We start from the raw sequence: 72,089 nt of genomic DNA, 5'->3' as shown, positions 1-72,089 counted from the left end.
AATGTGGCGTCAGTCCACAGCAAAACCCAAGGAGTACAATAGGGACACAATATCCATCAATTGGGGGAAATTCTCACCCCCCAACAAACACCCCAATAGCCCACCTGCCCCTCCCCTGTGTCTGTTTGACATTTGACATTCCTCGAGTCAACAACAACAAGCAGGCAGAGGCAGCATCATCAGTGGAATGTCAGCTATGTGGACGTGTAGGCAGCGCTTTGCATTCACATTCTCCTGAACGCTGAGCTCTAACGTATGATTTGAAGCCACATAACGTCACCTTTTATGAGACAACAGGAAAACAGGAATGTCACGTTGCCTGGAAAGAGCTATAGTATAGGGTCTGTATTTGGATTGTGTCAGCGTCAAACACAGTGGATCATTTTGTTGACTTAAGACTAAGACTAAAAAGACTAAGATTTTGATATTTAGTCGACTGCGACTAGACTAAGATTACATTCCAGATGATTAAAATAGGACTCAAACTAAACAGCGTGTTCTTCAAAAGACCTATGAGACTGAATCGGAATTTGCTGTCAAAAAAATCAACACGTATGTGTCAAAATACAACGCTCTGAGGGTTTGGTGGTAAGCATTATAGCGGCAGCAGCTACTAGGTGACTTTTCTTCTTCCCGCGCCCTCGCGTGGCACGGGGGGGGTGGGGGGGGGGGGGGGAGGCGATGGACTTGACCTTTCTTCCACGTCCAGCTACTACGAGCAGAGCCCGTTTCACCGTCCGGTCAGCCAGCTCTCCGTCCTACCGCCCGGCCGCCTGCAGGCACGGCGGTGGTGGTGGTGGTGGTGGTGGTGCCGCCGTCAGACTCGGGACGCTGGCCGCGCTGACAGCGACAACGCGGGACGACGGAAAGGGACGCGACGTCGCCGACGCCGCCTGCAGGAAGACAGACGCTCGCGTCGACGGGGTCTCACGGAGCGAGACTCGGGAGGAGGAGGGCGGTGCAGGCGGTGTCAAGACGGCACGCCGCCGCGGCGAGGATAAAGGGACTTTGAACGGCGGTATGGCGGCCGCCGTCGGGGCGAGTCAGAGGGACACCGGAGACGGTGAGAACAGCGACCGGGCAGAAAGGACGACGAGGCTTTACCAGCGGAATAATAGTAATACTACGAGCAACGGTCTGGAGCGGAGAGAAGAAGGGCCTTCTGGCCCCGAACGCCGGTCCAGCGGCACCGGGACTCTGGCGTCCTCTGACGACAGAGACAGGGTGGAGGTGACGACGACGTCCCCAACAGGGACAGGCGGCGCGAGCGGAGATGGCCGTCCATCTCCTGGACCCAGTCACGCCGCAGCCCAGCAGGCTCCGGAGAACAGGGTCTCCTCCTCCGGGGTAAAGACCCAGGCTCTAGACGACAGGGTCTCCTCCTCCGGGGTAAAGACCCAGGCTCTAGATGACAGGGTCTCCTCCTCCGGGGTAAAGACCCAGGCTCTAGATGACAGGGTCTCCTCCTCCGGGGTAAAGACCCAGGCTCTAGATGACAGGGTCTCCTCCTCCGGGGTAAAGACCCAGGCTCTAGATGACAGGGTCTCCTCCGGGGTAAGGACTTTCCCATCCAGGCTGAAATCTCGCTCTATGTCTGGTTCCACGTCCGGCCCAAGGTTATTCTTTATTATTACAGTTTTGAATTTTTCATATTTTTGTTTTGTTTCGTTTCTACTACACATTATACATTGCTAGTTTAATTAAAATGATATGTTAAGTGTTATCCTATACGGTCAGGAACAACATTCAATAACCTGTCATTTGACCTCAAACTAATTGCAACAAAAACAAACTCAGCTGATTTTGCATCTTCAATATATCCTGAATAAAAACAGAAAGTTGAAAATGGCCTGTACAGTATGGCCACCATTGACATCCTATTATAAGGCAATATTTTCTAGATTTCCTTTTGCTTTAAGTAGCATGTGACATGTCAAACTATTCCAGGCAACTTTTTGTTATTCAGAATATATTGAAGATGCAAAATCAGCTGAGTTTGGTTTTTTTGCAATTAGTTTGAGGTTGATCCTGTATTTTCCATGGATTTCCTGTAATATTTGAGAAAATGTTGTCTATTTTCTCTATTTTAACGAAATATATTAGCTATTGATTTTTTAAACACAATTCCAGTTAGTTATAGTCTTGTCTTCAGCCTCTTTCAGAAAAAGCCTAATTTTTCATTGTCTTGAGACCTGTGCTCCGAGGAGCACTTTTTCTAGTTTATTTTTTAGTGTTTTAACTTTTTGTCCGATTCTAGTTTGAGTTAATTGGTTTCAGTTATAAACAACACGATGACCCCTGACCCCCCCCGACCCCGCTTCTATATACTTCCAGGGAGACGACGTCCGTTTCGCTGGGACCCAAAGGAGGACAGAGCATCTGGGAGCGCATCGAGAAGCTGTACGGATCCACGACGGCGGCCGATGACCCGGCCAGAGCCATGAAGCGCTTCTCGGCGCCGCTGGACGACTGGCGCCTTCCCTCCCGCCTGGACGCTGCAGCGGCCGCCGCTCGCAGGAACTCCACCACCACAGACTTCCCCCTCTCGGCGCCGGTCAGCCCGTGGGGGGGAAGGCAAAGTCTTCGGGAGGCTCGGGGGAGCGAGGACGACGGAGCGACGGAGTGGGGCGCAGCAGCAGCGGCGGGCTTAACCATGTCTCTGGACAGGAGCAGGGGCAGGCAGAGCGTGGCCGCTCAGATCAGGCGCGCCAGGCTAGCCGCGGAGGCGACGGCGGCCGCTCCTCCGCCCTCCGACCACACCGCCACCGCCGCCGCCGCGCATCGCAGCACGCCGCAGGGTGAGGAAGACGGCGCCAATAAAGCAGCACGTCTCTCGGATCCGCCCAGCGGGCTCAGAGAAGGACGCCGAGCGAGTGGAATCAAGGACCGGGCCGCGGAAAGAGGCGGCGGGGAGGAGGCGGCGGACGTCGTCGGCGAGGGCGCGAAAGAGACGGCGACGAACGACGCAGGGCGAGTAGGAGAACCCGAGATGGATAGACGGACTGACGCGGGGAACGCGAGGGAAGCGAACACTCTTATACGGAAGGGCAGCGGCAGCCTCCGCGAGGAAAAGGAGATAAAGGAGGCGAACATTCTTATACGGAAGGGCAGCGTGGGCAGCCTCCGCGAGGACAAGGAGACCATAAAGGAGGCGGACACTCTTATTATCCGGAAGGGCGGCGGCGGCCTCCGCGAGGAGAAGTTCAAGTCGGTCGCGCAGAAGATCTACGTCAAAAGCACGGAGGCGAAGAAGCTGGTGGTTCCCTCCGCGGCCAGCGTCAGGAACAAGATCAGCCAGTACGAGGCTCTGACACAGAGCGCGGTGGGCTCGGCGGGTGGGGCGGGGAAGCACCAGAAGCCCAGGCGGGCTTTCTCGGTGCCGGCCGAGCTCCTCGACGGGTTGTCGGCGGCGGCGCGCGACGGGCCGAAGGACAGCAGCGAATGGGATCGAGGGGCGGGCCGGCTGAGAGGGCGGCGCTGGGACGACGGGGGAGCGGGCGGCTACTTCTCCTCCACGAGGGAACGCGCAACGTCGATGGAGACGACGGAGACGGATACCGCCGGCGTGAGGAAGAGCAGGTCGGACCAAGCGATAGACAAGCTGAAGACCCCCAACAGAACGATAGACGACACTGAGCTGAGCGTCGGAGGGAAGGAGAAGACCCCGAATAGAACGGGACGTGATGCCGGCGGCGGCGACGGCGGATCGGACATAACCACGGCGGCGGGAATCCAGGGAGAACCGCGAGACGACGAGGAGGAGGAGAGGAGACGCGAGACGAGGTCGATGAACGCGGGGTCGGCTTCCACGGGCAACGACGTAGATCCGATTCCAAGCGCGGAAGAATTAGGCGACGAAGGCGGCGACGGGGGTGGGAGGACGCAGACGTGCGGAAACCTTCCCGTTGACCGGTGGTGTCAGAGGGACGTCATCGGCGCGAGCGCTCGCTCGCCGTCCTTGCCGCTATGCGACTCCAACAACAACCACAGCAACAACGACCGCGCTTCGCGATCGCGCGGTCAGAGAACGCACAGCGGCGATGACGACGACGCGACGCCAACCAACCCCGACGACTCGCCCTGCTTCTCCGACGCCGCTGTCACCGCGCACGGGGACGATGCCGCCGCGGTCTCTTCCGGCCCGCACGGTCAGAAGCGCGGCTCCGGGCCGTCCCTCCGCCACATCCTCTCCTCTCCCCCCAGCTGCACCACCTCCACGTCCGCCCCCGGAAAACTCCCACATGTGGTCCCTTCTCCGCTACAAGGTTTTTATGGTTTCTAATTATATATATTTTTTTTTTCATTGCTTAGTTTTAAGGCCTATTCATAGGTGAAAAGGTGAACACCAAAAACTACAATATGACGTCACACTGCGGTGGTCACCGCTCACACATCTCTCTGTTTTTGAGGGCTATATACAGGTTTAATGTTTGTTTTTCCTTATAGACAAACATTGACAATGGACAGAGTTTAATGTTTGTTTTGTCACTAACGCAAACGTTAAATGCCATTGACAATGAACAGAGTTTAATGTTTGTTTTGTCTGTTACTGCGCAAATTCTACAACCTCGATGTTGTAAGATGATACGAGCGCCCCTCACTTTCACACGGGTGTGATTTTTTACTCTAACCACCGTTTCGGTGGTCACCTTATCACCGAACACTGGAGCATGAATAGGCATGTTAGTTCTAGCTTTTTGTATTAATTGTAATTTGGGGTATTCGTCAGGGACGACATTCAAAAAGGTCTGAAAAGTACCGTATTATCGCATAGTAAAATGAGCAAAACACTAAAAGGATAGCCTCCCAAAATTATGTATTAAATAAATGGACCAAATTGTCATTTTCTCTATGATTTTAATTAGTTTTAGATCGTTTTGTAAACTGGACAATACCCTTTTTTGTTGGTTATTGTTCTAGTTCTATATAGATATTTCACCAGTGGTTAGAGTGTCTGCCCTGCATGGGACTGGGAGGTCAGGGTTCGATCCCCGGCAAGGGTCGTACCAAATGGGAGCCAGTGCCTCCCAGCTTGGCACTCAGCATCAAGGGTTGGATTGGGGGGGTCAGTCCCTGCTTGACACTCAGCATCAAGGGTTGGATTGGGGGGGGTCAGTCCCTGCTTGACACTCAACATCAAGGGTTGGATAGGGGGTAAGATAGTCCCTGCGACATACTAGCATCATGTCCATGGGGTTGTACTTGAAACAGGAGACAGGCTCCTGTCTATGGGCCTCATGGCTACAGAAACAGGAGACAGGCTCCTGCCCTATGGGCCTCATGGCTACAGAAACAGGAGACAGGCTCCTGCCCTATGGGCCTCATGGCTACAGAAACAGGAGACAGGCTCCTGCCCTATGGGCCTCATGGCTACAGAAACAGGAGACAGGCTCCTGCCCCTATGGGCCTCATGGCTACAGAAACAGGAGACAGGCTCCTGCCCTATGGGCCTCATGGCTACAGAGACAGGAGACAGGCTCCTGCCCTATGGGCCTCATGGCTACAGAAACAGGAGACAGGCTCCTGCCCTATGGGCCTCATGGCTACAGAAACAGGATATAGCCTCCTGCCCCTATGGGCCTCATGGCTACAGAAACAGGAGACAGGCTCCTGTCTATGGGCCTCATGGCTACAGAAACAGGAGACAGGCTCCTGCCCTATGGGCCTCATGGCTACAGAAACAGGAGACAGGCTCCTGCCCTATGGGCCTCATGGCTACAGAAACAGGAGACAGGCTCCTGCCCCTATGGGCCTCATGGCTACAGAAACAGGATATAGCCTCCTGCCCTATATGGGCCTCATGGCTCGGCAAGGCTTACTTACTCATATATTTCGTCATTCCATTAGCGTCAGCTAACTGCATTGTAACCATTTTTGCTCCAGTCCTGTCCAGTGGTAGCGTGAGGAACGAGGGTGGTGCAGCAGACGACACCCTGGAGACCTGCAGGGTGAAGAAGTCCCGGGGTGCAGCGGAGGACTCCCTGGAGGCCTGGGTGACCTCCCAGGGTGCAGCGGAGGACTCCCTGGAGGCCTGGGTGACCTCCCAGGGAGCAGCGGAGGACTCCCTGGAGGCCTGGGTGACCACCTGGAACCAGCGCATCCAGGGCTGGAACGACCGCGACGACGACGACGACGACGACGGCACCGAGAAGGACCACGACTCCAACTACGACTCGGACGAGTCGTCGGCGACCATCACCAGCAGCCAGTCGGATCGCAGGAGCTTCTGTGTCAGGTGGGGTTTTACCATAGAGTATTTAAAGGATAGAGACTGAACTGGAGTGATAGCCCCCTCCCCCCCCCCCCGCTATTCGTTTCAGTGGAAGTTTCTCAGTGGCGTTTTGAAGCACCCGGGAGAACCCTCTACGTCCGCATTTTTTCGATTTGGGCCCAATATGCGGAAGTGCAAACGTGCTCAACGTTAAACCCCAGCTGCACGGGGGTTTCCTCGTCATAACTCCACGGGTCCGCCTGCAGTCCCTCCTCTTACCACTAGGGCCGAGTGCTTCAACGTTGGAGAGCCTCACTGGGGCCTTGGGTTTTACATGGGTGCATGCTTTTGGTTAGACATACCATTGGTCCGATATCTCAAACCCACACCATAACCCTATAACCTCCCACGGGGCAGCACACCTAAACCTAACCTTAACCCTCTCCCAACCCTTAACGCACCCCTCACCAACCTTAATCCGGTCGTTTTAACGCACCCCTCACCAGCCTTAATCCGGTCGTTTTAACGCACCCCTCACCAACCTTAATCCGGTCGTTTTAACGCACCCCTCACCAACCTTAATCCGGTCGTTTTAACGCACCCCTCACCAACCTTAATCCGGTCGTTTTAACGCACCCCTCACCAACCTTAATCCGGTCGTTTTAACGCACCCCTCACCAACCTTAATCCGGTCGTTTTAAAGCACCCCTCACCAACCTTAATCCGGACGTTTTAACGCACCCCTCACCAACCTTAATCCGGTCGTTTTAACGCACCCCTCACCAACCTTAATCCGGTCGTTTTAATGCACCCCTCACCAACCTTAATCCGGTCGTTTTAACGCACCCCTCACCAACTTGACTCCGGTCATCCTAACGCACCCCTCACCAACCTTAATCCGGTCGTTTTAACGCACCCCTCAACCAACCTTAATCCGGTCGTTTTAACGCACACCTCACCAACCATAATCCGGTCGTGTTAACGCACCCCTCAACCAACCTTAATCCGGTCGTTTTAACGCACCCCTCACCAACCTTAATCCGGTCGTTTTAACGCACCCCTCACCAACCTTAATCCGGTCGTTTTAACGCACCCCTCACCAACCTTAATCCGGTCGTTTTAAAGCACCCCTCACCAACCATAATCCGGACGTTTTAACGCACCCCTCACCAACCTTAATCCGGTCGTTTTAACGCACCCCTCAACCAACCTTAATCCGGTCGTTTTAACGCACACCTCACCAACCTTAATCCGGTCGTGTTAACGCACCCCTCAACCAACCTTAATCCGGTCGTTTTAACGCACCCCTCACCAACCTTAATCCGGTCGTTTTAACGCACCGCACCCCTCACCAACCTTAATCCGGTCGTTTTAACGCACCCCTCACCAACCTTAATCCGGTCGTTTTAACGCACCCCTCACCAACCTTAATCCGGTCGTTTTAACGCACCCCTCACCAACTTTACTCCGGTCATCCTAACGCACCCCTCACCAACCTTAATCCGGTCGTTTTAACGCACCCCTCACCAACCTTAATCCGGTCGTTTTAACGCACCCCTCGCCAACCTTAATCCGGTCGTTTTAACGCACCCCTCACCAACCTTAATCCAGTCGGACCAATGCTATGTCTAACCAAAGTATGCCTCCCGTTTTGCATGAGCTTGAACCACCCCTATACACGTATACTTCATTGAGCCTGCATGGTCGCTAATAGCCTGGCGCATGCAGTCAACATGATTTCCGGTATACCCTCCTCCCCGGTAGAAAACCTTGTTTGCTGGTTGCAACACAACAGTGTAACACTGTGACAGTGCTTAATGTGTTGTTTACTGGCTGTTTAACAAACAAGCTCCCCATTGTAGTCAGAACTGCAGACTCACTCCCAATTTAGTATTTAGTTTGTCTGTAGACTGACTCGCCCCCCTATAGCACTCTCCCTGTATCCCTTACTGACACCTTCCACTGTCTGTCGACATGAGGACTGATTTCGATGGAGATGTTGTAGTCCTGATGATGCGGGTGGCCTGCTAGGGCGCCTGGCTATGCTAGGTATGGCTAGGTACATGTATGTTTACAGTTAATGATTCCTGCTCCTTAACAATTCCCTCTTAACGCTCCCATTCCTAAATGTTCTATTTACCAATTCCTATAGTAGGCTATAGTGCCACTATTCCACCATTTGGAACCCCCTACACTGTAGGGCGTTCCAAATGGACCCTTAAAGGGTCTGTGAGTGTGGGTCCATTTGGTTCCATTTGAACACTCTCCAGAGTTATGTTGGTCCTTGAAATTAAAACATTCGGTAGGCTATTATTATTATTATTGTTGTTGTACAGCCGAGGTGATAAGTCCACATATGTGTCAAAACGGTTCCGGTTTCAAATGTGACAGAACCGACACTGGTTCCTCAATGTTGGGTCGGGTTCCTCCAGTTATGGATCGCAAACCCTACTGGGGGCCATTCTGGGCGGCGGGAACCCGGTGCCGCGCTACGAGCTTGTAGATCTTGTAGAATATTCTTTCAGAGTGAACGTTTTAACTCAAATCTTTGCTTCTGGGGGGGGGGTCCCTGGAACAACATATTTTGAGATGGGGGTCAGCGGCCAATTACATATAATTTGTGGGGGTCCTTGACATGAAAATGTTTGAGAACCACTGACACGGAAACTATATGTTTCTGTGTCAGTGGTTCTCCAACATTTTCATGTTTTTCAAGAAAACTGTCAGGTTTTAGAAGGCATTCGTAGAATCGTCCTCAGGTCTAAATCATGGATTATTGGAAGTCGCTCTGGATAAGAGTGTGTGCTTTAAAAGGCCTACATTATAAACTGTGAATCGTGAATTATTGTACGTGTATAGTCTTGCAGATCTGTGCAACCTGGGCGGAGTGGAGTATGAGTCAGACAGGTCTGGTCCAACTCTCCAGGCACGTGCAGAGAGTGTTAGAGAGAGGCAGGGGCTGAAATCCCATAAGAGGGCACCTTTTGGCCCAAAATAGCGAAAATAGCAGATCTACAAGCTCACAACGCGTCGCAGCGCGACGCGTTGTGAGCTTGTAGATCAGCTATTTTCGGGGCGTCAACCCAGCACTCTTTAGCTAGTGGAGATGCAGGTGCAATGGACTTTCTGTCCGCTAAACACACTGTGGCCACTCTTAGATATCAAGGTATTGAACATGTAAAATGCACCAGGCGAGGAGGGGATCTGAATAGATTGTTGCTACAACGTGAATCCTTTTGGATTTACACTTTAAATACAATGTCCCCAAAGGGAATGAACGAGGACTTCCCCATCAGCCATTTTTTATAATTTCTTTATTGTATGCTGTATATATTTGAATTGTTGCCTAAGTAATAATACCTCATTATGTGAATCACTCTTAGATTCTATAATAATCATGATGTCCTTTTGCTTATTCCACTGTTGTGGATTTGAGAAATGTGTAACACTGTATTTAATGATATTTCATTCATTGATCTAATGACCATGTTGTGTTGGTTCCACCCACTGACTAGTAACGTGACCCAGGAGAGGAGTGGCATTTTGCATTTCTTTCACCATATAGTAAATGCTGCATTCGTGGTCTGGGGCAGTTGTTTTACAGACGGGTAAAAGGGGAGGGGCTGAAGCCCCCCTTTGATGTCTATGTGTGCACGTCCCTGCAACTCTCTGTAAATCAGTGGCGTGCACACATTTAGAGGGGCTCAAGTGAAAAAAAGGGCACCGTGTGCAGCGCGTGGAACCGTGTGAGATGTATAGATTTTGGGGCATAAATAATATATTAGAAGCGTTTTATCAAGAATTGATCAATGTCACCATGGTCCACATGCTGTACAGTGTACACTGTACAAAACAAAAGAAGAAGAAAACGATTTTAACATTACGTTATACTTTAGCTGTTGAAAAATAGCAGATCTACAAGCTCATAGCGCGGCACTCGGTGCCGCGCTATGAGCTTGTAGGTCTGCTATTTTTCTTTCAATCCTGAAAATGTGGTGAAAATCTTTGAATATATATTCTTTCAGAGCGAACGTTTTTAACTCAAAACCTTGCTTCTGAGCTGTTCTTCAAAAGGCCCTAGTGTCTACCTGTGCACGCCACTGCTGTAAATTGTACCGTGCGTGTGTAGTCTTGCAGATCTGTGCAACCTGGGCGGAGTGGAGTACGAGTCGGAGAGCGACAGCAGCAGCAGCAGCGAGGACTGGTCCAACTCTCTGCGCTCCGACATGTCCGCTCTGTCCTACGTGTCCGTCATGCCCGCCGAGGAGCTGGAGCGCCTCCTGCAGGACGTCAGGGGACTTGGGGACAGCACTCTTCAGGTATATACCACACCATAGATATATATACGTATATATATATATATATATATATATATATATATATATATATATATATATAGCTAGATGGCTCACCCACGCTCTGGCCAATGGAGATCAACGTTGCTACGTGGCGGCCATCTTACCGAGGGTCAGCATGACATTGTGTCTATGGGGCGTATGTACTTTTTAAATAACCATAACCGGTTTGGTTTGTTATGAACGTCAGAGACGTCCACATACTTATATGCTTTTATATAATATATAAGCGTCCTGAATCATAGCCATGTTGACAATGTTTGTAATAAACCAACCCGTTTGTAAATCCGTCAAGATTCGAGGGAGTTATGACTGTTTTAGTTTGAGCTGCCATTGAACATACTGTACTGTAGCCCCGAGGCAAGACGGCCGCCGGGTGAATTACGTCAGAGACTCCGCCATCTAGCCTTTATATATGTTCTATGTACCTGACAGTATGGGGCATAGCATGGCTGAGGGAAGTAGGGGTGCTGGGGGGGTTGTAGCACCCCCTCCCCCCAGGCACAGCCCCCCCTCGAACAGGAGGGGAAGAAGAAAAAAAAGAATAAAATATGCTGTATCACAGTATTGGCACCTTATCCTGGTTAATTGCCTGTGTCAGTTCGTTCATATAACTTGCGTGTGGAGAGGGAAAGTAAAGGCCACGTTTGCGAGTGAAAATGCGCGAAAATGCGCGTGCATGATGCGCGTGCACGCGCAGTTTTGCGGCGCACCCCCTACACGCGCGCACCCCCTACTAGACGCTCAGCCCCTGCGAGTGTAAAGTACTTCCCGCGGGCCTGGGGCATAGCGTGGTTTTCTGGTTCCACTGAAAAATATGCCATTCATTTTTTGTTCCCATAAACAAAACTATTGATATCAATTATTTTAGAATCAAGCCATTCAGATTTGTAACTAAAGTAACTGCATAAAGTGCAGTATTAGTTTCAAGTAATACGGGATACGCTGTCAAAGTGCACTAGACTAATATTGGACTACACTATCAATGAATGCCCTGCTTCATTGTACAAAAGTGTCATTAAAGAACTGGAAGGTGTGTCGAAGTGTCCTTGAGCAAGACACTGAACCCCTAATTGCTCCTGATGTGCAGGTTGGTGCCTTGCATGGTTACCTCTGCCATCGGTGTGTGAATGTGCGTGTGAATGTGTGAATGTAATGCACAATCTATGTAAAGCGCTTTGGATAAAGGCGCTATATATAAATGCACCATTTACCATTTAAACTGTGCGTGTGTGTGTGTGTGTGTGTGTGCATGTGTGCATGTGTGTGTGTGTGTGTGTGTGTGTGTGTGTGTGTGTGTGTGTGTGTGTGTGTGTGTAGAGTTACGAGGACGTGCAGGTGGTGGTCTTGCATAAGGACATAGGTGTGGGCCTGGGCTTCAGCATCGCAGGAGGACTGGACCAGAACAAGCCAGTCACTGTGAGTCTGTCTGTCTGTCTGTCTGTCTGTCTGTCTGTCTGTCAGCTAGCTTTTTTTGTTGTTGTAAACATATACAACATATGCTGTATTCAATTCATGCAGAAGGGTTGAAATCAGCCCTCAACGGCTTCTGCCAGAAATATGGGGAGGGGATCCCCCTCTCATGGCTGCATGGCTAGTTTTATTAGACTCTGAATCCACACCTCCCGGGTTAGAATCCTGCTTGCACCACTATTTTTGTGCCAAATGCAAACAACTTATTTTGCAGATAAAGTCAAGTTTTAGACCGCTGATGGTTAAGACTCAGTCTTCAGACATACATGGCCGGTTAAGACTGAAGTTATAGGGTTAGGGTTAAAGTTTGGGGTTAGGGTTATTAATGTCCGACATACAGTAGTATACATACGTTCACCCGTGGCTTCGTGCGGTACGTGCCACTCAAAGTGACTACTGGGTTGGGTTGCTGGATGCAAGGGCCGAACCCCTGTCAGAAGCCATTGAGGGCTGATTTCAACGGTTTCAAGGTAACATTCATCGTGAATACAATCTACAAGCTCAACATGCCTTCGCTGCCTTCGTTGTTGCAGCACCCATTCTCTGGAATAGCCTATATTCCTATTATTCCTATTGGAATAGCCTATAGGCTACTTATATTAAAAGTATATTTAAGACTCATCTCTTTTCTATGGCATTTGATCACTTCTGATAATTTTTTTTGTCATTTGAACTTTTTAATTTCTTGTTGTTATGTGGGTGCACATCCATACTTGTTTGATGTTTTTGTATGCATAACTGTTTCTAGTTTTTATTGTGCACTTTGGTCAATCTCGATTCTTGATTTGAACAAAGAACTAGATAATCAGGCCTATATTGCACTGATCAGAGCAATGTGTCAAAGAGCTATGGCCATTTGACGTGTTAAAACACGGCTGCAAGTGTTAAGAATTTATTATTTATTCGTTCCTTCTGCCTTATTCATTTCATAAACAGTCAGCAGAGGCAGCACAGCAGTTAGAACCGGCAGGTACAGATGGAAACGTAGATTAGCAGCGATATAAACGAAACAAAATGCAAAGCGATGCAAAGGTGAAGAAACCGTCAACGGAGTATCAACCTGGGACAAGGAAGCACAGGTCTCCAAGGGCCCGCACACTTTGGAAGGCAGTCAGTCATATCCGAATGGAATGGGACCCAGAAATAATCTCATACTGTAGATGTTGGTTACATACAGTGGTGGAAAGTAAATAAGTACTTTTACTTAAGTACTGTACTTAAGTACAATTTTGAGGTATTTGTACTTTACTTGAGTATTTCCAATTTCCAGTACTTATACTTCTACTCCACTACATCTCAGAGCCAAAATTTTTACTTTTACTCCACTACAATTATTTGAAAACTTTTGTTACTAGTTACTTTGGCGGTTTTAATTTTGATTAGAAAACATTACCACTAACCACTTCAACCCTATACATTTCGGCCATTTGAAAATAGCCGATCTACAAGCTCACAATGCGTCGCAATTGAGAGCGTGTAGATCGGCTATTTTCAATAGATTTTGTACACATTTTGAACTTGTGAAATGGGACATTCTGCAATATGAATACTTTAACTTTTAGTACTTAGCCGATACTTTTGTACTTTTACTCAAGTACATTTTCAATTCCGTACTTTTACTTGTAACAAAGTAGTTCTAAATTGCAATATTGGTACTTTTACTTAAGTAAAACAATTAAGTACTTTTTCCACCACTGGTTACATAACCCCAGAGATAGGCTATACTCACAACTCACTCTGTACCAATTTGTGTGATTTTTAGACAAAATCTGCAGGAGTAGGGACACAATCGGGTTTAGGCCTCACTCAGACCTTTAATGCATTGCTGCATGCTTGCTGTATGAATGCTGTGAGTGTCATGGCCGCCTCAATGCATTTCCAATGGAAGTCACATGGTTTGAGGACTACATTTTGGACTACAAGCTGTTGTATGGCTGTGTTTCGACTGCGCCCCTCCCCCTCATACAACACGAGTGTTGTGTCAGACCATGTGACTCCCATTGGAAATGCATTGGGGCAAGCTGTGTCACACCCTTTGTATACAGCAAGCACAGAGCAATCTGCAGTACTAACCCTAACACTGACATCTTGTAGGTCAGTAGACGGCTAATGCAGAGTCTGATTAAACGTAATGTTGCCCTTCCGATGCATTGATAGCATTCGAAACAGGCCAGTCAATCTAAGATTTGACCCAAAATAAATTGCAATAGTAATCGTTCATGTTTTTGTATGATCCTTAGGGTCATCCAAATAATATTAAAAATCACACCCGTGTGACGTGAGTGGTGCAACTCCGTGTGGGGGTCCCCGGAAGTTCCAGACCCACAGGACCACGCCCAGGGGGCCGGGCCAATTCCGGCGAGCCGCCCCACGTCCGAAACGGTTGAGAAATGACAGTTACCGTGTGGGGATCCCTCTACTGTACTGTACTGTCACTGTACTGTACTGGCACACCACATATAGTTAATATGTGCATGTGTGTGTTAGGTTGGTGGTGAAAAACAACCAGCGGCAGTGGCTCAGGGGTAGAGTGGCTGGATGGGAACCGCAAGGTTGCCAGTTCGAACCCGGGCTCCCCCAGAGTTAGTGTTGAAGTGTCCTTGAGCAAGACACTGAACCTATAATTGCTCCTGATGTGCTGGTTGGTGCCTTGCATGATTTCTGCCGCTATTGGTGTATGAATGTGTGGGTGAATGTAATGCGCCTTGGATAAAGGCGCTATATAAATGCACCATTTAACCATGCTGTTTTCGTGCTCAGACCCACCCAGCCCAGAGAATTATATACATTTTGGATCATGGTAAATTCAGGGGTTGAAATTTGGAGTAGGCCTACCATTAAAAACCTATAAGGCAAAACAAAAATCTAATTCTAATTATGCTTTAAGAAGCATGTAATGTGTCAAACTAGAGGATTTTCATGATTCTGAATCCATTCCATTAGTTTTGCACGGAAAACACTCATTGGGGCTAAATTAGGCCATAGCCACAGCCAAAAAACAGCCCAAGGTGTGTTTTTTTGTGCAAAACTAATGTTTGGAATGGATTCAGAATCATGAAAACCCCCTAGTTTGACACATTACATGCTTCTTAAAGCATAATTAAAATGCAACCCCTGAATTTACCATGATCCAACATTTATATAATACTCAATTTGTAATATGTTATTTGGATGACCCTAAGGATCATGAAAAAAACCTTGAACGATTACTATTGCAATTTATTTATTCATTAGCTTAGATTGACTGGCCTAGTGGCAATGTCCGCAATGTACAGTATGAGTGAATAAAACATTAATAGTCAAAACAGTAGCATACATAATGACTACAGTAGATAGATAGATAGATAGATAGAATACTTTATTGGCAGTTTAAGAAAATTACAGAAAATGACATCATTTTAAAAAACGCCAAATGGACTTAGACACAAAAAAGCCTTCGCTTGTTTCCATTGTGGTCCACTTTGTAACATGAAACTATACACAAACATACTGTACAAACAAAACAACCATGGAACATATAATAAATAATCCTTATATATAAGGCTGGGAGCTATATACATAGGACAAGAGGTACAGTATCATTAAAAGGATGTTAGGACAGCCATGAATGCAGACAACCCCGAAGACCAAGAACTAAAGCAGTTTCAATGCAGTTCCAGTGATTACACAGACAGAAGAGTCAGTCAGTCAGTATAGAATGACACCATGCTGCCCTCTAGTGGCTGAAATGGTTCAAACCTCTGTATTTAGGCGAGGCTATACAGCTCCCAGACGTGACTATCGTTTTAGCTGGGCTAACCGCTCCAACATGTGACTTTGTGTGTCTGTCATGTCTGTCTATTAGTCCAGTGGTTTTCATATCGAGGACTACTGTATATCGTTGGATAATAATTTGTCACAATTCCATGCTGCATTGAAACGGATCATAATAACAATTCTTATACCTTCTCTAATTGTGTAGACTTCTTGTAAATGAAGTAATGCAGATGTTTAACTCTATTTTAACTCTTGAGAGTGTAAAATGAAACCAAATGGACTCGTAAGGGTCCATTAATTGGTTTAATTTTACACTCAGTTAAAGATCTAATAAGGGTCCGTTTGGTTACCAACTCTCCATCATTTAGCATGGGGACCACCTGGAACCCCCTCAAGGACCACTGGTTGAGAACCACTATTAGTCGGTAGTCGGCAACTGTGGTTACTGCTTCTATAACGTCATCATCATACATCATCAATCATGTATGATAAAAGGCACCGCTCACTTCCGACGATTATGATTTTTGAGGGGCGCTAGCCCCTCCTATATACAGGTTTAATGTTCGTTTTAAACCTTTATTGTGACCTCTCTTCGCAGATGAGTAAGGCTGGGACCGAGGCTAGCATAGGAGAGGCTAGCTAGGCCCCTCAAAAAACAAAAAAAAACACAACTCGTTTGTCCTCCTCCTCTCCAGGTGCACAAGGTGTTCCCGACGGGCGCCGCGGCACAGGAGGGCTCCGTGCAGGAGGGCGACCACGTGCTGTCAATCAACGGCACGGCGCTGTGCGGCTCCGCCCACCTGGAGGCGCTGCGGACGCTGAAGAGAGCCAAGGAGCGCAGCATGGGCGTGGTCGTGCTGAGGAGGGGGACGGGGCGGGCCGCCACCGCCGCCACAGCTCCATATAGGGCGGGAGGGGGAGGAGTTCCGGCGTCCGCCTCACAGCAAACGCCGCCGTCCACAACGACAGGTGAGAGGGTTTTGCGAGTCAGTGGTGAGATTCAGTGGTGGAAAGTATCTATGTGCATTTCCTCATAACTCCTCATAACTCCGTTTTTGAGGTTTTTGATTTTTTTTCCATAATTCAATACTATTGAACACCCTTTACGTCTGTCTGTCTGTGTGTGTGTGTGTGTGCCTGCCTGCCTGCCTGCGTGCGTGCGTGCGTGCGTCTCTCAGGCCAGCGTGTGTGCGTGCGGCTGGAGAAACGCAGCAGAGACCTGGGCTTCAGTCTGGAGGGAGGGGTTGGCTCCAGCCTGGGAGACAAACCTCTGAGCATCCAGAAGATCTTCCACGGTAAGACACACACACACGCACACACACACACACACACACACACACACACACACACACACACACACACACACACACACACACACACACACACACACACACACACACACACACACTTTAATGTACTAACCTTTATTAGACTTGATTTTACATGATCGTAGTTGATTATTGTTGATTAAAGCTACTATAAGCAATAATATGTCAAAATTTGAATGACCTTTTTTATTTATTTCTTTTTGGTATTCAGTCAGCCAGCAATGGGTACAACGCTCCCGGAAAGAAATTAGTCTCTGTGACACATCTGGGGGCCACAATCTGCATTCAAAGATTTTCCTATAGGAGCTTTGTCATTGGTCGATTTGTCTGTCTGCTTTCTGATTGGTTAGTCATTGCGACTGGCTTTTTTTTCGACCAATGACAAAGCTTCTAGGAACATCTTTGAATGCAGATTGCGGCCCCTAGATGACGTCATAATGACTTTTTTTCACCTGCTGAAAATAGCCCACAACGCGTCACGCTGCGACACGTTGTGAGCTTGTAGATCAGCTATTTTCAGAATGCAACTAATTGTAAAATGACTTATACTGGAACTCTTGTCCACTAGTCCCTTCCTAACATTTTAGTCTAGTTTTTATTTGTTGACAAAATTGTCAGTATATTTAGTCTTAGTTTAGTTTAGTTTAGTTTCGCTTAGTTTTCATTTAGTTTCCATGTAGTTTTCCTCAGTGAAAAAAGCTAGTCGACGAACATTTTTCGTCTTAGTTTTAGTCGACGAAATCAACACTGCATTTGAGTACGTTGTTTTTCCACCCACCACTCGTCAGGAGGTCCGGGGGAGCAGGTGTGTCCAGGAGACCAGCTGCTGCAGATCCAAGATGTCAGCGTGGTGGGCATGAGGCGCCTCGAGGTCTGGACCCTCATCAAGACGCTGCCCCCTGGGCCCGTGGATGTAGTACTACACCGGCCGCACAAAATACCACAGACCTAAGGGACTCCTGTCTGTCTGTCTGTCTGTCTGTCTGTCTTTCTGTCTGTCTGTCTCCTCAATAAATAAATGCCATCTTATAACAATTCATAACTAATAACTATAATGCGTGGTTGTCACAAAATCCAGAGGCGCGCCTGCATGCCCTGCACTTGTCTCAGCGCACAGCAGTGCGCCTTGACACACTTCTGTTACATGGTGAGGATAATCCAATGAGCCGACATGCACAATATCACCACCCTGACTTTGTTTGACCTGCGGTTTGACAAGAATAGAATGGTTGGCCTAATTAGTATAACTAGAGAGGTGACCCGGGGGGAGGGGGGGGGGGGGGGGGGGGCAGTGCCCGTGGGAGCCTGGGCAGAGAACTTTTGTGGCGATTCTGGACAACCGTGGTCCCGACCGACTCGACACCGGGCACTGCACTCCCTGTGGGGGTGTGGAACGACACCGGGCACTGCACTCCCTGTGGGGGTGTGGAACGACACCGGGCACTGCACTCCCTGTGGGGGTGTGGAACGACACCGGGCACTGCACTCCCTGTGGGGGTGTGGAACGACACCGGGCACTGCACTGCACTCCCTGTGGGGGTGTGGAACGACACCGGGCACTGCACTCCCTATGGGGGTGTGGGACGACACCGGGCACTGCACTCCCTGTGGGGGTGTTGAATGCGTGTGTCGAATTTGAAGTAGGTGAGGCGAACGGTTCTCGAGTTACGTGGATTACAGACGTACAGACGTACACACCTCTGTGTGTATTTGGTGCATTTATTTGGTGCATTTATAGTTTGATTGGTAACAACTGTGAAGGAAGTCATTTGTCTTTGGCTGCACAGACAGAGCCTATTTGGCTAAAAACAATGTGATCTACTGAGTAATTTCTAATGAGTCGATAATGGCCATAATTAGCACTACTGTAAACTGTACAAACATCTCAAATGAGTCCAAACGTATGTATGGTTTTGAATGATTATTTGCCCGTATAGGTGCTTGTACCGTATAGCTGTTTGTATTGTATAGCTGTTTCGAAGGAGTACTTCTACCTCAAAGGTTGCTACAGTACTGTATAACAGCCTATATGTAAACATGCACTGACGAATAATGCTTTCAAAGGGGTGCTTCATGACTTTTTTAATGAATTACTCATCCCATGAAGCCTTGAATTCATGGAAATCTTTGTCACATTCCTGATGCAATATTCCTGAGTACCACAGACGAAAAAGTCCAAATTTCAGACTGACCCCTCCACGAAAAGGCCTCGTTGTCCTGAACCCTTATCTATCATTTATACATTATGGATCAATAGTGTGGACTTAGACTGTTATTCGTCTGTGGCATTCAATTTTGATAAATGGAAGTATAAATAGTAGGCCAATCTTAGCCAAGAGCAATGCTAAATACTTAAAACATTCGGTATAGTCAGTGGCAGTCCTCCCAGTGAGAATTGTTTTATCTTCACCAGGCGGAAGGCATGGGGAGAGATGATGTATGATGATAAGAGCGCCCCTCATTTCACATGGGTGTGATTTTTTTTATATTACTCCTATAGGTTTTATGCATACATCACGCAAATCGGTAGACACTATCTCTATAGTCATGTGATCATTGATCAACATGGATCTGTCCGATTTTCCATATTCCATCCCGATTGGCTAAGATTGCCTCCCAAAGCTTGCAGGATTGGTCCGTTTTGAACGTGAGTTCAAGGCTGGGGTGAGTTACTAAATACAAAACAAATAAAATGGGTGAACTGCCCCTCAAATAGGGGATAACATTGACATTCACTGGTTTCATCATTTAAAAGGTGTTAGATACGTTGCCAATAGCAATTTTAATTGTATTTGGAGTTTGTTCGTTTTTTTTTTCCTTCAATAAATCCTAACTTGAACTAAAGTGAAACGTGTCAATGCTGTTTAACCCATTTAGACCTGAGGACGCATCTGTGTCATATTATAGCTTTAAACCCATTTTGGGCGGGAACCCCTTTTGGTGTTTTAACTAAGCATTATGTTATACTTTAGCTATTGAAAAATAGCAGATCTACAAGCTCATAGCGCGCCACTCGGTGGCGCGCTATGAACTTGTAGGTCTGCTATTTTTGAAAAATCGTAAAAATGCGGCACAAATCTTTAAATATATATTCTGTACATGTTATGAGCTACTTTCTGTCAAGAAATTCTGTGCAAGTGATTCTTTTTCTAAGTGCTGGAGTTTGGAAGCGCTCGTCGTAAGTCACTGAACGTCCCTGCATGCATCTGTTTCGCATTTGCACATAATGCAGGAGGCAGCAGCGCGACCCCTTAATACAAACGAGCGCTTCCAAACTCCAACATTTCTTCTTCTTCTACGACATGACATGCACAGCATGTAGATGCAAACATTTTACCAAAGTAAAATAAAGTAAAACGAATACCTCGTTGGCTGCGTGCAAATAACAAAGAAGGGAATCTCTTCAGTCTTAGGTCCTTATAACCTTTCTTATGACAGTCTCTTGTAACTTAGTCTCTTTGTGTGACCAGTGCAAACGGAGCTGCTGCACCCTGCTGCTGCTAGCTGCTTGTGGCTTGATTGCTTACACAAAAAACCTGTGTACCCAATTTACATGAGCAGACCAAACGAGACACGGAACATGACTTTGACTCTTCAAAATAAAAGCGTTACAACAACTTGACACAAATACATGGAATAATGTTTTAAACGTAAAGGTGACTTAATTATGAACTTCTTCATTATGAACTTGTACCTTTTAGGAATAAAGCAAACTATATCACCTATAGTGGCAACAGTTACAATATGAATGTGTTTAAATGCCAGTGTAGCTGGTTCACACACACACACACACACACACACACACACACACACACACACACACACACACACACACACACACACACACACACACACACACCACACACACACACACACAATGCAGCAGGCATTAGACAACCTGACAGCCACCAACCTGGCAACCCTGAATGAGCCAATCAGCTGCCAGTCTCTGGTGTGTGTGTGTGAGAGAGAGAGTCCTGTACTGTTAAAACAAACTCTACCCTAACGTCAGTAAAAAGTACATTAAAACACTTTTTCCTTTCCAAAACAAACACAACGTACATTATGACAATATTTCACCCTTTGCATTGGTAAAATAGACTTTATTTATTTTTGTCTTCCCTTCCAAAAAAACAAAAAGATAAAATTACCCCAAATCCATGGTTAAGAGTATTCCACGATGGCTCAGTGGTTCTGGCAGTTGCTGATGGTGTGAGAGGACGCTGGTTCGAGACAAGTCAAGATTCGGGACCTCGGACCAAGGACTAAGGATCCAGAATAAATAAATCAAAATAAATCACTCTTTACCTTTTAGTAAAGTAAATGTACTATTGGAATGTATGTTGGCGGACGTAATCCAAGATAATCCACTCTGTCAACTTGTAACAGTCAGCAGTGCCAGTTGTTGCCACAGGGTGGTGCACTGCTCCCTTTTGTTTTGCTTTGTGTAGAAAATCTGACGTCAATTCCACCTCTTGCTATAGATAGACATGACATGACATGATGTGTGTCAAACAATTGTCACACATGGATGGATGATTAGCCGTGCTTATTTATTTATTTCCGGGGGGAATGAATGAATGAATGAATGAATGACTAACCCTGTAAAACCCGGATTAATTTCTACTTGCAAAAAAACGATTTCAACCTTACTACTACTTTTTACTACTAGGACTTATCAGAGGAAATCATGTAAAATAAATTATATATATATTTTTTGCACATTTATAATAATTATTAAAATAATAATAATAAATTAATAATTTACATTTGGGGGACATCTTTCACAATAATAAGGATAAATCCAAATAAATCACACTTTACCTTTTAGTCAAAGGACTGAGATAAATCAAAAATAAATCACACTTTACCTTTTAGTAGTCAACAAGTCAAAAGTCAAGACAAGGACTAAGGACTAAGGATAAATCAATCCCGGCCCCTCCATAGGGCCGGGGGTCCGCGGAGGGGGTCCGCCGGGGGTCCGCGGAGGGGGTCCGCGGGGGTCCCCGGCCCTATCTCGGCCGTCCCTTGTCCGTTTCGGACGGGGGGAATCTCGTTCGAACCGGGCCGCCGTCCCGGACGCGCTCCCGGGGCTCTCGCGGTGGCAATAGTTGGAAATGACACGTCCACCAAGGGGAAACCTTGACCAGGCTATGGTGAGTATGCCAGTATGGCCACTATATGCGTGTACTATGTTGCAGCAGTGCTCCGTTCACGTTTGTTTATTATATTAGTGCTGTCTGCCGTGATACCTGGCTTAATATGGTCAATACTGAATCAGTCTATGACATGACATGATGATGATGTGATGATGTGTGGATGATTATCCTTGTTTATTTATTTATTTCCGGGGGGAATGAATGAATGAATGAATGAATGAATGAATGAATGAATGAATGAATGAATGAATAAATAAATAAATAAATAAATAAATAAATGGATGGATGAATCATATATTCCCGGGGGCATTTCTCTCCAGGTGAGGACAATGCCATCCAGTCAACCAAATATGGATGTCAGACGATCAGGCATCATCTCGTATGTATTACTTCTACTACTACTACTAGACACACACACCCAAACACGCAAATAAAGGGGCATGGTTCCGGCTACTTTGTGGGATTGGCTTATGCAAATGAAGGGGTGTGGTATGCAAATGAAGGGGAGTGGTATGCAAATGAAGGGGCGTGGTATGCAAATGAAGGGGCATGGTGTGCAAATGAAGGGGAGTGGTATGCAAATGAAGGGCGTGTTTCGGCTACTTTGTGGGATCGGCTTATGCAAATGAAGGGGCGTGGTATGCAAATGAAGGGGAGTGGTATGCAAATGAAGGGGAGTGGTATGCAAATGAAGGGGCATGGTATGCAAATGAAGGGGAGTGGTATGCAAATGAAGGGGCATGGTTCCGGCTACTTTGTGGGATTAGTTTATGCAAATGAAGGTGCGTGGTATGCAAATGAAGGGGAGTGGTATGCAAATGAAGGGGCATGGTATGCAAATGAAGGGGAGTGGTATGCAAATTAAGGTGCGTGGTATGCACATAAAGGGGCATGGTATGCAAATGAAGGGCATGGTATGCAAATGAAGGGGAGTGGTATGCAAATGAAGGGGAGTGGTATGCAAATGAAGGGGCATGGTATGCAAATGAAGGAGCATGGTATGCAAATGAAGGGGAGTGGTATGCAAATAAAGGTGCGTGGTATGCAAATGAAGGGGCATGGTATGCAAATGAAGGGGAGTGGTATGCAAATGAAGGGCATGTTTCTGCTACTTTGTGGGATTGGCTTATGCAAATGAAGGTGCGTGGCATGCAAATGAAGGGGAGTGGTATGCAAATGAAGGGGAGTGGTATGCAAATGAAAGGGCATGGTATGCAAATGAAGGGGAGTGGTATGCAAATGAAGGGGCATGGTTCCGGCTACTTTGTGGGATTAGTTTATGCAAATGAAGGTGCGTGGTATGCAAATGAAGGGGAGTGGTATGCAAATGAAGGGGCATGGTATGCAAATGCAGGGGAGTGGTATGCAAATTAAGGGGAGTGGTATGCAAATGAAGGGGCATGGTATGCAAATGAAGGAGCATGGTATGCAAATGAAGGGGAGTGGTATGCAAATAAAGGTGCGTGGTATGCAAATGAAGGGGCATGGTATGCAAATGAAGGGGAGTGGTATGCAAATGAAGGGGAGTGGTATGCAAATGAAGGGGCATGGTATGCAAATGAAGGAGCATGGTATGCAAATGAAGGGGAGTGGTATGCAAATAAAGGTGCGTGGTATGCAAATGAAGGGGCATGGTATGCAAATGAAGGGGAGTGGTATGCAAATGAAGGGCATGTGTCTGCTACTTTGTGGGATTGGCTTATGCAAATGAAGGTACGTGGTATGCAAATGAAGGTGCGTGATATGCAAATGAAGGGGCATAATATGCAAATGAAGGTGCGTGGTATGCAAATGAAGGGGAGTGGTATGCAAATGAAGGGGCATAATATGCAAATGAAGGGGCGTGGAATGCAAATGAAGGGGAGTGGTATGCAAATGAAGGGGAGTGGTATGCACATGAAGGGGCATGGTATGCAAATGAAGGTGCGTGGTATGCAAATGAAGGGGAGTGGTATGCAAACGAAGGGCGTGGCGACACCCACTAATTTGCATAAGCGACACCCACTAATTTGCATAGCCCTCACCCACAAAGTAGCCGAAACAACGCCCTTCACATTTTCATAACCCACTCCCACAAAGTAGCGGGAACATACGTACATGTCCCCCACATGATGACGTACATGTTCAATTCGCGACGACGTACATGGTCCCTCCACGATGACGTACATGTTCCCTCCACGATGACGTACATGTTCCCGCCACGATGGCGTACATGTCCCCTTCACGATGACGTACATGTCCCCTTCACGATGACATACATGTTCCCGTCACGATGACGTACATGTTCCCTACATGATGACGTAAATGTTCCATCTACGACGACGTGCATGTTCCCTCCACGATGACGTACATGCTTCCTCCACGATGGCGTACATGTTCCCTCCACGATGACGTACATGTTCCATCCACGGTGACGTACATGTTCCCTCCACGATGACGTACATGTTCCCGCCACGATGGCGTACATGTTCCATCTACGACGACGTGCATGTTCCCTCCACGATGACGTACATGTTCCCTCCACGATGACGTACATGTTTCCTCCACGATGACGTACATGTTCCCTCCACGATGACGTACATGTTCCCTCCACGATGACGTGCATGTTCCCTTCACGACGACGTGCATGTTCCCTCCACGATGACGTACATGTTTCCTCCACGATGACGTGCATGTTTCCTCCACGATGACGTACATGTTTCCGCCACGATGACGTACATGTTCCCTCCACGATGACGTACATGTTCCCGCCACGATGGCGTACATGTCCCCTTCACGATAACGTACATGCCCCCTTCACGATGACGTACATGTTCCCGTCACGATGACGCACATGTTTCCGTCACGATGACGTACATGTTCCCTACATGATGATGTACATGTTCCATTCACGATGACGTACATGTCCCCTTCACGATAACGTACATGTCCCCTTCACGATAACGTACATGTCCCCTCCACAATGACGTACATGCTCCCTCCACGATGACGTGCATGTGCCCTACGCGATGACGTACATGGTCCCTACATGATGACGTAAATGCTCCATCTACGACGACGTGCATGTTCCCTACACGATGACGTTCATGTTTCCTCCACGATGACGTACATGCTCCCTCCACGATGACGTGCATGCTCCCCCCACGATGACGTACATGCTTCCCCCACGATGACGTACATGCTCCCCCCACGATGACGTACATGCTCCCCCCACGATGACGTGCATGCTCCCCCCACGATGACGTACATGCTCCCTCCACGATGACGTACATGCTCCCTCCACGATGACGTACATGTTTCCTCCACGATGACGTGCATGTTCCCTACATGATGACGTACATGTTCCCTTCACGATGACGTACATGTTCCCTCCACGATGACGTACATGTCCCCTTCCCGATGACGTACATGTTCCATACATGATGACGTACATGTTCCCCTCACGATAACGTACATGTCCCCTTCACGATGACGTACATGTTCCCTCCACGATGACGTACATGCTCCCTCCACGATGACGTGCATGTTCCCTCCACGATGACGTGCATGTTCCCTCCACGATGACGTACATGCTCCCTCCACGATGACGTGCATGTTCCCTACGCGATGACGTACATGTTCCCTCCACGATGGCGTACATGTCCCCTTCACGATAACGTACATGTCCCCTTCACGATGACGTACATGTTTCCTCCACGATGACGTACATGCTCCCTCCACGATGACGTGCATGTTCCCTCCACGATGACGTGCATGTTCCCTCCACGATGACGTACATGCTCCCTCCACGATGACGTACATGTTCCCTCCACGATGACGTACATGTTCCCGCCACGATGGCGTACATGTCCCCTTCACGATAACGTACATGTCCCCTTCACGATGACGTACATGTTCCCGTCACGATGACGTACATGTTCCCGTCACGATGACGTACATGTTCCCTACATGATGATGTACATGTTCCATTCACGATGACGTACATGTTTCCGCCACGATGACGCACATGCGCCCTCCACGATGACGTACATGTTTCCTCCACGATGATGTACATGCTCCCTCCACGATGACGTACATGTTTCCTCCACGATGACGTACATGTTCCCTCCACGATGACGTGCATGTTCCCTACACGATGGCGTACATGCTCCCTACACGATGACGTACATGCTCCCTACACGATGACGTACATGTTCCCTCCACGATGACGTACATGTCCCCTTCACGATGACGTACATGTTCCCTCCACGATGACGTGCATGTTCCCTACACGATGACGTACATGCTCACTTCACGATGACGTACATGTTCCCTCCACGATGACGTACATGTTTCCTCCACGATGACGTACATGTTCCCTCCACGATGACGTGTATGTTCCCTCCACGATGACGTACATGTTCCCTCCACGATGACGTACATGTCCCCTTCACGATGACGTACATGTTCCATACACGATGACGTACATGTTCCCTCCACGATGACGTACATGTTCCCTCCACGATGACGTGCATGTTCCCTTCACGACGACGTGCATGTTCCCTCCACGATGACGTACATGTTTCCTCCACGATGACGTGCATGTTTCCTCCACGATGACGTACATGTTTCCGCCACGATGACGTACATGTTCCCTCCACGATGACGTACATGTTCCCGCCACGATGGCGTACATGTCCCCTTCACGATAACGTACATGTCCCCTTCACGATGACGTACATGTTCCCGTCACGATGACGCACATGTTTCCGTCACGATGACGTACATGTTCCCTACATGATGATGTACATGTTCCATTCACGATGACGTACATGTCCCCTTCACGATAACGTACATGTCCCCTTCACGATAACGTACATGTCCCCTCCACAATGACGTACATGCTCCCTCCACGATGACGTGCATGTGCCCTACGCGATGACGTACATGGTCCCTACATGATGACGTAAATGCTCCATCTACGACGACGTGCATGTTCCCTACACGATGACGTTCATGTTTCCTCCACGATGACGTACATGCTCCCTCCACGATGACGTGCATGCTCCCCCCACGATGACGTACATGCTCCCCCCACGATGACGTACATGCTCCCCCCACGATGACGTACATGCTCCCCCCACGATGACGTGCATGCTCCCCCCACGATGACGTACATGCTCCCTCCACGATGACGTACATGCTCCCTCCACGATGACGTACATGTTTCCTCCACGATGACGTGCATGTTCCCTACATGATGACGTACATGTTCCCTTCACGATGACGTACATGTTCCCTCCACGATGACGTACATGTCCCCTTCCCGATGACGTACATGTTCCATATATGATGACGTACATGTTCCCCTCACGATAACGTACATGTCCCCTTCACGATGACGTACATGTTCCCTCCACGATGACGTACATGCTCCCTCCACGATGACGTGCATGTTCCCTCCACGATGACGTGCATGTTCCCTCCACGATGACGTACATGCTCCCTCCACGATGACGTGCATGTTCCCTACGCGATGACGTACATGTTCCCTCCACGATGGCGTACATGTCCCCTTCACGATAACGTACATGTCCCCTTCACGATGACGTACATGTTTCCTCCACGATGACGTACATGTTCCCTCCACGATGACGTGCATGTTCCCTCCACGATGACGTGCATGTTCCCTCCACGATGACGTACATGCTCCCTCCACGATGACGTACATGTTCCCTCCACGATGACGTACATGTTCCCGCCACGATGGCGTACATGTCCCCTTCACGATAACGTACATGTCCCCTTCACGATGACGTACATGTTCCCGTCACGATGACGTACATGTTCCCGTCACGATGACGTACATGTTCCCTACATGATGATGTACATGTTCCATTCACGATGACGTACATGTCCCCTTCACGATGACGTACATGTTCCCTCCACGATGACGTGCATGTTTCCTCCACGATGACGTACATGTTCCCTCCACGATGACGTGCATGTTCCCTACACGATGACGTACATGCTCACTTCACGATGACGTACATGTTCCCTCCACGATGACGTACATGTTTCCTCCACGATGACGTACATGTTCCCTCCACGATGACGTACATGTTCCCTCCACGATGACGTACATGTTCCCTCCACGATGACGTGCATGTTCCCTACACGATGACGTGCATGTTCCCTACACGATGACGTACATGCTCCCTTCACGATGACGTACATGTTCCCTCCACGATGATGTACATGCTCCCTCCACGATGACGTACATGTTTCCTCCACGATGACGTACATGTTCCCTCCACGATGACGTGCATGTTCCCTACACGATGGTGTACATGCTCCCTACACGATGACGTACATGCTCCCTACACGATGACGTACATGTTCCCTCCACGATGACGTACATGTCCCCTTCACGATGACGTACATGTTCCCTCCACGATGACGTGCATGTTTCCTCCACGATGACGTACATGTTCCCTCCACGATGACGTGCATGTTCCCTACACGATGACGTACATGCTCACTTCACGATGACGTACATGTTCCCTCCACGATGACGTACATGTTTCCTCCACGATGACGTACATGTTCCCTCCACGATGACGTGTATGTTCCCTCCACGATGACGTGCATGTTCCCTCCACGATGACGTACATGCTCCCTCCACGATGACGTACATGTTCCCTCCACGATGACGTACATGTTCCCGCCACGATGGCGTACATGTCCCCTTCACGATAACGTACATGTCCCCTTCACGATGACGTACATGTTCCCGTCACGATGACGTACATGTTCCCTACATGATGATGTACATGTTCCATTCACGATGACGTACATGTTTCCTCCACGATGACGCACATGCGCCCTCCACGATGACGTACATGTTTCCTCCACGATGATGTACATGCTCCCTCCACGATGACGTACATGTTTCCTCCACGATGACGTACATGTTCCCTCCACGATGACGTGCATGTTCCCTACACGATGGCGTACATGCTCCCTACACGATGACGTACATGCTCCCTACACGATGACGTACATGTTCCCTCCACGATGACGTACATGTCCCCTTCACGATGACGTACATGTTCCCTCCACGATGACGTGCATGTTTCCTCCACGATGACGTACATGTTCCCTCCACGATGACGTGCATGTTCCCTACACGATGACGTACATGCTCACTTCACGATGACGTACATGTTCCCTCCACGATGACGTACATGTTCCCTCCACGATGACGTACATGTTCCCTCCACGATGACGTACATGTTCCCTCCACGATGACGTACATGTTCCCTCCACGATGACGTGCATGTTCCCTACACGATGACGTGCATGTTCCCTACACGATGACGTACATGCTCCCTTCACGATGACGTACATGTTCCCTCCACGATGACGTACATGTTCCCTACATGATGATGTACATGTTCCCTACACGATGACGTACATGTTCCCTCCACGATGACATACATGTTCCCTCCACAATGACGTACATGTTCCCTACACGACGACGTACATGTTCCCTACATGATGACGTACATGTTCCCTACACGACGACGTACATACCACTCCCCTTCATTTGCATACCACGCCCCTTCATTTGCATACCACGCACCCCATTTGCATACCACTCCCCTTCATTTGCATACCACGCACCTTCATTTGCATACCACGCACCTTAATTTGCATGCCACGCCCCTTCATTTGCATACCACTCCCCTTCATTTGCATACCACGCACCTTCATTTGCATACCACGCACCTTAATTTGCATGCCACGCCCCTTCATTTGCATAAACCAATCCCACAAAGTAGCCGGAACCATGCCCCTTCATTTGCATACCACTCCCCTTCATTTTCATACCACGCACCTTCATTTGCATACCACTCCCATTCATTTGCATGCCACGCCCCTTCATTTGCATAAACCAATCCCACAAAGTAGCCGGAACCATGCCCCTTCATTTGCATACCACGCACCTTCATTTTTATGCCACGTCCCTTCATTTGCATAAACCAATCCCCTTAATTTGCATGCCACGCCCCTTCATTTGCATACCACGCACCTCATTTGCATACCACTCCCCTTCATTTGCATGCCACGCCCCTTCATTTGCATAAACCAATCCCGCAAAGTAGTCGAAACATGCCCTTCATGTGCGTGGTATGCAAATGAAGGGGAGTGGCCCCTTCATTTGCATACCACGCACCTTCATTTGCATGCCACGCCCCTTCATTTGCATAAACCAATCCCCTTCACTTGCATGCCACGCCCCTTCATTTGCATACCACGCACCCCATTTGCATACCACTCCCCTTCATTTGCATACCACGCACCTTCATTTGCATACCACTCCCCTTAATTTGCATGCCACGCCCCTTCATTTGCATAAACCAATCCCACAAAGTAGCCGACACATGCCCTTCATGTGCGTGGTATGCAAATGAAGGCGAGTGGCCCCTTCATTTGCATACCACGCACCTTCATTTGCATGCCACGCCCCTTCATTTGCATAAACCAATCCCCTTCATTTGCATGCCACGCCCCTTCATTTGCATAAACCAATCCCACAAAGTAGCCGGAACCATGCCCCTTCATTTGCATACCACTCCCCTTCATTTTCATACCACGCACCTGCATTTGCATACCACTCCCATTCATTTGCATGCCACGCCCCTTCATTTGCATAAACCAATCCCACAAAGTAGCCGAAACATGCCCTTCATGTGCGTGGTATGCAAATGAAGGGGAGTGGCCCCTTCATTTGCATACCACGCACCTTCATTTGCATGCCACGCCCCTTCATTTGCATAAACCAATCCCCTTCATTTGCATGCCACGCCCCTTCATTTGCATACCACGCACCTCATTTGCATACCACTCCCCTTCATTTGCATGCCACGCCCCTTCATTTGCATAAACCAATCCCGCAAAGTAGCGGAAACATGCCCTTCATTTGCATACCACTCCCCTTCATTTGCATACCACTCCCCTTCATTTGCATACCACGCACCTTAATTTGCATGCCACGCCCCTTCATTTGCATAACCCAATCCCCTTCATTTGCATGCCACGCCCCTTCATTTGCATACCACGCACCTCATTTGCATACCACTCCCCTTCATTTGCATGCCACGCCCCTTCATTTGCATAAACCAATCCCGCAAAGTAGCGGAAACATGCCCTTCATTTGCATACCACTCCCCTTCATTTGCATACCACTCCCCTTCATTTGCATACCACGCACCTTCATTTGCATGCCACGTCCCTTCATTTGCATAAACCAATCCCCTTCATTTGCATGTCACGCCCCTTCATTTGCATAAACCAATCCCGCAAAGTAGCCGAAACATGCCCTTCATTTGCATACCACTCCCCTTCATTTGCATACCACGCACCTTAATTTGCATAAGCAAATCCCACAAAGTAGCCGAAACATGCCCTTCATTTGCATACCACGCACCTTAATTTGCATGCCACGCCCCTTCATTTGCATAAACCACTCCCACAAAGTAGGCGGGTGACACCCACTAATTTACATAAGCGACACCCACTAATTTGCATATACCACACCCACAAAGTAGCCGGAACCACGCCCTTCATTAGCATAAACTGCTCCCACAAAGTAAGTTAGCGAGAAAAGTCGCGAAATTCGACAGAACAAATCCGAGACCATTACCGCAACCGGGTCGCGGCCCCGATCGCAGCCGTATAGGGTTTGGGCCAAACGGACATACGGTCACGACAGTAGCCCTGCACGAAAGCCTCGAAATTTGCGACTTTGACGCGAAAGTCGCAGAACAAATCCGAGACCATCACCGCGGCCGGGTCGCGGCCCCGATCGCAGCCGTATAGGTTTCGGGCCAAACGGACATACGGCCGCGGCGGTAGCCTTGAACGAACGCCTACAAATTGCCGACTTTGACGCGCGACAACGCGCCAACGATAAAACATCACGGTCCGACGTTCGGATATGTCGGAGAGCCAGCCGAGACGAACGGTTAGGTGTCTCGGACGTACGCCTCCGACAGTCGTACAAAACGTCCTTCACTTTGGCTCTGTGCATGCAGACACGTCATAGACCCATAGACTCTAACAGCGTCCTGGCTGAAAAAGTGAAACGAGACCGTGCCTCTTAGAAAGGTCGCCCGAGGACGTTCTATAGATCCATGCGTGCGTCTCCGGGAGCTCTATAACATATCCGAAAATCATCCCGGAAGGCCTCACCGTCGTGGCGTTCCAGTGAAGCGAAGTTTGACGTTCACGCGCGCCTACGCCGACGATCGTAATTCTTTTCGTGATGGGCCGAACACCTCTGCGATCGCGGCGACGAGCCGATCTTCGTGATGGTCTGAGATTTTTTCTGCGACCTCGGGAACCTCAAATCTGACCCGAGGCCTAGCATTGCAGTGTAGTTCCCTTTATCGGACGCTTGTAAGAGTCCCACAAAATCGAGACCAACGCCATTTTATTCGCCATGGCCTGAATATGGATATTCGGGGGTGTTACATATTTAAAAAAATATCTATCACTTAATTGTTAAGGCATTTGGCCCAAAGGTCACCGTGGCAGTCTTTCGGCTGACCTTTGACCTTTGCAAACGTCGTGGAAATTCGAGACCGGTTCCATTGGATTCGACATGTCCTGAATATGGATATTGGAGGTTCTTACATATTTTTTAAAATATATATCACCCCGTTTTTTTAAGAATTTGGCCCAAAGGGTCACCGTTGCAGTCTTTTTGCTGACCATTGACCTTTGCAAACGTCCTGGAAAGTCGAGACCGGCCCCATTGAATTTGGGACGCTCTAAATATGAATAAAATGTCTCGTTTGCGAAGAATAGGGTTAGGGAACATATTTTAAAGGTGTGTTTTGTCTGTTTTCACTTCTGTGGAGAGAGGGGAGAGAGGAGGCAGTCTTTTTGCTGACCATTGACCTTTGCAAACGGCGTGGAGAGCCCAGACCGACGCCATTGGATTCTGCATTTTCTAAATATGAATAAAATGTCTAGTTTGTGAAGAATAACATTAATGAACATGTTGTGTTTTGTGTTTTGTCTGTTCATTCAAAAAGAGAGGAGAGAGAGGAGAGGAGGGGAGAGGCATATGCCTTCACAGGCCCGCGGGAAGTACTTTACACTCGCAGGGGCTGAGCGTCTAGTAGGGGGTGCACGCGCGTAGCGCGCGCGCCGCAAAAATGCGCGTGCACGCGCATCATGCACGCGCATTTTAGCGCATTTTCACTCGCAAACGTGGCCTTTACTTTCCCTCTCCACACGCAAGTTATATGAACGAACTGACACAGGCAATTAACCAGGATAAGGTGGCAATACTGTGATACAGCATATTTAATTATCTTTTTTTTCCCTTCCCCTCCTGTTCGAGGGGGGGCTGTGCCTGGGGGGAGGGGGTGCTACAGCCCCCCCAGCACCCCTACTTCCCTCAGCCATGTGCCTTCATACATGTGGATGGGCTGTGGCGCTGTTCTGAATTCCACTGGCAGATGACGGTCTTTTCTTTGATTCGTTTCTCTGACTTCCTAAGTGCTGCTATTAAAATCCTTACTTTAAAAAGACTAAAATAGCTAAAATACAACAATTCATGGTCATAAGTTCATAAAGCATAATTCATAATAATGTCATGATACAATAATAAATATGTGGTTCATAATTGATTTCATATGAGGTTAAAAATGTAAACATGATGTGATGATAACTTTCTGAGGCAGAACCAAGTTCCCTGTCTGTCAGTAGCAACACTGGACCATGATTGATTGACTGATTGATGCATGATTGCCTGGCATTGCACACAGGTGGTACAAACATTTCTCTCACTCATTCAGACTCTGGTCTGCACAAGGAAGCACACTCGCAGCAGAGTAGTGTGTTTGAACTGTTTAAAGTTATTAAACACGGTCAAAAGGACATTCAAAGGACTGTATGAAACTCAAGAAGCATCAAGAACCTCTTTACACAACAAGCGGCCAACGAGGTATTATTATCTGAGAGTTATCTTTGTTGTGTTGTATTGTGGTGTTTTGACGGACACGTTCACCTGCGCATCGCGCATTTCTACATGTTTTGTATTTCTTTGTTTGATCAATATTATGTATTGCGACGTAATTTGTTGATTGTTTATGTGTTTATTATTTTGTGTGAACATAGTTCTCACGGCATGGAACAGCAGAGGGATGAGAAGAATGCCCAATAAATGCCCGTTTATAAAGAACCGACCTGTGTCGTCAATGTTGTGAGAAGAGCTACATCCTACGTGTGTGTTTCGTGTCATTCATCATCACTTTGTTTACTTTTATCACAGCTAACAGTCACATCAAGGTCTGTGAAATAGTTAGTAATGAATGAATAGCTGACTCTGTCGCGATTTTGGCTTTTATGGTGAATGTTTTACAACTATATGAACTTCAACTTTGGCCAGTAGTTGTACAAAGCCATGGGTCTGAATGTAAACAAAGTATATGCTGCTTTTATAAGACAACGTTTTATTTTTATATTGAGTGGTGGTGTGATTTGCATGTTATGTAATGAGTCCGAGTTTGTATTGTGCTAAACCAGTCACCAGTAGCATGGATAAGAAGCTAACTATGCTAATCGGAATTAGCATTAAGCTAACTGCATCCACTATAATGTTACACATTATATTAATGTGCTCTGTGTGTTCAGCCATGGCCAGGACGTCGAGGCACGACCGAGAGATGGCGCTGGACCCCGAGGGTCGTCTGGCATCAATGGCCTGGGCAGGTGAGTGTGTGCGCGTGCGTGTGTGTGCGCGCGTGCCTCCCTCAGGCACAGCAGAGGCGTACACAGACAGTTGGACTGTGAGGTGACGTGGCAGCCCTCCTCCTCCTCCTCGCCATCACCCAGGAAGCCTTGGAGGTGTCGGCCGGTGTTGCTGGGCTCTATAACATATGAAAATCAGACCGGAAGGCCTTACCGTTGTGGCGTTCTACAGAAGCAAAGGTTTTAAATAGCAGATCTACAAGCTCGTAGCGCGCCACTCTGTGTAGTGGAACGTTCGCGCGCGCCATGTCGACTAGAAAGGTCGCCCGAGGACGTACTACAGTTCTACGCGTGCGTCTCGTGGAGCTCTATAACATATCCGTAAATCAGACCGGAAGGCCTTACCGTTGTGGCGTTCTACAGAAGCAAAGGTTTTAAGTAGCAGATCTACAAGCTCGTAGCGCGCCACTCAGTGTAGTGGAACGTTCGCGCGCGCCATGTCGACTAGAAAGGTCGCCCGAGGACGTACTACAGTTCCACGCGTGCGTCTCGTGGAGCTCTATAACATATCCGTAAATCAGACCGGAAGGCCTTACCGTTGTGGCGTTCTACAGAAGCAAAGGTTTTAGGTAGCAGATCTACAAGCTCGTAGCGCGCCACTCAGTGTAGTGGAACGTTCGCGCGCGCCATGTCGACTAGAAAGGTCGCCCGAGGACGTACTACAGTTCCACGCGTGCGTCTCGTGGAGCTCTATAACATATCCGTAAATCAGACCGGAAGGCCTTACCGTTGTGGCGTTCTACAGAAGCAAAGGTTTTAAGTAGCAGATCTACAAGCTCGTAGCGCGCCACTCGGTGTAGTGGAACGTTCGCGCGCGCCATGTCGACTAGAAAGGTCGCCCGAGGACGTACTACAGTTCCACGCGTGCGTCTCGTGGAGCTCTATAACATATCCGTAAATCAGACCGGAAGGCCTTACCGTTGTGGCGTTCTACAGAAGCAAAGGTTTTAAGTAGCAGATCTACAAGCTCGTAGCGCGCCACTCAGTGTAGTGGAACGTTCGCGCGCGCCATGTCGACTAGAAAGGTCGCCCGAGGACGTACTACAGTTCCACGCGTGCGTCTCGTGGAGCTCTATAACATATCCGTAAATCAGACCGGAAGGCCTTACCGTTGTGGCGTTCTACAGAAGCAAAGGTTTTAAGTAGCAGATCTACAAGCTCGTAGCGCGCCACTCGGTGTAGTGGAACGTTCGCGCGCGCCATGTCGACTAGAAAGGTCGCCCGAGGACGTACTACAGTTCCACGCGTGCGTCTCGTGGAGCTCTATAACATATCCGTAAATCAGACCGGAAGGCCTTACCGTTGTGGCGTTCTACAGAAGCAAAGGTTTTAAGTAGCAGATCTACAAGCTCGTAGCGCGCCACTCGGTGTAGTGGAACGTTCGCGCGCGCCATGTCGACTAGAAAGGTCGCCCGAGGACGTACTACAGTTCCACGCGTGCGTCTCGTGGAGCTCTATAACATATCCGTAAATCAGACCGGAAGGCCTTACCGTTGTGGCGTTCTACAGAAGCAAAGGTTTTAAGTAGCAGATCTACAAGCAATGAAAACAGCCTACATGCAAAAAACACAGTCAGAAACAAAGCTCACGTTAACCTTTTATCTAGTCAACGCAAAGTGTCAAAATACAGTTATACAGACAGATTAAACAGCGAGTTGAATGAAATGAATGAATGGTCCGAAACGAGTGTCCGTGTCTCACGCACGCACGGCTTTGTTTAGTATAGTTCCGTGGTTGTTTCCAAACAAAGTGACAGAGTCTGTTTCTCCAGAGTTCCCTCCCCAACATAAAACTCCCTCCAAGCAAAGTAGATGAACGAAACTTAATCCATCCCCGTAGCGAACGTAATCCAGCTGAATGCACTCCAAAAGAACCAGAGCCAGTATTGCAGATGTGGTGCTCCCTGCTTTTAAAAGTAAAGTGGGCAAAGGCTCATTCATTTACATAGGAGCCACACAGTGGAACAGCCTGGAAACCAGTGTTAAACTGACCTCCAATTTGAGGACATTTAAACAGAAAACTAAACAATGGCTGCTGGAAAAGGTTCCCCTATAAAGGGTCATCTTAGAGGGATGGATAGGGCCGTACTTGTTGTGTTGTGTATGTAATGTATATGTACTGTTATGTATTTGTGATGTATTTTAAAGTATTGTTCCGTTCAGTGTGAGAGGACCCCAGTGGAAATAAGTCTTTGGACTTTTCTGTGTAATCCTTGAATCGCTGATTATAATGTTGTATTATGATTGCTTTTCTAAATAAATCAAATCAAATCAAATCAAAAGAAGAGAAAGAACAAAATCTCGGATCCTCGCGGGACGGCAAAATAAATAAATGAAAGACGAACGATCTCACCAGTTGCTGAAGAATGTCTCGAGCCTCCTCGAACCGTGAGCGCAATCGTTCTTGTAGCTATAGCTTTGTCTAACGAGGTATTAAAGAGAAAACGTATCCAGGTCCCTCGTAGACTCCCTGTTTGTTTGTTTGTCTCTCCCGTCAGGCCGGTAACCTCCGCCTACTTTATGGGCGTCCGTCCAACTCCAGACCCGTGTCACTCAAATTATATCAAATCATAAACATAGTCTTTTAAACCCCCCAAATAATAACAAAATCACAACGTAGACAGCACAGAATATATAGGACCTTACCCTTGACAGATGGCGTTAATTAGAAATATTAAATAATACAACATGCACTTTTAAATGTTGATATTCAAATAAATTCTTCATAACTTGTGTGGCATCGCTACACCCTCTCTGAGTTAAATGAACACTGAGCATTTCACTGTGTAAGCACATGTAACAGTAATGTTACATGTTAACAGTAGTGTTCTCTCTCCACCACTAACCTCCCCTCAGCCATGGCTGACAACATCCTGGATGCTGCCCGCCAGAGAGAATCCCCACAGTCTGCCAAGTGGATGAGAGAGGACACTGACCGTGTGAGTGACTGTTTCCAAGCATCATTTACCAGATCAGCAACATGACTCACAGATGAATAGTAGTTTATTTGTATGCATTTAAATGTCCCTCTGGATGTTGTTGTCGTTGCACTTCAGGGGGACGGAACCAGTGTACCTCTATCCTCCCCGGATGCTGAGGTGTTTGTGGACCCCCAGCATCCCAAAAAGGTGTTCAAGGGTCTCAACAGGCTGCGTCTCAACAGTGTCTTGTGTGATGTGATTCTGTGCTGTGAGGGACAGGAGGTCCCCTGCCATCGTGCTGTACTGGCCTCCTTCAGCCCTTACTTTGAGGTAAATACACACTTTTATTGACCTGCTGGTGTTAAGGCAAGACATTTCAAGTCTGCCTTCGCTTTCACATGACTCAATTTATCATCTACACCAAATTAATTAATCAATTAACAATGTAAATGAGAAAAACTACGGACACTCCAAGCCAATTCATCTTTTCACTGTGAACAGGCCATGTTTACATCTGGTATGAGGGATTCCACACAGGACAGGGTGCCAATCAGTGGACTAGAACCTCAGATGATTGGTTTGCTGGTGAACTACGCCTACACTTCTAAGGTGTCCATCTCTGCTGATAATGTACAGGTACTGTTTAAACATCATAAACCTTATTCATTGTCTAAATTTGTCATATATATAATCAGTCATATATAATATAATATCGGTGCTTAATAAAGACATCCTGCCACCCTGATGGACAGCGCAACACCCCATCCTTTGTCCGCCTTCTCCTACCAAACCACACCGTTTGCACACATCTCACCATGCACAACACCGATAGCATGCCTGTCCAGACATCAACCACTACTTTGCATCCATGCAACTGTCATATTTACAGTACAATACCCATTTTTATGGGTATTGTACTGGGTACTGGGTATATAACACATTCTTGCGCAACACCACCAGCCTACGTCAAAATCGTCACCACTTCGCCGAGTTACGCCAACTCCGTTCACTTCATGGGGCCAGTCCAATGGTACGGCCTTCATAGTGACACGCGTTATTTCCGACCCTCAATGTCCAATATCGCTACCTCTGCTCTACACCAGCTCATCTTACCTCCGCCCCCTCCCCCTCTGGCTGCTGTGCCGGCCAGGCGAACACTCCACCAAGGACCCATGACGGCCACCGCCAGCAACAACACGCCGGCAACAACCCGACACACACATCTCTCGCCTATCGCACGGCAAACACCACACAACTACACTACGCTTGGTGAACGCGCCTATCACACGGCAAACGCCACACAGCTGTGTGATATTAGTCTGGCTTATCAGCCAGGCTGAACGCAGCTAAAGCAGCTGCTGCCGTACAACCTGGACCTCGCATCAGTGCAACGGCTTCACAACTTCACAGTACACTATGGAGGATTTGTGTGTGTGTGTGTGTGTGTGTGTGTGTGTGCGTGCGTGTGTGCGTGCGCGCGCAGTACACCTACTATTTACCCAGGGTGTGCGTGTGTCTAATGCCACGTTCTTCCGCTTATTATTTATTTTCACGTGTGTGTGTGGCCGCTGTCATATATTATTTATCGACAGTCAATTTATTTATTTATGACAGTTTGGGTTCAGTAATGAATGGTAATATAGATGGTCTGATATTTTACAAACTTATGATAATAAGTGTTAACTTTTATTTCACATGGAGCTTTAAGTGATTCACACAACACCGGACATTAACATACTGAGGGCTTGGAGCACCAATGGCCTAAGTGAAAATCAAAACTTTTTACAGGACAGCTTTTCATTTATTGCAATAATTAAATTCAAAACTTCATACATGTTTAACCCATTTTGGGCGGGAACCCCTTTTGGTGTTTTAAGCATTATGTTATGCTTAAACTATTGAAAAAATAGCAGATCTACAAGCTCAGCGTGGCACCGAGTGCCGCGCTATGAGCTTGTAGGTCTGCTATTTTTGAAAAATCGTGAAAATGTGCCTCAAATCTTTGAATATATTATTACAGAGTGAACATTTTAACACAAATCTTTGCTTCTGGGGACAGTGGGGAGGTCCCCGGAACAACATATTTTCAGATCGGGGGGTGGAGGCCAATTACATATAATATTTGGGGTCCTTGACATGAAATATTGAGCACCACTGATACAGAAACATAAGGTTTTTCAGAACTGTCAATTTTGAATACATTTTTTTAAATTTTGACATCGGGCCTAAATGGGTTAAGCATAACATTGATTACAAAAGTTACAATCAATGGAAAGCTCTCCTGTAAATTTATGAGACTTTCACTTAAAGGACCACTTTTCAACATCTCTTCATATAATTGGTCCTCACTAATGTTCATGATAAAACACCACCATTTTTTCCTACTCAGCCTCTCATAGGAGGGCTTTGGGCAGTTTGGACACCCTTACCAGTGACATCATCATAAGGCAGATTTGTTTTAAAACAAGATTTGTTTTAAAATATATATTTAGATCTTTTCAGGAAAAGAAAAGCCTGCCGTTTCTATTCGCTTGGATTCACCATCGATGTCACTGGTGGACGGGTTTCTGAACTGCCCACAGCCTTCCTATGAGACACAGACTGAGTAGGAAGAGAAGTTGAAAAGTGGTGAAGTGGTCCTTTAAGCCCTTTGCGCTCCAAGCCCTCGATTATAATCTGAAACCAGCTAATATCGTTGCTGTTGGGAGGAAACCTCATAACTCTATTTTTTATAGTATTACTATATGGCTACTTCTCCTCCGCGAGGGAACGCGCGACGTCGATGGAGACGACGGAGACGGATACCGCCGGCGTGAGGAAGAGCAGGTCGGACCGAGCGATAGACAAGCTGAAGACCCCCAACAGAACGATAGACGACACTGAGCTGAGCGTCGGAGGGAAGGAGAAGACCCCGAATAGAACGGGACGTGATGCCGGCGGCGGCGACGGCGGATCGGACAGAACCACGGCGGCGGGAATCCGGGGAGAACCGCGAGGCGACGAGGAGGAGGAGAGGAGACGCGAGACGAGGTCGACGAACGCGAGGTCGGCTTCCACGGGCAACGACGTAGATCCGATTCCAAGCGCGGAAGAATTAGGCGACGAAGGCGGCGACGGGGGCGGGAGGACGCAGACGTGCGGAAACCTACCCGTTGACCGGTGGTGTCAGAGGGACGTCATCGGCGCGAGCGCTCGCTCGCTGTCCTTGCCGCTATGCGACTCCAACAACAACCACAGCAACAACGACCGCGCTTCGCGATCGCGCGGTCAGAGAACGCACAGCGGCGATGACGACGACGCGACGCCAACCAACCCCGACGACTCGCCCTGCTTCTCCGACGCCGCTGTCACCGCGCACGGGGACGATGCCGCCGCGGTCTCTTCCGGCCCGCACGGTCAGAAGCGCGGCTCCGGGCCGTCCCCCCGCCAGCATCATCATATCCTCTCCTCTCCCCCCAGCTGCACCACCTCCACGTCCGCCCCCGGAAAACTCCCACATGTGGTCCCTTCTCCGCTACAAGGTTCTTATGGTTTCGAATTGTGTATATATATATTTTTCATTGCTTAGTTTTAATACTCCAAATTTCATACTCCAGTTTTAGGTGAAATGTGAACACCAAAAACTACAATATGTGGTGGTCATCACTCACACATCTCTCTGTTTTTGAGGGCTATATACAGGTTTAATGTTTGTTTTTCCTTATAGACAAACATTGACAATGGACAGAGTTTAATGTTTGTTTTGTCACTAACGCAAACGTTAAATGCCATTGACAATGAACAGAGTTTAATGTTTGTTTTGTCTGTTACTGCGCAAATTCTACAACCTCGATGTTGTAAGATGATACGAGCGCCCCTCACTTTCACACGGGTGTCATTTTTTACTCTAACCACCTCTAGTCACCTTTACTCTAGTCACCTTATCGCCGAAAACTGGAGCATGAACAGGCATGTTAGTTCTAGCTTTTTGTATTAATTGTAATTTGGGGTATTCGTCACGGTCGACATTCAAAAAGGTCTGAAAAGTACCGTATTATATAGTATAGTAAAATGAGCAAAACACTAAAAGGATACCCTCCCAAAATTATGTATTAAATAAATGGACCAAATTGTCATTTTCTCTATGATTTTAATTAGTTTTAGATCGTTTTGTAAACTGGACAATACCCTTTCCGTCGGTTATTGTTCTAGTTCTATATAGATATTTCACCAGTGGTTAGAGTGTCTGCCCTGCATGGGACTGGGAGGTCAGGGTTCGATTCCCGGCCAGGGTCGTACCAAATCGGAGCCAGTGCCTCCCAGCTTGGCACTCAGCATCAAGGGTTGGATTGGGGGGGTCAGTCCCTGCTTGACACTCAGCATCAAGGGTTGGATTGGGGGGTAAGTCCCTGCTTGACACTCAACATCAAGGGTTGGATTGGGGGGTAAGTCCCTGCTTGACACTCAACATCAAGGTTTCGATTGGGGGGTAAGTCCCTGCTTGACACTCAACATCAAGGGTTGGATAGGGGGTAAGATAGTCCCTGCGACATACTAGCATCATGTCCAGGGGGTTGTACTTGAAACAGGAGACAGGCTCCTGTCTATGGGCCTAATGGCTACAGAAACAGGAGATAGCCTCCTGCCCTATGGGCCTCATGGCTACAGAAACAGGAGATAGCCTCCTGCCCTATGGGCCTCATGGCTACAGAAACAGGAGACAGGCTCCTGCCCTATGGGCCTCATGGCTACAGAAACAGGAGACAGGCTCCTGCCCTATGGGCCTCATGGCTACAGAAACAGGAGACAGGCTCCTGCCCTATGGGCCTCATGGCTACAGAAACAGGATATAGCCTCCTGCCCTATATGGGCCTCATGGCTCGGCAAGGCTTACTTACTCATATATTTCGTCATTCCATTAGGGTCAGCTAACTGCATTGTAACCATTTTTGCTCCAGTCCTGTCCAGTGGTAGCGTGAGGAACGAGGGTGGTGCAGCAGACGACACCCTGGAGACCTGCAGGGTGAAGAAGTCCCGGGGTGCAGCGGAGGACTCCCTGGAGGCCTGGGTGACCTCCCAGGGAGCAGCGGAGGACTCCCTGGAGGCCTGGGTGACCACCTGGAACCAGCGCATCCAGGGCTGGAACGACCGCGACGACGACGACGACGGCACCGAGAAGGACCACGACTCCAACTACGACTCGGACGAGTCGTCGGCGACCATCACCAGCAGCCAGTCGGATCGCAGGAGCTTCTGTGTCAGGTGGGGTTTTACCATAGAGTATTAAAAGGATAGAGACTGAACTGGAGCGATAGCCCCCCCCCCCCCCACACTAATCGTTTCAGTGGAAGTTTCTCAGTGGCGTTTTGAAGCACCCGGAAGAACCCTCTACGTCCGCATTTTTTCGATTTGGGCCCAATATGCGGAAGTGCAAACGTGCTCAACGTTAAACCCCAGCTGCACGGGGGTTTCCTCGTCATAACTCCACAGGTCCGCCTGCAGTCCCTCCTCTTACCACTAGGGCCGAGTGCTTCAACGTTGGAGAGCCTCACTGGGGCCTTGGGTTTTACATGGGTGCATGCTTTTGGTTAGACATACCATTGGTCCGATATCTCAAACCCACACCCTAACCCTATAACCTCCCACGGGGCAGCACACCTAAACCTAACCTTAACCCTCTCCCAACCCTTAACGCACCCCTCACCAACCTTAATCCGGTCGTTTTAACGCACCCCTCACCAACCTTAATCCGGTAGTTTTAACGCACCCCTCACCAACCTTAATCCGGTCGTTTTAACGCACCCCTCACCAACCTTAATCCGGTCGTTTTAACGCACCCCTCACCAACCTTAATCCGGTCGTTTTAACGCACCCCTCACCAACCTTAATCCGGTCGTTTTAACGCACCCCTCACCAACCTTAATCCGGTCGTTTTAACGCACCCCTCACCAACCTTAATCCGGTCGTTTTAACGCACCCCTCACCAACCTTAATCCGGTCGTTTTAACGCACCCCTCACCAACCTTAATCCGGTCGTCTTTACGCACCCCTCAACCAACCTTAATCCGGTCGTCTTAATGCACCCCTCACCAACCTTAATCCGGTCGTTTTAACGCACCCCTCACCAACCTTAATCCGGTCGTTTTAACGCACCCCTCACCAACCTTAATCCGGTCGTTTTAACGCACCCCTCACCAACCTTAATCCGGTCGTTTTAAAGCACCCCTCACCAACCATAATCCGGACGTTTTAACGCACCCCTCACCAACCTTAATCCGGTCGTTTTAACGCACCCCTCAACCAACCTTAATCCGGTCGTTTTAACGCACACCTCACCAACCTTAATCCGGTCGTGTTAACGCACCCCTCAACCAACCTTAATCCGGTCGTTTTAACGCACCCCTCACCAACCTTAATCCGGTCGTTTTAACGCACCGCACCCCTCACCAACCTTAATCCGGTCGTTTTAACGCACCCCTCACCAACCTTAATCCGGTCGTTTTAACGCACCCCTCACCAACCTTAATCCGGTCGTTTTAACGCACCGCACCCCTCACCAACCTTAATCCGGTCGTTTTAACGCACCCCTCACCAACCTTAATCCGGTCGTTTTAACGCACCGCACCCCTCACCAACCTTAATCCGGTCGTTTTAACGCACCCCTCACCAACCTTAATCCGGTCGTTTTAACGCACCCCTCACCAACCTTAATCCGGTCGTTTTAACGCACCGCACCCCTCGCCAACCTTAATCCGGTCGTTTTAACGCACCCCTCACCAACCTTAATCCGGTCGTTTTAACGCACCCCTCAACCAACCTTAATCCGGTCGTTTTAACGCACCCCTCAACCAACCTTAATCCGGTCGTTTTAACGCACCCCTCAACCAACCTTAATCCGGTCGTTTTAACGCACCCCTCAACCAACCTTAATCCGGTCGTTTTAACGCACCCCTCACCAACCTTAATCCGGTCGTTTTAACGCACCCCTCACCAACCTTAATCCAGTCGGACCAATGCTATGTCTAACCAAAGTATGCCTCCCGTTTTGCATGAGCTTGAACCACCCCTATACACGTATACTTCATTGAGCCTGCATGGTCGCTAATAGCCTGGCGCATGCAGTCAACATGATTTCCGGTATACCCTCCTCCCCGGTAGAAAACCTTGTTTGCTGGTTGCAACACAACAGTGTAACACTGTGACAGTGCTTAATGTGTTGTTTACTGGCTGTTTAACAAACAAGCTCCCCATTGTAGTCAGAACTGCAGACTCACTCCCAATTTAGTATTTAGTTTGTCTGTAGACTGACTCGCCCCCCTATAGCACTCTCCCTGTATCCCTTACTGACACCTTCCACTGTCTGTCGACATGAGGACTGATTTCGATGGAGATGTTGTAGTCCTGATGATGCGGGTGGCCTGCTAGGGCGCCTGGCTATGCTAGGTATGGCTAGGTACATGTATGTTTACAGTTAATGATTCCTGCTCCTTAACAATTCCCTCTTAACGCTCCCATTCCTAAATGTTCTATTTACCAATTCCTATAGTAGGCTATAGTGCCACTATTCCACCATTTGGAACCCCCTACACTGTAGGGCGTTCCAAATGGACCCTTAAAGGGTCTGTGAGTGTGGGTCCATTTGGTTCCATTTGAACACTCTCCAGAGTTATGTTGGTCCTTGAAATTAAAACATTCGGTAGGCTATTATTATTATTATTGTTGTACAACCGAGGTGATAAGTCCACATATGCGTCAAAACGGTTCCGGTTTCAAATGTGACAGAACCGACGCTGGTTCCTCAATGTTGGGTCGGGTTCCTCCAGTTATGGATCGCAAACCCTACTGGGGGCCATTCTGGGCGGCGGGAACCCGGTGCCGCGCTACGAGCTTGTAGATCTTGTAGAATATTCTTTCAGAGTGAACGTTTTAACTCAAATCTTTGCTTCTCTCATATTTTGAGATTTTGAGGTTCAGCGGCCAATTACATATCATTTTTGAGGGTCCTTGACATGAAAATGTTTGAGAACCACTGACACGGAAACTATATGTTTCTGTGTCAGTGGTTCTCCAACATTTTCATGTTTTTCAAGAAAACTGTCAGGTTTTAGAAGGCATTCGTAGAATCATCCTCAGGTCTAAATCATGGGTTATTGGAAGTCGCTCTGGATAAGAGTGTGTGCTTTAAAAGGCCTACATTATAAACTGTGAATTGCGAATTATTGTACGTGTATAGTCTTGCAGATCTGTGCAACCTGGGCGGAGTGGAGTACGAGTCAGAGTCAGACAGGTCTGGTCCAACTCTCCAGGCACGTGCAGAGAGTGTTAGAGCAGGGGTTCTCAACCCGTGGGTCGCGACCCCTCGGGGGGTCGCCAAATTATTTTAGGGGGTCCCCAAATTATTTTCATTTTAAAAAAAAAATCACGATTTTTTTAAAAATAGCAGACCTACAAGCTCGTAGCGCGCCACTCGGTGGCGCGCTATGAGCTTGTAGATCTGCTATTTTTCAATAGCTAAATTATAACAATGCTTAAAACACCAAAAGGGGTTCCCGCCCAAAATGGTTTAAGGTTATTGTAGCAGTCAATTTATATTGGGGGTCGGGAGGGGGCGGGGCGGGGGTCCAGAGGCCGGGGTCCCCGGCCAAAAACGTTGAGAACCCCTGTGTTAGAGAGAGGCAGGGGCTGAAATCCCATAAGAGGGCACTTTTTGGCCCAAAATAGCGAAAATAGCAGATCCACAAGCTCGCTCGCTCGCTTGTAGATCAGCTATTTTCGGGGCGTCAACCCAGCACTCTTTAGCTAGTGGAGCTGCAGGTGTAACGACATTGATTTCTAAACAAATTTGTTCAGGAGAGAAAAACTATTCTCCTGAATGTCCATGCCGTTATACGGCATGGAAAGGAGAGGAGTGGCATTTTGCATTTCTTTCACCATATAGTAAATGCTGCATTCGTGGTCTGGACTGGAGTATGGGGCAGTTTTGTTACAGACGGGTAAAAGGGCAGGGGCTGAAGCACCCCTTTGATGTCTATGTGTGCACGTCCCTGCAACTCTCTGTAAATCAGTGGCGTGCACACATTTAGAGGGGAAGTGGAAAAAAGGGCACCGTGTGCAGCGCGTGGAACCGGCCGGTTGCCTTAATAGTGTGAGATGTATAGATTTTGGGGGCATAAATAATATATTAGAAGCTTTTTATCAAGAATTGATCAATGTCACCATGGTCCACATACTGTACAAAATACAATATATATATATATTCTTTCAGAGCAAACGTTTTTAACTCAAAACCTTGCTTTAGGGGGGGGGGGGGGGGGGGTTCTTCAAAAGGCCCTAGTGTCTTAGCCTGGCTAATAAGCCAGACTCAAATCACACTAATCCGCCGGCAGGCAATTCTTTTTTTTGCCAACGGCTGATTCGGTCTGGCTTATTACCTAGGCTTCTAGTGTCTACCTGTGCACGCCACTGCTGTAAATTGTACTGTGCGTGTGTAGTCTTGCAGATCTGTGCAACCTGGGCGGAGTGGAGTACGAGTCGGAGAGCGACAGCAGCAGCAGCAGCGAGGACTGGTCCAACTCTCTGCGCTCCGACATGTCCGCTCTGTCCTACGTTTCCGTCATGCCCGCCGAGGAGCTGGAGCGCCTCCTGCAGGACGTCAGGGGACTTGGGGACAGCACTCTTCAGGTATATACCACACCATATATATATATATATATATATATATGGCTAGATGGCTAGAAGGCTAGATGGCTCACCCGCGCTCTGCCCAATGGAGAGCGACGTTGCTACGTGGCGGCCATCTTACCGAGGGTCAGCATAACATTGTGTCTATGGGGCGCATGTACTTTTTAAATAACCATAACTTGCTCAATTTTCAAACGGTTTGGTTTGTTATGAACGTCAGAGACCAACCCGTTTGTAAATCCGTCAAGATTCGAGGGAGTTATGACTATTTTAGTTTGAGCTGCCATTGAACATACTGTACTGTAGCCCCGAGGCAAGACGGCCGCCGGGTGAATTACGTCAGAGACTCCGCCATCTAGCCTTTATATATGTTCTATGTACCTGACAGTATGGGGCATAGCATGGCTGAGGGAAGTAGGGGTGCTGGGGGGGTTGTAGCACCCCCTCCCCCCAGGCACAGCCCCCCCTCGAACAGGAGGGGAAGAAGAAAAAAAAGAATAAAATATGCTGTATCACAGTATTGGCACCTTATCCTGGTTAATTGCCTGTGTCAGTTCGTTCATATAACTTGCGTGTGGAGAGGGAAAGTAAAGGCCACGTTTGCGAGTGAAAATGCGCGAAAATGCGCGTGCATGATGCGCGTGCACGCGCAGTTTTGCGGCGCGCGCTACGCGCGCGCACCCCCTACTAGACGCTCAGCCCCTGCGAGTGTAAAGTACTTCCCGCGGGCCTGGGGCATAGCGTGGTTTTCTGGTTCCACTGAAAAATATGCCATTCATTTTTTGTTCCCATAAACAAAACTATTGATATCAATTATTTTAGAATCAAGCCATCCAGTAACTGCATAAAGTGCAGTATTAGTTTCAAGTAATACGGGATACGCTGTCAAAGTGCACTAGACTAATATTGGACTATACTATCAATGAATGCACTGCTTCATTGTACAAAAGTGTCATTAAAGAACTGGAAGGTGTGTAGAAGTGTCCTTGAGCAAGACACTGAACCCCTAATTGCTCCTGATGTGCAGGTTGGTGCCTTGCATGGTTTCCGCTGCCATCGGTGTGTGAATGTGCGTGTGAATGTGTGAATGTAATGCACAATCTATGTAAAGCGCTTTGGATAAAGGCGCTATATATAAATGCACCATTTACCATTTAAACTGTGCGTGTGTGTGTGTGTGTGTGTGTGTGTGTGCATGTGTGCGTGTGTGCGTGTGTGTGTGCGTGTGCGTGTGCGTGTGTGTGTGTGTGTGTGTGTGTGTGTGTGTGTGTGTGTGTGTGTGTGTGTGTGTGTGTGTGTGTGTGTGTGTGTGTGTGTGTGTGTGTGTGTGTGTGTGTGTGTGTGTGTGTGTGTAGAGTTACGAGGACGTGCAGGTGGTGGTCTTGCATAAGGACATAGGTGTGGGCCTGGGCTTCAGCATCGCAGGAGGACTGGACCAGAACAAGCCAGTCACTGTGAGTCTGCCTGTCTGTCTGTCTGTCTGTCAGCTAGCTTTTTTTGTTGTTGTAAACATATACAACATATGCTGTATTCAATTCATGCAGAAGGGTTGAAATCAGCCCTCAACGGCTTCTGCCAGAAATATGGGGAGGGGATCCCCTAACCCCTATACTCTCATGGCTGCATGGCTAGTTTTATTAGACTCTGAATCCACACCTCCCGGGTTAGAATCCTGCTTGCACCACTATTTTTGTGCCAAATGCAAACAACTTATTTTGCAGATAAAGTAAAGTTTTAGACCGCTGATGGTTAAGACTCAGTCTTCAGACATACATGGCCGGTTAAGACTGAAGTTATAGGGTTAGGGTTAAAGTTTGGGGTTAGGGTTATTAATGTCCGACATACAGTATACATACGTTCACCCGTGGCTTCGTGCGGTACGTGCCACTCAAAGTGACTACTGGGTTGGGTTGCTGGATGCAAGGGCCGAACCCCTGTCAGAAGCCATTGAGGGCTGATTTCAACGGTTTCAAGGTAACATTCATCGTGAATACAATCTACAAGCTCAACATGCCTTCGCTGCCTTCGTTGTTGCAGCACCCATTCTCTGGAATAGCCTATATATTCCTATTATTCCTATTGGAATAGCCTATAGGCTACTTATATTAAAAGTGCTCAGTCCATTGAACTATTTAAGTCACTTTTTAAGACTCATCTCTTTTCTATGGCATTTGTTCACTTCTGATTATTTTTTTTGTCATTTGAACTTTTTCATTTCTTGTTGTTATGTGGGTGCACATCCATACTTGTTTGATGTTTTTGTATGCATAACTGTTTTTAGTTTTTATTGTGCACTTTGGTCAATCTCGATTCTTGATTTGAACAAAGAACTAGATAATCAGGCCTATATTGCACTGATCAGAGCAATGTGTCAAAGAGCTATGGCCATTTGACGTGTTAAAACACGGCTGCAAGTGTTAAGAATTTATTATTTATTCGTTCCTTCTGCCTTATTCATTTCATAAACAGTCAGCAGAGGCAGCACAGCAGTTAGAACCGGCAGGTACAGATGGAAACGTAGATTAGCAGCGATATAAACGAAACAAAATGCAAAGCGATGCAAAGGTGAAGAAACCGTCAACGGAGTAGTAACCAGGGACCAGGAAGCACAGGTCTCCAAGGGCCCGCAAACTTTGGAAGGCAGTCATATCCGAATGGAATGGGACCCAGAAATAATCTCATACTGTAGATGTTGGTTACATACAGTGGTGGAAAGTAACTAAGTACTTTTACTTAAGTACTGTACTTAAGTACAATTTTGAGGTATTTGTACAATTTCCAGTACTTATACTTCTACTCCACTACATCTCAGAGCCAAAATTTGTACTTTTACTTCACTACAATTATTTGAAAACTTTAGTTACTAGTTACTTTGGCGGTTTTCATTTTGATTAGAAAACATTACCACTAACCACTTCAACCCTATACATTTCTGCCATTTGAAAATAGCCGATCTACAAGCTCACAATGCGTCGCAATTGAGAGCGTGTAGATCGGCTATTTTCAATAGATTTTGTACACATTTTGAACTTGTGAAATGGGACATTCTGCAATATGAATACTTTAACTTTTAGTACTTAGCCGATACTTTTGTACTTTTACTCAAGTACATTTTCAATTCCGTACTTTTACTTGTAACAAAGTAGTTCTAAATTGCAATATTGGTACTTTTACTTAAGTAAAACAATTAAGTACTTTTTCCACCACTGGTTACATAACCCCAGAGATAGGCTATACTCACAACTCACTCTGTACCAATTTGTGTGATTTTTAGACAAAATCTGCAGGAGTAGGGACACAATCAGGTTTAGGCCTCACTCAGACCTTTAATGCATTGCTGCATGCTTGCTGAAATGAAATTAAATGATTACTATATTTACCCAGGGTATCTGGGCTAAGCTCAAGAACTTGTTTCCAGCTAGGCCCTGCTCATAGAACACATTTCATCGTAGTGGTTCAATGCCTTGTTCAAGGGCACTTCAGCGGTGGTAATTTTAACGTGTCGGACCGCTGATTCGAACTGGCGACCTTCCGGTATCAAGACCGCTCCGCTATCCGTTCGGCCACCGCTGCTGTGAGTGTCATGGCCGCCTCAATGCATTTCCAATGGAAGTCACATGGTTTGAGGACTACATTTTGGACTACAAGCTGTTGTATGGCTTTCGGCTGTGTTTCGACTGCGCCCCTCCCCCTCATACAACACGAGTGTTGTGTCAGACGGCTACTGTTTTGACAGCGACGACACGCGTTGTCCGACATTAGTACTAACCCTAACACTGACATCTTGTAGGTCAGTAGACGGCTAATGCAGAGTCTGATTAAACGTAATGTTGCCCTTTCGATGCATTGATAGCATTCGAAACAGGCCAGTCAATCTAAGATTTGACCCAAAATAAATTGCAATAGTAATCGTTCATGTTTTTGTATGATCCTTAGGGTCATCCAAATAATATTAAAAATCACACCCGTGTGACGTGAGTGGTGCAACTCCGTGTGGGGGTCCCCGGAAGTTCCAGACCCACAGGACCACGCCCAGGGGGCCGGGCCAATTCCGGCGAGCCGCCCCACGTCCGAAACGGTTGAGAAATGACAGTTACCGTGTGGGGATCCCTCTACTGTACTGTACTGTCACTGTACTGTACTGGCACACCACATATAGTTAATATGTGCATGTGTGTGTTAGGTTGGTGGTGAAAAACAACCAGCGGCAGTGGCTCAGGGGTAGAGTGGCTGGATGGGAACCGCAAGGTTGCCAGTTCGAACCCGGGCTCCCCCAGAGTTAGTGTTGAAGTGTCCTTGAGCAAGACACTGAACCTATAATTGCTCCTGATGTGCTGGTTGGTGCCTTGCATGATTTCTGCCGGTATTGGTGTATGAATGTGTGGGTGAATGTAATGCACTATGTAAAGCGCCTTGGATAAAGGCGCTATATAAATGCACCATTTAACCATGCTGTTTTCGTGCTCAGACCCACCCAGCCACCCAGCCCAGAGAATTATATACATTTTGGATCATGGTAAATTCAGGGGTTGAAATTTGGAGTAGGCCTACCATTAAAAACCTATAAGGCAAAACAAAAATCTAATTCTAATTATGCTTTAAGAAGCATGTAATGTGTCAAACTAGAGGTTTTTCATGATTCTGAATCCATTCCAAACATTAGTTTTGCACGGAAAACACTCATTGGGGCTAAATTAGGTCATAGCCACAGCCAAACAACAGCCCAAGGAGTGTTTTTTGTGCAAAACTAATGTTTGGAATGGATTCAGAATCATGAAAACCCCCTAGTTTGACACATTACATGCTTCTTAAAGCATAATTAAAATGCAACCCCTGAATTTACCATGATCCAACATTTATATAATACTCAATTTCTAATATGTTATTTGGATGACCCTAAGGATCATGAAAAAAACCTTGAACGATTACTATTGCAATTTATTTATTTATTAGCTTAGATTGACTGGCCTAGTGGCAATGTCCGCAATGTACAGTATGAGTGAATAAAACATTAATAGTCAAAACAGTAGCATACATAATGACTACAGTAGATAGATAGATAGATAGATAGATAGATAGATAGAATACTTTATTGGCAGTTTAAGAAAATTACAGAAAATGACATCATTTTAAAAAACGCCAAATGGACTTAGACACAAAAAAGCCTTCGCTTGTTTCCATTGTGGTCCACTTTGTAACATGAAACTATACACAAACCTACTGTACAAACAAAACAACCATGGAACATATAATAAATAATCCTTATATATAAGGCTGGGAGCTATATACATAGGACAAGAGGTACAGTATCATTAAAAGGATGTTAGGACAGCCATGAATGCAGACAACCCCGAAGACCAAGAACTAAAGCAGTTTCAGTGATTACACAGACAGAAGAGTCAGTCAGTCAGTATAGAATGACACCATGCTGCCCTCTAGTGGATGAAATGGTTCAAACCTCTGTATTTAGGCGAGGCTATACAGCTCCCAGACGTGACTATCGTTTTAGCTGGGCTAACCGCTCCAACATGTGACTTTGTGTGTCTGTCATGTCTGTCTTTTAGTCCAGTGGTTTTCATATCGAGGACTACTGTATATCGTTGGATAATAATTTGTCACAATTCCATGCTGCATTGAAACGGATCATAATAACAATTCTTATACCTTCTCTAATTCTTGTAAATGAAGTAATGCAGATGTTTAACTCTATTTTAACTCTTGAGAGTGTAAAATGAAACCAAATGGACTCGTAAGGGTCCATTAATTGGTTTAATTTTACACTCAGTTAAAGATCTAATAAGGGTCCGTTTGGTTACCATGCAACTCTCCATCATTTAGCATGGGGACCACCTGGAACCCCCTCAAGGACCACTGGTTGAGAACCACTATTAGTCGGTAGTCGGCAACTGTGGTTACTGCTTCTATAACGTCATCATCATACATCATCAATCATGTATGATAAAAGGCACCGCTCACTTCCGACGATTATGATTTTTGAGGGGCGCCAGCCCCTCCTATATACAGGTTTAATGTTCGTTTTAAACCTTTATTGTGACCAGGCTTTTCTCTTCGCAGATGAGTAAGGCTGGAACCGAGGCTAGCATAGGAGAGGCTAGCTAGGCCCCTCAAAAAACAAAAAAAAACACAACTCATTTGTCCTCCTCCTCTCCAGGTGCACAAGGTGTTCCCGACGGGCGCCGCGGCACAGGAGGGCTCCGTGCAGGAGGGCGACCACGTGCTGTCAATCAACGGCACGGCGCTGTGCGGCTCCGCCCACCTGGAGGCGCTGCGGACGCTGAAGAGAGCCAAGGAGCGCAGCATGGGCGTGGTCGTGCTGAGGAGGGGGACGGGGCGGGCCGCCACCACTCCATATAAGGCGGGAGGGGGAGGAGTTCCGGCGTCCGCCTCACAGCAAACGCCGCCGTCCACAACGACAGGTGAGAGGGTTTTGCGAGTCAGTGGTGAGATTCAGTGGTGGAAAGTATCTATGTGCATTTCCTCATAACTCCGTTTTTGAGGTTTTTGATTTTTTTTCCATAATTCAATACTATTGAACACCCTTTACGTCTGTCTGTCTGTGTGTGTGTGTGTGTGCCTGCCTGCCTGCCTGCCTGCGTGCGTGCGTGCGTCTCTCAGGCCAGCGTGTGTGCGTGCGGCTGGAGAAACGCAGCAGAGACCTGGGCTTCAGTCTGGAGGGAGGGGTTGGCTCCAGCCTGGGAGACAAACCTCTGAGCATCCAGAAGATCTTCCACGGTAAGACACAGACACACACACACACACACACACACACACGCACACACGCACACACGTACACACACACACACACACACACACACACACACACACACACACACACACACGTACACTTTAATGTACTAACCTTTATTAGACTTGATTTTACATGATCGTAGTTGATTATTGTTGATTAAGCAATAATATGTCAAAATTTGAATGACCTTTTTTATTTATTTATTTTTGGTATTCAGACAGCCAGCAATGGGTACAACGCTCCCGGAAAAAAATTAGTCTCTGTGACACATCTGGGGGCCACAATCTGCATTCAAAGATTTTCCTATAGGAGCTTTGTCATTGGTCGATTTGTCTGTCTGCTTTCTGATTGGTTAGTCATTGCGACCGGCTTTTTTTCGACCAATGACTTCTAGGAACATCTTTGAATGCAGATTGCGGCCCCTAGATGACGTCATAATGACTTTTTTTCACCTGCTGAAAATAGCCCACAACGCGTCACGCTGCAACACGTTGTGAGCTTGTAGATCAGCTATTTTCAGAATGCAACTAATTGTAAAATGACTTATACTGGAACTCTTGTCCACTAGTCCCTTCCTAACATTTTAGTCTAGTTTTTATTTGTTGACAAAATTGTCAGTATATTTAGTCTTAGTTTAGTTTAGTTTAGTTTAGTTTCGCTTAGTTTTCATTTAGTTTCCATGTAGTTTTCCTCAGTGAAAAAAGCTAGTCGACGAACATTTTTCGTCTTAGTTTTAGTCGACGAAATCAACACTGCATTTGAGTACGTTGTTTTTCCACCCACCACTCGTCAGGAGGTCCGGGGGAGCAGGTGTGTCCAGGAGACCAGCTGCTGCAGATCCAAGATGTCAGCGTGGTGGGCATGAGGCGCCTCGAGGTCTGGACCCTCATCAAGACGCTGCCCCCTGGGCCCGTGGATGTAGTACTACACCGGCCGCACAAAATACCACAGACCTAAGGGACTCCTGTCTGTCTGTCTGTCTGTCTGTCTGTCTGTCTGTCTGTCTGTCTGTCTGTCTGTCTGTCTGTCTGTCTGTCTGTCTGTCTGTCTGTCTGTCTGTCTCCTCAATAAATAAATGCCATCTTATAACAATTCATAACTAATAACTATAATGCGTGGTTGTCACAAAATCCAGAGGCGTGCCTGCATGCCCTGCACTTGTCTCAGGGCACAGCAGTGCGCCTTGACACACTTCTGTTACATGGTGAGGATAATCCAATGAGCCGACATGCACAATATCACCACCCTGACTTTGTTTGACCTATAGAGTTATTGCGGTTTGACAAGAATAGAATGGTTGGCCTAATTAGTATAACTAGAGAGGTGACCCGTGGGAGCCTGGGCAGAGAACTTTTGTGGCGATTCTGGACAACCGTGGTCCCGACCGACTCGACACCGGGCACTGCACTCCCTGTGGGGGTGTGGAACGACACCGGGCACTGCACTCCCTGTGGGGGTGTGGAACGACACCGGGCACTGCACTCCCTGTGGGGGTGTGGAACGACACCGGGCACTGCACTCCCTGTGGGGGTGTGGAACGACACCGGGCAATGCACTCCCTATGGGGGTGTGGGACGACACCGGGCACTGCACTCCCTATGGGGGTGTGGAACGACACCGGGCACTGCACTCCCTGTGGGGGTGTGGAACGACACCGGGCACTGCATGCGTGTTGAATGCGTGTGTCGAATTTGAAGTAGGTGAGGCGAACGGTTCTCGAGTTACGTGGATTACAGACGTACAGACGTACACACCTCTGTGTGTATTTGGTGCATTTATTTGGTGCATTTATAGTTTGATTGGTAACAACTGTGAAGGAAGTCATTTGTCTTTGGCTGCACAGACAGAGCCTATTTGGCTAAAAACAATTTGATCTACTGAGTAATTTCTAATGAGTCGATAATGGCTATAATTATCACTACTGTAAACTGTACAAACATCTCAAGAGAGTCCAAACGTATGTATGGTTTTGAATGATTATTTGCCCGTATAGGTGCTTGTACCGTATAGCTGTTTGTATAGCTGTTTTGAAGGAGTACTTCTACCTCAAAGGTTGCTACAGTACTGTATAACAGCCTATATGTAAACATGCACTGACGAATAATGCTTTCAAAGGGGTGCTTCATGACTTTTTTAATGAATTACTCATCCCATGAAGCCTTGAATTCATGGAATCTTTGTCACATTCCTGATGCAATATTCCTGAGTACCACAGACGAAAAACAGTCTAAGTCTAAATTTCATTCTGACCCCTCCACGAAAAGGCCTCGTTGTCCTGAACCCTTATCTATCATTTATACATTATGGATCAATAGTGTGGACTGTTATTCGTCTGTGGCATTCAATAGTAGGCCAATCTTAGCCAAGAGCAATGCTAAATACTTAAAACATTCGATATAGTCAGTGGCAGTCCTCCCAGTGAGAATTGTTTTATCTTCACCAGGCGGAAGGCATGGGGAGAGATGATGTATGATGATAAGAGCGCCCCTCATTTCACATGGGTGTGGTTTTTTTAATATTACTCCTATAGGCTTTATGCATACATCACGCAAATCGGTAGACACTATCTCTATAGTCATGTGATCATTGATCAACATGGATCTGTCCGATTTTCCATATTCCATCCCGATTGGCTAAGATTGCCTCCCAAAGCTTGCAGGATTGGTCCGTTTTGAACGTGAGTTCAAGGCTGGGGTGAGTTACTAAATACAAAACAAATAAAGTGGGTGAACTGCCCCTCAAATAGGGGATAACATTGACATTCACTGGTTTCATCATTTAAAAGGTGTTAGATACGTTGCCAATAGCAATTTTAATTGTATTTGGAGTTTGTTCGTTTTTTTTTCCTTCAATAAATCCTAACTTGAACTAAAGTGAAACATGTCAATGTTGTTTAACCCATTTAGACCTGAGGACGCATCTGTGTCATATTATAGCTTTAAACCCATTTTGGGCGGGAACCCCTTTTGGTGTTTTAACTAAGCATTATGTTATACTTTAGCTATTGAAAAATAGCAGATCTACAAGCTCATAGCGCGCCACCGAGTGGCGCGCTATGAACTTGTAGGTCTGCTATTTTTGAAAAATCGTAAAAATGCGGCACAAATCTTTAAATATATATTCTTTCACAGCGAACGTTTTTTTTATTTCGACGTCAGGCCTGAATGGGTTAACTACTTTAGAGTAAACTACACCAGTGGTTCCCTAACTTTGCGAGCTTTGTGTACATCTGCTATTTTCACTAATTGAATAAGAGTTGCAATTGCCCCCTGAGCATATTTATTGTAAACTGTGGCCGTGACATTTCATTAAGTACAGATTTGATGTCAGTCGTGTGTACATTTAAACAGTTTAAACATCAAGGCACATGATATGATCTGTGACATTCACAAAACCCATGACGTCACAGCCCAGAGGCCAAATAACGGCCTCGGGAATAAATAACGTTGCACGGTAGTGGACTCGATCACTACTCATAAAATCATAAAAGCTCAATTCTCAATTTAAAAAAGAAAAAAATACTTTGTTCATTCACGTCACTCATTCATGTTTGCCTGTTTGGCCGAGTTTCATATTGTGACTCATTCAGGTTACCTGTGAAAGTGAGAAACAAATAACGCACTCTCAAAGGAAAAGTTACGATTAAACTGTAGTTCCCTTGGTATGGCGGGTGTGGTCTGCTGCAAGAACCAGGAAGCTGTCAGAGTGATTGACAGCTGGATGGTGTGTGGTTGGAAGGACCGTCCTGGGACCTGTGTTTGGTGACGTGGGAGCCATCAAGAACCTGCAGCCCCCGTTGCTGGCCCTAAGCACACAACATTTGTAAAAATGTCAATCTGTCTATATAAGCTGTATATTATACATCATAGCAGTGAGCGTGGTTTTCTGGTTTCACTGAAAAATCTTTTCCCACGAAAATATTTATATCAAATATCCTAGAATCTGATGATGAAGGCTGGATAGCCAAAATGTTTGTCTTTACAATTCACAATGCAAGAATAAAAACTAAAGCAGTTCTTGGTGTGCGCGACCCTGCATCAGCGGTATTGCGATTGCATGGGTAACGCAGAGCGCGGTGGTCACAAAGAAACATCCTAGAATCAAGACCATAAAACCTTTGATTCTGTGAAAGAAATGAGAATGAAAAGGGTATTTATTAAATGTGGTACTGTATGTCATATACTGTAGTACTGTATGTCATATACTGTAGTATGTATGTCATATACTGTAATTAAATATTAAATTATTATTATTTTCACAGAATCAAAGGTTTAATTAGGTCATGATTCACCAGGATCCTGGATGGCTTGATTCTATAGGCTTAAAATAATTGATGTAAATATTTTTGTAAATCTCTCTGGGGGGGAAATGAATGGCCGATTCTTCTGTGGAGCCACAAAACCACAGCCACTGCTATGCCCTACAGACAGACAGACAGACAGACAGACATCCTCGACGACCTTTAGGCGTATGCAAAGGCTCAATTTATGTTATTTAAATAGCATTTTATGTAGACATAGCACTCCATAGCGTATAGTATACTCATGGTTTAATGAATTCCTGATGATTCTTGATGACAATTTGTTATGCATTACCATGTGTTGTTCTTGCTTACTGTAAATCGCTCTGGATTAAGAGTGTCTGCTAAATGCTTAAATTGTATAGATAGATAGATAGATAGATAGATAGATGAAATGAGACTATAAATTAAAGTCATATTGTTTTGTTACCAGAGCAGACCAGCACCAGTCTGTCCCAGGCATTGCCAGACTTAATTGTTCCACACTCCTTCAGTGAAGATTCAGATCCAGCACATGAAGCTCCAATCTCCCAGACGGGCCGACGTGTGGACCCAGAACTCCATTCCGTGGTGACAGCAGAGCCACAGTCCAGCTGTCGACACACTACAGAGGATGAGTCCTGGCTCCAGTCATGAGGATGCGCTGGTCTCCACTCTCCCTGCTGTATCACTTCCAGTCTCCCAGAACAGCGACCGGTTCCTCCCACCAACCTGACATCACCGGGTTCTTCAGTTTACAGACACAATGGAGACACAATCAGTCAAATCAATCAATCAATAAATAAAGTAAATTATAAAAATCACACCCGTGTGAAGTGAGGGGCGCTCTTATCATTATACATCATCACACATCATGTCGTGAATAACTGCATTTATGTGATTGGTTGGTTAAATTTACATCATATTTGGCGGACATTTGACCTAATTTCTCCTTTCATTGTCAATGGCAAATATGAGATGTGTGCGGGGACAAAAGCTGTATATATAGGAGGGGCTACCACACTGAGTGGCAAAGAATGACTTTCTGGGGGCACGGTGGCACGGGGCACGGTGGCACAGTTGGTAGTACTGTCGCCTCACAGCTAGAAGGTCCTGGGTTTGATTCCCGCTCGGGGCGCTGTGGGTGCTGGCGGCGTGTTTCCTCCTCCGCGTCATCAGTGCCCATACCCGAGGCGGGGTTGGCGAAAGGGCCTTTCTGTGTGGAGTTTGCATGTTCTCCCCGTGTCCCCTAGGGTAGGTACCTCACAGAAAACATGCAGTAATCCTGATCTCTAAACTGCCTCCCCCTGGCCAGCCGGGGCGCCTGATGGAGGGGAAAGGAACTGGTTGGAATAACGTGTTCCTTCCACGCGCTACGTCCAACCAGGGAAACTCCCCCCTGTCAGGTCTGAAGGAGCAACTTGGACACTCAGGCATGAAGGAAGCACGAGTTCAAGTCCGTTGCTCTCCCCATGTCCCCCATATATGGGGACTAGGTTGGCGGAGGGTGTGTAGAGCCCAGGATCACATTAGATAATTGACACAGGGGTGAAAAATGGGTTACAAAATCGTGGGATAAAAATTATAATTTTCCAAAAAAAAAAATACATTCTGGCCTTGACAGCCCATACATCCAAACAGAAATGTGATTGCATTAAAAGACGTTAAACATTGTTAAACTAAACTCACTTTGCCTGTCGCTTTGCCACTCACTTTATGCATGCACATACCCTCTATACTAAAGAACAATATTTTCGTGATTTTTTCTCTCCAAATTGGCTGAATTGGGTTGTGCAATGTAACGTGGTTATAAAATTGTGACATTATACAACAGAATTATCAAACATATCACACATCAGTCTACATTTTCCGAAAGGAAATACAGTACATGTACAGTGCATGGATGGATGGATGGATGGATGGCTGCATGGAACAATATTCTATATAGCTGCTGTTATATTTGAAGTCATTGCCTGTTACATTACCTGAACAGTTCACCGCCAGTCGGTCCCAGGAACTACGAGACGCAATCCTTCCACACTCCATCAGTGAGGACTCCGATCCAACACAGGAAGAGCTGATCGATCCACCATGCAGGTTGACGTGCGGAGGCAGAGATCCATGTGGTCGAAACGGCCGGGCCACAGTGCAGCTGTCCACACACCACAGACGATGACTTGGGGTTCCAGTTAGACCGGCCGTCCAATTGTCTCCACTCCTTCTGGTGTTTCATCTCCAGTAGACCAGCACAGTGACTGGCTCCTCCCTCCAGCCTGACATAATCAGGCTCTGCACAGAAGACACAATAGAACAGTGGTTCCCAAACTTTTCCATGTCAAGGACCCCAAATTGACACTAATTAGCCCGTTGACCCCCATTTGAAGAGATATGCCAAGGACGGCCATAAGAGAAGATTTTTACGGCTCTAGCAGTGATTCTCAACCCGTTTAATTTCAAGGTCCCCCAGTTTGACATGCATTGGTCTACGTACCCCCCATTTAATGACATTTCTATTAAAGTTCTCAACGGGCCCAAAAATTGAGGCCCAGCCCGACCCTACCCTAACTGGGTCGGCCCGAGGCTCGGCCCGACCCTAAAAATAACCATAATGTTGGGCCCGAAACCCGAAAAAGCCCGACTGTGGAAAAAAAGAAGATAGCCACTAGGTGGGGCCACCGCGCTTCATTCGGCTTCCTTTTGACTCGGCAATGTTTTCTGATGCTGCCAATAAAGCCCTGAATTTATTTTAATTGAGAACAGAACGGACTAATAGTATTAGTCGCTGAAAATGGCAACTTCACATTGTAAATTGTTATTAGGCGGCAGGCCTACTTTATAGTTGCCACGGTCGTCGCTCACAGACTCGCACAGTAGGCTACAGAAATCAGAAATACAAAACGTGCATTATGAAATGAAGTTGTTAAATCTTGCATCTCTCTGACTCTCTCCGCCTCCCCCGGCCCCCCGCCCCGACGTGAGACAGTCACTCACAGTCAGATAGTGTAAAATTTGAAGCGCATATATATGCGCTTCAGTGTAATTTGAAGCGCAATGCGCTTCAAATTACACTATCTGACTGTGTGACTGTCTCACGTCGGGGCGGGGGGCCGGAGAGAGCTAGCCTGGCTAATAAGCCAGACTAATATCACACAACACTGTCGCGGTATATCAGTCTGGGCTGGCTCCACTTGGATTTCATTTCCCGGGGAACATTTTCTCTTCGACGCAATTGGTCAGAGCTACTGTCAGTCAAAGGTCTCAAGCATTGAACGTCACTGTACCAAAGCCCGCCTATATTGCATACCGTGTCCCGATTGGTCCGACCTGTTCTCTGCTGTAGGAAAGAGGCGTGCTACTGAGCCTCGCCAGACCGTAATCCGCTGGTAGGCAACCAGAGAGAGCTGCAAGTCTTGCAAGATTTAACAACTTCATTTCATAACGCATCATATTATGATGCGTTTTCTCGCTGCTCTCGCATCGCATTACCTTATGATGACGACAGGAACTCTTCTGCAGCAGTTGGCAGACACTTTGTTTCTAATTCTATACACTCATCAATCATTTTGGGACAAATAAAAGCTTTGAATCTGTTTGTTCTTCCTTCCTATTTCATGATTGACCATAAGCTATTTATAATATTCATAAAATGTAACACAGCAAAAGCAAACAATACTTCAACTCAACACTTTATTGACACGATTAAAAATAGGCCACCCAGCAGTGCACTTCAATAATAATAATAATAAACGTAACATAACAAACTAAATATAAAATACTAAACACACACACACAGTATACACACAGGTCCACAGACTCCACACACACAAATATATAGGGCTAAACTTTAACAAAATAACAGAAACCGCGTTTCTTGTTGTGCAGTCAGTCAGTGCTTTAAAAACAGCAGCAATAAAGGTGCAAAAAATAAATAACAGAAACCGCGTTTCTTGTTGTGCAGTGTTTTAAAAACAGCAGCAATAAAGTGAATTAAGATTAAGATAACACTAATAAGAAGCAAATTAAGCAATAGAGACCGAGTTCTGATTGCAAATAACTTTAACACATCTAAAAAATAAACACTTCTATTTTGCAAATAACTTTAACACATCTAAAAAATAAACACTTCTATATTGCAAATAACTTTAACACACAATAAACACTTCTATTTTAATATATTTACATAAACAAAAACACAAAGGTGCAAACACAAGAGTAGGCCTAGTGGCCTACTTTCTTTCTATTCACCATACGCATGAAGGAATAAAAGTGCGTCCACGGTGTCTGGGTTCAGGCGTGTTCGCCTCTCCTCAACAATGCGCCCTGCTGCGCTAAACACCCTCTCGCTACTGCTGCTGCTGGCTGGGATTGAGAGAATTTGCCTAGCCAACTGAGCGAGTTTGGGATAGGTGACAGTGTTTTTCTTCCACCAGCCCAGCACATCCTCATCATTACCCATTAATGGCCTCTGCCCATCCTGAATATAACGCTCCACCTCATCATCGTCAGTTTCCTGCTCTGGCTCAAACACATTCTCCCACTGATCAAATTGACGCGCTCTCTTAGCTGGTGGTGGTGGCGGCACTGGTGGGGGGGGCACCCCAGCAGCAGCAGCAACGCCATCTTCTTCTTGGCCATCATCCTCCTCCTCCTCTCCCCCACTCCCGTCTTCTCCAACAACAGCGGCTGCTGCCACACGCCTCTTTACGTAATCATGCACATGTGCCCTTTGAGCCGCGTCCAGCATGCGCAGCTGATTGTATTTTGGCCATAAAAACGTTGCCGCCATGTGCAGATCTTCCTTCTTTATTTTTCTGTCCATCCATTGTGCATGGCGCTGACGCACAAAAGCCTGTTGGTTTGTGTCATCCACATTTGGCTGGCAGTGTAGCAGCAGTTTTGCTGTCCATGGGCAGACGAGTTGCAGAGTGGGATATTTGTCCCCCTCCAGCTCACGCTGTGCGTCCCAAAATATTTGCAGGAATGACACCAGAAAGGCTAGCGTGTCAGGGGCCACACAATCCACTTTCGCACCTTCTCCAGGAGCCTCCATCTTCTCCTGCAGCTCTGGGTAAATGTCCTGAATAGATTTCAGTGACAAATACACAGTGCTGAATCTCGTGTCCACCATCGGCAGCAGGGTCTTGGTCAGCTGCGATGCCACTCCCGACTGCTTGACATACCTAACAATGTAAAAAATAAACAATTAAAACCAGACTCCATGAAGCAATTATAATAATAGTGTTATTAGCCTACTTACTATAACTATAAGAAAAATACTAAAACTAGATATAATATAATTGCCTAATTATAGTATCATACTATATACATATAATTATAGTAACATTAACACTAAACAAACAATATATACCTTGCGAGGGCCTTCGCTGCTGTTATTGTTGTTGCGATGCCGGCGGCATGTTCTTTAAGTGCACCATCGTTGTCCAGGCCGTGCTTCAGTACTGTATTTAGCACATGATCCAGACAGTCAAGTCTACGGTAGGGCTCAAGGGCTTTAATTATGTTTGCGCCCTGGTCAGTGACCCAAACAATGTTTTTAAGTGACAGTGGCTCGAAATTGAATTTCGTCACCAGGAGCTTTATGATTTCTTTTCTGATGTTATCACCTGTTTTCTTTTCTTCTGCTGGAAACTGCACGGTGGCCAGATTCTTTCCTACCAAATTAAAATCTTCCCCAATAAAATGGCAAGTGATGGCAAGATAGCTGACCTTCCTATAATCGTCCGTCCACATGTCCGTCGTCATTCCCACTGTGCCTCCGTTTTTGAGGTGGGCCTTAATCTGTGCAGTGAAGGCTTCTCTTTTCACAACAGCTGAGGCCTTGCAGTGGTTTGTCACCGTGTTGGCGCAAGGTATAACGGATTTTGCAGGTACCTTTCCGTGAGTCGCTCCGACGTCTATTAGCTCTTGGGCCAATTGCATGAAACCATGGCCTTCCACCACATTAAACGGCCTGATGTCGATGGCGCAAAACGAGACACATTTTGCGGTCACTGCCTGCTTTACTCTCAGCGGGACACTTTCTGCACTCTTCTTCACAAATGTGGCCATTGATGACTGACCTCCTGAGGTGCTCTGCTGTGGCATCGATGCACACACTTTTTCTTTATGACGGCCCATCGTGGATGTTCCGGTCCTTTTACTGTCATAGGACAGCACTGATTTGCATTTTATGCATTGAACATAATCCAAGACCTTCCCCTCAGAGTCTACAACTAATTTAAAAGTTGTCCATACCGCTGCCTTCGCTCCCTCCTTAGCAATCACGCCATATTCACCTGCTGCGAGTTTTCTTTTTATATTAGCGATATCCATTTTCTCTCTATCCAAGTTTTGCAATGCTCATTAATCATACTCATCACTCTCTCTGTTTCGTTTCGGACACTGACCTGTTGTTAACCTGTCCGATACACGCCCACCATCACATTCTCTGCTACTGTCTGATTTATGGCCCTGTGTAAAGAACTGATCTGCAAGTTCTAAACGTGTCTGATCGTGATGCATTGTAGACTTCAGTGGTCTTGTAGATTGAATGGCTATTTGGTGCGCAACACCAGCTTACAATGAAGTATATATCATTCTGTATACTCAATTGCTCATTACTGGCTGGTCCAATAACAAAGCAGCATGCCGTGCACATGCAGCTGCCCTGCTGTGCCAGGCATGGCAGGCAAACTCTCCGAGTCCGACTGTCTCTCTCTCTCGCCACTCGCCAGCACAAACAAATGAAGTGATTAAGTGAAACGCAGTAATGCAGTAAGTGCTTCATAATAAATAAATACAGAGGACTTACTACTTACAGAGTCAGACAGAACAAAATGTTTTTTTATTATTATCATATACAAAATAACGAAACAAAACAAACTATATATTAAAAAAAAAAAAAAAAAAACGCGGAGCCCGAGGCCCGGCTCGGCCCGACTAATTAGCATAATGGTTTGGGCTCGGCCCGGCCCGAAAACGTCGGGTCGGGTCGGGCCTGGTCGGGTTCGGGCAGAGTTTGAGAACTTTAATTTCTATCTCTGGGATAATGCAGGAGATTGTGCCCTTTATTTCTCCTGCTTACTGTTGTTTCAAAGCCAAGGGTGGAGCTAACCATTTATAGAGAGTATGCACATGCATGATTTTCCCATCAGGACACGCCCCCCTCATCTAAACTGAGTGGCAAAACATTGAGCAGCAATGTGTTGGGAGTGTTGGAGTTTGGAAGTGCTCATTGGAAATCACTCAGCCGTCCTGCATACCACCTGTTTCTAAATGTCACATAATGCAGGAGGCAGCAAAATGGTGTGTTATTGAAAACAAGCACTTCCAAACTCTGACACTTAGAAAAATAATCAAATTCAGGGCATTTCTTGAAGTAGCTCATAACATTTCTATGGTGGATTTTTATGAAACAAAAACTTTGCAGATAGAAAGAGGATAATTCAAGCTTTTCGTACAGCTGCAATATTGGTGAGTTTAACATTGTTTAATGCAATCAGACAGGACTTTTCTGTTTGGATGAATGGGCTGTCAAGGCCAGAAAGTAGTTCTATTTCGTCCATGCTGACCGCCAGAGGCGGTGCTTTAAGCACTGTATACGTCCATTTGCGCATGCGCAGTCGAGTATTTTATACCAACAATGTCAATTTTGACCCCGTGATGACCCGGAGTCGTCTATATCTTCCGGCGGTCAGCAGGGGCTCAGTCTAGAGCCCTGCACTGGCCTAAAATATAGGCCCTGGTCCGGCCCTGGCCCGTGGAGTTAAGGCCCGGCCCGGCCCTAAGCCCGGCATATTTCTTTAAATTATTTCTAGCATGCGCGCCGCCGCCACGGTCGCTCTATTGGTGCACGGACGCAGCAGCAGCAGCCGCTCACTCACAGCTGGCACTCTGATAAACCCACATTAAAACTGGTTTATGGCCATTGACGTAATTGACGTAATGAAATCAATAAATCCCTTATGGCCACTGACGTAATTGACGTAATCGATTGATTCCCAATAATCGGGAGCTTATTGTCGCAAAATGTAGCATTTTTTAGCTAATTTGGCTAACGGCCGATGTAATCTTCCTAAAACCGGCCGAAAATCCGCGCGTGCACGGTCGATCGCGCACGCGCGTGATCGCGCATGCATCGCTGCGTAAAATGCGATGTTTTGGGCTTGATTAGAGCTTAATTTGACTTAGTTATGAAAAATACGATGATAGCTTAGCATTCCGGACATCTTTCATTGTGACACACTAGCAAAGCTACTGCCGGATATTTTGATCCTAACCGGATGTGGTCATCGTTTACTCGCTCCTTTTGGTCAGAATCGGCACAATGGTGACGTTACCGCCACCATCAGGACTGATTGTCCCAATACTATAGTCTTGCCCCGTCAGAATGAGATATAGTGTGTATTGTTACGTATGGGGTTCACGTCATATGGTTACGACAGTAACGTAAAGCGCTGCTGCCGTAAGGCTGTGTTGTTATGATTGTTGTTGCTGCTGCTAACGCCGGTTTGTAAGTGTGCTGCCGGCGCACAACCAAGTTACAGTAAAGTCTTCAGCTCATGTCCATAGTAGTTGTGCATTATTCTCCAATACAACATTGACGACGAGGATGGAGCTGACGTTCTCACCGCCTCCCGCTTTCTTGCCGTTCCCGGCCGAGCCTCCTATACCTTGGACTCGCTGGCATGATTCGTTTGAAAACTACATCGCGGCTTTGGGACTAGAAGACGTGAGCGACACGCGACTAAGAGCCATTCTGATTCACTGTCTTGGCACAGAGGGACAACGGATCCTCGCCACCCTCGGGACTGCCGCAAGGTATATAGACTGTGTCAAACTCCTGTCCGACCATTTCGCAGCACCGCAAAGTGTCATCCTCCGGAGGATTCTGTTTCGCCAGCGCCGACAACGTGTGGGTGAGACGGTTCACCAATATGTTGCGGATCTAAGGGGCTTGGCCAGCCTGTGCAAGTTTGGTGCATTTCAGGACGAACTGATCCGGGACCAGCTGGCGGAGCACACAAATAACCCAAAGGTTCGTGAGAAATTGATAATGTCCCCAGATGATCTGACACTCAATAGGGCTGTGGAAATATCTTTTCAAATCGAGACAGCAGCGGGTTTTGCCACACAATTGGCTAGTGCCTCATCTCCACTGCCTGGACTTACAGCACAGCAGGTCGAGTCTTCATCACGTTCCTCTAGCCCTGACCCTCTCCAGGACGCTTCCCACATAAACTATGCGGGACGACAGCGTCCCTCAGGTCAGCGCTGCGGTAACTGCGGCTCCTCATCGCATGATTCAAGAGCCAAGAATTGTCCCGCCAGGGGGCAGCGTTGTCAACGTTGTGGGAAACAAAACCACTTTTCTAAAGTTTGCCGTTCTGCTCCAGCCGCCACCTCACGGCAGCCTTTCTCAGCTGCTGACCCTTCACCTACGACCACCATACACTCTGTGAGTAATGCTCGCCGGCCATTTAAAGTGTGCACAGTGGAGCTGGATGGCGTGTGCCTGCCGCTATTGCTCGACACCGGGGCGAACGCCTCCCTTTTAAATACAGCCACAGTCACACAGTTTTTCCCACACCACAAGCTTGCTGCACCATCCAAAGTGCCCCTCAAAGGTTACGGTAATTCCAGGATTGATATCGTGGGCACCTTCAGCTCCACGGTGCGTTATGGCACTAAGACTGTTGACTCATTCACATTCCAAGTCGCAAGCCACGGCGCCAATCTCATGGGCCTGGACTTGTTCACTGACCTAGGGTTTGTGCTCATGGATTACAGCGGGCTTACTATCCATCACGTCGATTCTCTGTGGCCTCAACAGTGGCCTGGACTGTTCACGGGACTGGGCTGCCTCACTGCCTTCGACCACCAGCCCCTCCTGAACCCTGAGGTGCACCCTGTCATCCAGCCCCTGCGTCGCGTTCCTCTGGCCCTGCGTGACGAGGTGGCTGGAGAGCTCACCAACCTCTTGGAGGCAGGCATCATCGAGCCGGTCAACGCGTCACCGTGGATTTCTAATCTGGTGGCTGTACGTAAAAAGACCGGGAAGCTGCGCCTGTGCATCGACCTCAAGGCAGTTAACAAGGCCGTCATCCCTGACAAGTATCCGCTGCCTACGGCAGAAGAACTGACCACACAGTTCCATGGCTCCACCATTTTCACAAAGCTGGATCTCCGGCAGGGCTATATGCAGGTTCCGCTACACCCAGACAGCCGTAACCTCACTGCGTTCGTCACACACATGGGGGTGTTTCAGTTCACAAGAATTCCTTTCGGACTCAGCTCCGCCCCCAGCTGTTTTCAGAAGATCATGGCCACCATTCTAGCACGCATTCCTGGAGTAGTCATCTACTTAGATGATTTCGTCATTCACGGCAAAACGCCTGCTGTCCACGATGAGCGCCTTCGCCAAGTCCTCAGTGTCCTTGCCAGCCATCACCTCACTCTGAACGGCGACAAATGTGTTTTCGCCGTGCCTGAGATAGAATTTGTGGGGTTCCGCCTGAATGCCAAGGGCCTCCGTCCACTCCAGTCTAATGTGGAGGCTGTGCTACGCCTCCCTGAGCCTGCCTGTCCAGCTCAAGTAGCCTCGTTCCTGGGAATGACGGCCTACTATTTACGTTTTCTACCTCAGTATTCAGCCACCACGTCCCCGCTGCGTGAGCTGTTAAAAAAGGACGCGCCATGGGTTTGGACCCCCGCCTGCTCGGACGCCGTCCGGCTGCTCAAAGTCCAGCTCACCTCTCCCCCAGTGCTCGCCCACTTCGACCTCGCAAGCCCCACGCTGCTCACCTGTGACGCTTCCAACATGGCGCTGGGGGCTGTGCTATCCCAGATCCACGACGGCGTTGAGCGGCCCATCGCCTTTGCCTCTCGGGCTCTCAGCTCAGCGGAGCAGAAGTACTCGGTGGGGGAACGGGAGGCCTTAGCTTGCATCTGGGCGAGCGAGCGTTGGCACATGTACGTGTATGGCCGATCCTTCACACTGCGCACGGATCACCAGGCTCTCACAGCTCTGCTCGCAACTTCTGGCACAGGACATAGGCCACTCAGGATCCATCGCTGGGCGGAGCGGCTCCAGCAGTATAATTTCACCCTGCAGTTCACTCCAGGTCGTGAAAATGTTGTGGCAGACCTGCTGTCACGGGCCACCCCTGGCCCTTCGCCCGATCCTGGTCCTGACTCTGCTGAGCAGGGCCTCATCCAGATGCTCCACTCTCCGCTCCAATCCACAGTGTCGCTTCAAGAGCTCCAGACAGCCTCAGAACAGGACCCGGTGCTCTCCCAGCTCCGCACCTTTATTCGCTCTGGGTGGCCTGCGAAGCTGTCGGACGAGCTGGTGCCCTTCCACCGTGTCAAGGACGAGCTGTCCTGCTGGAACGACGTCTGTATATCCCGTGGGCTCTGCACCGTGATACCGGACGGCCTGCGAGCGTGTGTCCTGGCCTTGGCCCACGAGGGTCATCTGGGCATCGTGCGAGTGAAGCAGCGCTGTCGGGACCTCGTATGGTGGCCTGGCATTGACAGGGACATCGAGGCTTTGGTGAGGGACTGTACAGCTTGTCTTCTGAGTGGCAAAACCGGCCCGCCTGCCCCGCCGCCGCTGCAGCCGCTGCGCTGGCCAGCCAAGCCTTGGGAGCACCTCCAGCTCGACATCTGCGGGGAGCTCCATGCCGTCCCCCACCATCAACGTTTTATGGTGGTGGTGTACGACCTTCATTCCAAGTGGCCTGAGGTGTTCTCCACTGGGACGGTGACCACCCGCGTGGTGACCGAGTTCCTGGACTCGCTCTTCTCTCAGTGGGGCCATCCAACGGCCATTACAACGGACAATGGGCCCCAGTTCATCTCCGCGGAGTTTGCTGCCTTCCTGGGAGACAGGGGCATTAAGCACATCCGTACAGCGTTCTACCACCCCGAGGCGAACGGGGGGGTGGAGAGACTTAACCAGACACTGAAGAATGGCATCAGAGCGCACCTGGCCGATGGCTTCCCCTTCTCTACAGCTCTTCGCCGCACGCTCCTGCACTACAGAGCCTCGCAGCATTCCACTACCGGTTGCTCCCCGGCGTTCCTCATGTTGGGACGGGAGCTGCAGCTGCCCTTGCATCGGCTGAGGGCTTCTGTGCCGGTGTCTCCTCCAGCTCGAGGACGCAAGAGGGTCCGCAACCAGCAACGTCAGATGAAGCAGCGTTTCGACAGAACACGGAGAGTGAAGGCCCCGTCCTTCGCGGCCTTGGACTGGGTCCGCATCCGCCGCCCCCACCGGGGTCATAAGCTGCAGTCTTTCTGGTCCGCGCCTATGCAAGTCACCGACCAGCTGGGGCCTGCCACCTTCCGCCTGTCCGACGGCTCACGCTGGCATGCCAGTCGCCTTCGGCGAGTGCCGTCACCTGCTGCTATGGAGCCAGAGGCTCCCGCGCCCATGATGCCGCTTGCGGCCGCAGGTATGTGGGCTAACGCTGACTTTGACTTTGCTGCAGGAGATATGGACTTTGCCCCGGGGCATCACCCGGCACCTGATGTCCACCCGGTGGTGCCCGTGGCGCGGCCAGCTGTCCACCCGGTGGCGCCCGGGGCACGGCCAGCTCGAAACCGAGCTCGACCAGATTACCTCAAGGACTATGTTACAGATTTCTGAATGCATAAGGCATTAGCATGTTGATATATAACTGGGGGGTGGGGTTGTGTTTTCTGGTTTACTATGGGGGGGGAAAATGTTACGTATGGGGTTCACGTCATATGGTTACGACAGTAACGTAAAGCGCTGCTGCCGTAAGGCTGTGTTGTTATGATTGTTGTTGCTGCTGCTAACGCCGGTTTGTAAGTGTGCTGCCGGCGCACAACCAAGTTACAGTAAAGTCTTCAGCTCATGTCCATAGTAGTTGTGCATTATTCTCCAATACAACATGTATATCGCGGATTTTTCTATTGGCATTAAAATGACAAATTAAACATTTGAAAAATGCTGGCTGAAGAATCAATCCACTGTTAATTAGGTATAGCAATAAGAGGGTTAAGAACAAGAAGTCAATAGCACAGACATCACACTAAAAAGTAGCCTACTTAATTATAGTTTTATACAGTAACTGCTGCACGTGCACTGTCTGTCAATCAGCGCAACGCGTTGTGAGCTTGTAGATCGGCTATCGCAGACTCACGCTGCATTATAAAACCCAGAGTAGACGGACAATAATAAGGACACTTACGTTATGTATCTGCAGTTTCTGCAATGTACAAATCCAACTTTGTTTAGAGTGGTAATAATGCTCCCGCAGTATTTAGATAGTTTTTATTGCGGACTGCGGAGCTCCTGAGACGTCAGTTCTGTCAGAGGAGAGCCTAGAGCGGTAGCCTACTC

The 72,089-nt window shown here is 47.6% G+C and overlaps 1 protein-coding gene across 1 annotated transcript; it reads left to right on the top strand.

Annotated features, from left to right (window-relative positions):
- Positions 1-40,791: 40,791 nt before the first annotated feature.
- Positions 40,792-55,518, top strand: LOC306924405 (uncharacterized protein; the record flags this gene model as incomplete). The annotated part of the gene is made up of 7 exons (XM_079502900.1): positions 40,792-41,530; positions 42,947-43,250; positions 47,480-47,669; positions 49,025-49,123; positions 53,842-54,106; positions 54,306-54,422; positions 55,232-55,518. 7 exons carry the CDS (start codon positions 40,792-40,794, stop codon positions 55,393-55,395), a joined length of 1,878 nt encoding a protein of 625 aa, XP_079359026.1. The 3' UTR covers positions 55,396-55,518.
- Positions 55,519-72,089: the final 16,571 nt, after the last annotated feature.

Source organism: Electrona antarctica (assembly GCF_951216825.1).
Source record: "Electrona antarctica genome assembly, chromosome: 6".
NCBI lineage: Eukaryota > Metazoa > Chordata > Actinopteri > Myctophiformes > Myctophidae > Electrona > Electrona antarctica.
Note: the sequence above shows the minus strand (reverse complement) of the source record. Positions and strands in the feature narration are given on the sequence as shown.